The sequence below is a fragment of the Carassius carassius genome, chromosome 48 (assembly GCF_963082965.1).
Source record: "Carassius carassius chromosome 48, fCarCar2.1, whole genome shotgun sequence".
NCBI lineage: Eukaryota > Metazoa > Chordata > Actinopteri > Cypriniformes > Cyprinidae > Carassius > Carassius carassius.
This window is the reverse complement of record NC_081802.1, coordinates 1,041,589-1,106,330: the sequence shown is the minus strand read 5'-3', so window position 1 is coordinate 1,106,330 and position 64,742 is coordinate 1,041,589. Positions and strand designations below refer to the sequence as shown.

General features: G+C 39.4%; 2 protein-coding genes across 2 annotated transcripts in view; one reads left to right on the top strand and one right to left on the bottom strand.

Moving 5' to 3' along the window:
• The window catches only part of LOC132131246 (guanylyl cyclase-activating protein 1-like), a 6,180-nt gene extending 5,121 nt beyond the window's left edge, over window positions 1-1,059 (bottom strand). Inside the window, exon 1 of the mRNA XM_059543268.1 lies at window positions 714-1,059. Within this exon, the coding sequence (XP_059399251.1) occupies window positions 714-911 (198 nt within the window). The 5' untranslated portion in view covers window positions 912-1,059. The remainder of the gene's footprint in view (window positions 1-713) is intronic.
• Window positions 1,060-4,178: 3,119 nt separating this feature from the next.
• LOC132131923 (trichohyalin-like) lies at window positions 4,179-60,721 on the top strand. The gene is made up of 7 exons (XM_059544096.1): window positions 4,179-4,289; window positions 33,724-34,416; window positions 36,138-36,812; window positions 54,124-54,756; window positions 54,977-56,770; window positions 58,392-60,251; window positions 60,294-60,721. Exons 1-7 carry the CDS (start codon window positions 4,274-4,276, stop codon window positions 60,359-60,361), a joined length of 5,739 nt encoding a protein of 1,912 aa, XP_059400079.1. The 5' UTR covers window positions 4,179-4,273; the 3' UTR covers window positions 60,362-60,721.
• The last annotated feature ends 4,021 nt before the right edge of the window (window positions 60,722-64,742 follow it).

The following is a 64,742-nucleotide window of genomic DNA, read 5'->3' as shown; positions in this document are numbered from 1 at the left end:
GAAGAAGGGACATGAGGCTATGCTATTCTCACAGCTGACCCATGAACTACTTTATACACACACACACACACACACACACACACACACACACACACACGTATAGGTCCTTAGGGTTATTTATAGCATTGAAATACTACTACAGTTTTAGTTCTTATTTTGAATTTATTTGTATATTTTATGGTTTGATTTTTATTTTAGTTCAAGTTTTAGTGAATTTTAGTACTTCAAAAAAAGCTGACTTGGCAACTAGCAGAAATTAAAATAATTTTTTTTATATATATATAATTGATCTTATTTCAGTATTTTATTTCAAGTAATCACTATAATAACCTTTGGCAGATTTTGTACATTAAGGAATCAGGTTGCTATTTCCAAACTTAATGTAAATGGATTATAAACAAAATTTACTAAACTTGGAATGTAGAACAAAATAAAAAAATAATCCAAATTCATACTATCAATAATCTTTCTGAAAGGTTCCATAAATATGAAATAATTATTGACAAAACCGATGTATCTTACAGTGAAATAATAACTTTTTAAACCTCCAAATAACCAATAATTATTATTTTGAACAAAGGGGTGATGGCAATACAAATTATAGGTATTATTAAAAATAAATTACATCGATAAAAGTATTTAAAACATCTTAAAATATAATATTAATAATTCTAACAACATTATAGACTAGTAAATAATAATGTGCGTCTTACGTCGTTAATGTCGAAGGTCTTGAACATGGTCGTGACGTATTCGTTGGATGTTTCGGACAGATTCTTCAGACCGAAGAACTTCTTGAACTCGTAGAAGGTGAGCTGACCGGACGGACACTCGGTCATGAACTTCCGGTACCACTGATGAGACTCGCAGGCGCTCAGCTCCTCCAGAGTCGTACCGGGCGTGTTCCCCATGTTCTGTCGCCGTACTACCGGAGCAAGTCCGGGAGAGATGCCACACGACACGAACCCGCTCTGAATCACGAGCTCAGCGCGCGGGACAGGCTCCGTTAGTCCGGGATCACCGCTGACGTCACGTGTTTTCAACGAATTAACGCTCACCTGCCGAATGTGTCAGCAAAACTGATCTATCTATCTATCTATCTATCTATCTATCTATCTATCTATCTATCTATCTATCTACTAAGCTTATTTGTAGAACTACCAACTCAGAATTAATATAGGCCTATTTATTATAAACTAATTTTAAAATATAAATGTGTAAAGCAATACACTTATAATGTTATTATTAATAACTAACTTTGAATAGAAAACTCTTCAAATTTAAAATAAATAGCTTTACAGAGTGTATGTATTTATACACATGCAAATAAGTCAAACTGAAACCGGTTTACACAAACAAGTCCATAATAAAGAGCTGAAAACATTAAATAATATTCTTCTTAGATTCTTATATTGTAAATCCTGACTAAATAAATGAAATCAAGGGAAACATTTTGAAATATGTTTGATTTCATTGCATCTAAATGTGTCACGATGCCAGGATGTTCTTTAATGTTCTATTGAACCAGTGATGTCACATGGACTGTTTAACTGATGTACATCAAATGAAAATGAGAAAAGCTGACTTGGGAACTAGCTGAAATTAAATATACATTTTTTTTTTATATTTGATATTATTTCAGTTTTTTTTTTTTTTTGTATTTTATTTCAAGTAGTTAATATAATAACCTTTGGCAGCCTTATTTCCAAACGTAAAAAAAAAAAATCAAAATTCATACTTACAATAATCTTTCTGAAACTTTTTAAATAAATATAAAATAATTATTGACAAACCAACGTATCTTACAGTGAAACAATAACTTTTTAAACCTCCGAATAACCAATAATTATTATGAACAAAGATACTTTATATAAATTAAAGTGGGCTACATCGATAAAAGTATTTAAAAGATATTATAATATCATATTATTACTTATTACAGATAGCCTAACTGATGTTCTTACTATCTTTCTGGGCCTGGGAATGTTTCAGTTGCGTTGCTGTCTACGCAGGGTCAGAAGCCTCTCGGATTTCATCAAAAATATCTTAATCGGTCTGGAACGACACGGGTGAATAATTAATGACAGAAATAATTTTTTTTGGGTAAACTATCCCTTTAAAGCTTACTTTTGACGCTCTAGCGGTTAATTAACAGAGTTGCGTGCGTCTTGCGGAAGAACATTGTAGTCGGATCTACTTCTCTGTGTTTATGTCTATGACGAATCACGCAGGTACTGGGCTCCTCCGCAGCGGTACCTACCCGACCCAGTCTAAATAGTCCGAATATAAACACTTATTATAGGTGTACTGCAGTGATTCAGGACAAGCCAAAAACACTGGGAAATTGATTCATGTTACAGGCTTTTCGCTTATTATAGTAATTCTGTACATTTTGAACATAAAAAAGTTAAGGAATGTTTTTCCATCAAATGTATTGTATGTATTAAATGTATTCTTAGTTGAATAAAAATATTTGGACTTTATATTTATAAATTACCTCAAGTTAGGATCAGGTAGCAATATTTTTAAAATACACTAAAATAATTTTGTAATTCATAATTATCAATTCTATTATTTTTTTGCCTGTACTCTTATTTTGCTGTAAATGTATAAAGCTAATTGCTTTGTCAGACTGGGGATATTTTACTCCACCTGTGAGGCAAAATGCCCCCAGGTACAGATTCAATTTTTGTACAAAAAAAAAAAAATAGAATAAAATGAAAATAATGATGTCTTTGTCACTAAAACTATGATAACTATTCTGTACTCATTTAATTTAGTTTCACAGAAAAAAAATGACACCGTCCTTAAGGCCATTTTACCATACCCTACACAATTTCAAATTAATTCACTCAAATAAAAATAAAATATATTCTTCAATTGGGTTGGTAAATGAGAGGCAGAATTTGTTTCTTAGTTTGTTTTAAAAAACAAAAAACAAAAACATTTGATGATTTATTGGTATTTAAAGTTTATTTCAACTGTTGTAAAGTAGAGGGACCCCACAAACCAGCACAAATGAAGAATGACCCGCATGTTCTCAGCCTCTGCAGGCGGGGCACAGAAGAGGGGCTATTGTTTTTCAGCATTTTTCTTTGGACTTTGATGTCAAAGCACTGGTGTTGAAATGGCCTCAGGTTCAGGTAAGAATCAACTTATAAAGCAACGTTTCCTCAATGATTTATGAAGAATTTTTGAAGAAACATTAGACAATATAAGGCAATGGTTTACCTGAACCATTTTTTCACTTCGCTTTTATATTTATGTTTAAAAGTGCCATTTAACACCAGAAATAAACGGACATAAAAAGCTAAATATTTATACATAGATGTGAAATTGCGTTGAGGAATTATGTCGTGTAAATGGCTTTTTATTTCACTTGCAAAAAAAAAAAAATGCTGACTAAACTAAACTGTATTTTGTCGAGTTCAGGAATCAGCAACGTTTTCCAAAAGGGCGTAATCTAGACCAGTTTTACTGTAGGCTAGTTTTACGTTTTTAAAATCGTTTTTGTTTTAATATAATTTTCAGGGTTGCTTTATATTTCCGTTTCATTTTCACTAGTTGTTTTATATTCAGTTTTTATCCTGTAAACAACTTTCTTTTTAGTTTTTCAATATTTCAGTTTCGGTTTCAATTTTGCAACGGCATCACTGCTCCATGTCCCTCTCGGTTAAAACAGAATGGGATCGACAGGAGAGTGCATGTGATGGATGGTAGTGATATTAATATGTGTACATTATTCTTCTAGTACATTATCTTGATATTACTGGCATTTAGATCCGTGCAATCGGTCTTAATGCAAATAGCAAGGCTACTGTCTGCCATTAATTTCTGACAAAGAAAACCACTCACTTATATAATCTCTATGATAAAAAAAAGAATTGTATATATATACATTGAATAATGAAAATGCGTTTGTTTCTACTTAAAATATAATTTAATTTTAATTTAATTTAATTTTCTACTTAATGTATTCATTAACAGTTAAAGAAGAAACTGCATCTTTCGTATTTCATTTCTGGTTTAAAATATGAAAATTGAATGGACCGAACTGGAATGCATAATTTCAAGTTTCAATCTCAATTTACTCATAGAAAGAAATATATTTTTCACACTCACACACACACACACACACACACACACACACACACACACACACACGTTTCATATATAAATATTCTTCAGCCTCTGCAGGCGGGGCACAGATGAGGGTCTCTCATCTTTGAATGTTTTTCTTTCGATTTTGATTTCAAGGCGTATAGATGTTGAAATGGCGTCAGATTCAGGTAAGAATCAAGTTAGATACAAAAATATGCAGCAACGTTTCCTCAATGATTTATGAAGTATTTATGAAACACTACAGTAGTCAATGGGTTACTTCGTTTATTAAATTATTTTGTTCACTGCGACTTTACATTTATGTTTAAAGTGACATTGAATATCAGGAAGAAACTAACTGCAAAGGTCTTTTAGTTGTTGGTGACCATGTGCAAATGGCTTCTTTTTTCAATATGAGCAAAAATGCTGCCTAAACCAAGCTAGGCTACAACGTTAATAAATTATACTGAAAACGTTCTTGTATTTTTTTGAAAGAGTCGACAGTTATCGTATTTCATTCTTTTTATTTTTGATTTTGATTTCAAGGCGTTGGTGTTTAAACGGCATCAAGATAAGGAATCAGATATACGTATAAGCAGCAACGTTTCCTTAATGATTTATGGAGTATTTATAAAGTATTATCCAACATAGGCAATGTTCTACGTTTAGTAGATGTTTCTACTTTTACTTTTAAAACGTTTAGTTTATTAAATTATATTTCGCACTACTCTCTAGGAGAAAGAAGCTAATAACCTGCAAAAGGCTACATCTCACATACATTTTTATAGATATAAAATGTTATTATAGTTTTTCGCTTTCACCGAGTGGAAAAAAAGGTTCGCAGTGCACACTTTTTCCGTGCACGTTATCAGAGCAGAGCTCTCACTCTGCAGGCGGATGCGGTTTGTGTTGGTGCAGATGCAGCACTGAAGCGACTGTTTCCGCACCGAATCTATTTTTGCTGTGCTGCACAAGCTGACAGCGCACTGTTCGGGGTAAAAAAAGAGAAAGAACATGGATTGACAGGCAAATGTATTAATAACACCATAAATGCATTTTTAAGTCGATATTTAATGCGATTCTCAGTCTTTTTGGCTAGGAAAAGTGCACTTTAAGCTGAAGGCAACATAACAGATGACACTCCTGTAGGTATAAAAGCAAAATTCTTTATGCCCCTCAGGAATGCTTGTAACAAAGTCTTAAATGCTAAAGAAAATGTTCGATGGTTGACTGTTCCTGTCAGTGGTTTTAATTTAAAATGTTTGTGATAGCCTACTACCTTTTAACACGTTTTTTAAAGTTGGCAAGAATATTAGACTTTTCCGGATCAATAAACGAGCAAAAAATAAAATAAAAATAATTAATAATAATTGTAATACTACTACTACTACTACTACTAATAATAAACTTTTTACTACACAATCTTTTATTTTGTATTGATGTAGAAAACGAACTACAAGCGAGTTTCCTCAAAACAAGCTTTCCTGGGTTGAGTTTCCCAAAAGCTTTGTAAGCCTAAGAAGTTCGTAAAACGATCATACAACTGATCTTAAAGGGTTAGTTCAACCAATAATCAAAATTATGTCATTAATAACTTACCCTCATGTTGTTCCAAACCCGTAAGGATAATGGATCCGCAATCGGATAATGACTAAAAGTTGACAAAAATGCAATGACTTTTAAAAATAGACTAAAACTATGAAAGACTCAAATGTAGGGGTGTAACGATTCACTCGCTTTCTCGATGCGTCGATTACAAACCCTGACGATATGCATTGATCTTGAAATATGATTTTTGAATCGTGAATCGCCGATCTTGGACAGTAATCGATTTAAAATTCTAAGAATCGAATTAATTGTAATTTTTATAGCGATTCAATGCTTTCAAAATATATACACATTAAATTACTACACGCATGAATTAATGGAGACATTGAACAGTGTTCGTGAATCGTGCCTCTAATCTGTCCTTCACGCGCTCCACTGTTTACCGCCCGAGACTGTCACAGGATTGCGCTCGCGCTCCGTTCGTCTCTGACGCAGCTGATGACATGTGATCTCTCCTCAGGACTCGTGGCTAGAAATAATACAGTGAAGTAGCTTTACTTTTCTGTAGTTTGTCAATGGCTCTCTGCATACCGATGGCGTTAACTTACAGTAGCAGTCGAAAGCTGCGCATGGACGGAGCAGAAATGTTAGTGTCTAAATCATACGCACAGTTCCATTGAATGATACATGTGTTTGTTTCTGATGAACTGACTGTATGAAGGAAAATGTTAAAATAACCACAGGAATAACAACAACACTGAAATAAGAGAGCAAGGTTTATCTGATAATCAGATGCAAGAAAGTAGCGTTTTTTGTTTTAGCAAACAGACATCAGGCGCGTTTTCTCTCAGAATCATCATTCGCTGATGGAGAGGAAAAGTTTAATAGCTTTTATAGCATTTTATTTTGTGAAAATAAGATTACGTTTTTTACACTGAAAGAGAAGTGATCTCTCTCATAAGCCCCTTTCACACTGCACGTTGGACCCGGAAAATTGCCGGAACATTGCCAGGTCACCTTCTGTGTGAACACAAACACGTCCCAGGATTGATTCTGGGATTGATGCCGGGTCGGGGATCGTTTGTCAGCTTCAGTGAAAGTTAATGTGCCTAGCGTTTTCGACTCGTACATTACACATCATGCCCTGATGTCACGTGTCTTTACAGGACCTTTACGGATTGTGTGTGAACACACGCACATATTCTCACTGGCAGTGTGAAAGTGCCAAATCTAGCATCCCGGGAACAATTGCCGGGACACATTAGCCGTGTATTTTCTGGAATCACAATGTGAAAGGGGCTATAGACATGTCAGGCTTTATCTGCAGCTAAACTGAATAAAAGCAGAATGAACTGATGAAACATAAAAAAACACAATAAATAAATACAATTTATGAATGATGCAGTGCTAATTGACATATCATTATTACAGAAACTATAAAGTATATTTTCTACCCTATATTTTAAATAATTGCTAATTAAATGTAGTAGGCTATATAAAACAATCATAAAATTACCATTAGGAAAAAATTATCGATTACAAATAATTGATTGTCCAGCAGTGTATTTGATTTCCTAAAGCAAATTAAAACTAATAAAAACGAAAAGAATTCTTACAAAAATAAAACGATAATAATAATTATGATAATACATAGGCTATATACATAAAATGATTGTTTTTGACAGTTCTGTCACTACTAAAATGAAGGCTACACCCCTGGTGTGACAAAATGTAAGCTTATACATAATACTCTTAAAGCTCTTTTTGCAGTTTTTTACAGACGCTAGGACACATTTCTCAATACTTAGGTCAGTTTTGCAAAACTCTTCACACAGTTCTCCTAACCAACTTTCAGCTTGGCAAAGCAGTTCATTTCACATTCAGAATGCACTACAACTACCAAAACACTTTATTCAGGTCTCAAATCAACTCATTCTTCCAGAACACTAGCAAAGGTTGACAGCCGACAGACACAGTTTGTCATCCACAAAACAATGACCTAAAAAACACTAACAGCATGTAGCATTATACAATGATTTCTTGTGTAAAACAAGGACACATCTCTGTTTATAATTCACTGCAATATATGTTACTGGAATGAATCAGACATGATGCAGGATTCATCAATATTTTATGTTGTGTATTTATTTTAATTTTTTTGCACTAAGTAATTCCAAAATAGAAGAATTTGTATCCACACCATCCACTGATACAGATACAATAGTAATGCTAATCTACTGTCCAATTGTTATTATAGCATTTACAGTTTTTCTCGATTGTTAAGACACATTTCTTGAAAACTGCTCTTCTTTTCTCTAAACTGTGAACACGAAACCCAATTTTCAAGCTACATTCACAAAACCTCAGACTCTTCTTGTAAACCCAAACTTTCACCTCAAAACAGTTCAATCTGTGCTCAAAACTGAACTATGTTGTCAAATCGTGCCCCGAGTCAATCAAAATGAAAGACACTACTGAACAGTCACTAAACACTACGTAGAAAAATAGAAAACACAATGCTCAGGACATGAAGCTGGAGAAATGAATGTTTATTGTTCACTGTAGGCTAAACGCATGTTGCAAAACAAAAAAACCTGTGCATTTAGCACTTGTACAAAAAGACAAAACAGAAATCTTATGCGTTTGCCACTTGTGTACAGTAACCCCATGTAAAAATAAAGTACAAAAATATACAAACAAGTGCATTACTCAGCCACAGCATCATGTCTCCTTACTGGGTCAGGCCACAGCACTTCATCCACATCACAGGCCACATTTTGTCTGGCCAGGCAACGGGGGAAAAAACCCCTGGCAAAGGGTACTCTGTATAGCTGTTTCATGCGCAGTCTGCTGCGATTGAGGACACGATCAACAGCAGAGAGGCTGACACTGTTGATACCCTCAAAATTTACATGGTGCTCAATGATCTTCTGCTGAATTTCACTCAGTTTAATGGCATTGTTCTCACGGACCATATCAACAATTAGGGTCTCTTGGTGTGGGGAGAACACACCTGTCCTCTCACCCCCATGTGACAGTCTTTCAATTCTACAAAAAGAGAACATGGAGTTACAAAAAATGTACATGGAATACTAGGCCTACAAACAGTTAGACCAACCCTCCATTACAATATTACAGTATATTGGTACAGTGATGTACTGAAACATATTTACTTACAGTATACTGTGGTACAATATATAGTACGTCATACAGTAATTGCTGTCAACATTTACATACTGTTCTATAATGTCAAAAAAAAGGTAATTACCTGTTCTCTAAATCTTCGGATTATGGTGAACACCGTGAATCTACTGATGTTTGGTTGTGCCCTTTGTCCAGCCTCCCATATGCTCATACCATGGACAAGAACATGGTCAATCACAGTAGCTCTGAATTCATCAGATATCACTGTTCTTTGTCTTCGCTGACCACCTCGACCTCCTCTCACACGAACTCTTCCTCTCAGATTTCTATCCATTGTAGAGCCTCACAAACCAGTGCTCTCTGAACTGGTTCACTGTATATGTTCCCTCACATCATTAGCCACAAGTGTGATCAATTTTGAGTTGTTGTGTTCAAATGGTGACATCTGTGCTTTATTTGTGTTTGACTTTTGTCACCTGTGTTCACCATTATACAGCACGGGTGCATCACAATGAAAATGTGTTGGCAAGTTGTGTCTAAACAGGTGAAAAGTGCTTATGGTTTTGAACATAAGTTTAATAGTTTTGAAAACAGTATGTAAGCATGTGCAAATTTGCCTGTACGTACAATGTGTTTTGGCAGTTGTTGTGTCTGAGTGAGAAAAGAATTCATGAAATTTGAGAGATGTAGTCATTGAATGCATCTTGTGCCAAAGCAATGATAATTGATCCTCAGTTTAGCTCACAAAGACTTCTGTTGTGCTCACTGTGTGAAGAGTTTTGCAAAAGTGACCTAAGTGTTGAGAAATGTGTCCTAGCGCCTGTAAAAAAAACTGTGGTATGTTATGTGTAAACCAGGTTAAAGAGATGGGTCTTTAATCTAGATTTAAACTGTAAGAGTGTGTCTGGCTCCCGAACAATGTTAGTTAGGTTATTCCCAGAGCCGGACAGAAACAGAGTACATTTACTTAAGTACAATTTTGAGGGATCTGTACTTTACTCAAGTATAATTTTTGGGGAGTACTCATGACTTTTCTTAAGTACATTTGAAAGGCAAATATTGTACTCTTTACTTCACTACATTTCCATCCATAACCGTAAGTACCCGTTACTTATTCGGCCCCGTCCACACGGAGATGGAGCTTACTCCAATCCGATCTTTTTTTCTTCATCTCAAGAAATATCCGCGTCCACATAAAACCACAAAACGAAGTAGTATACATGCCAGATCAGCATGTGGCGCTGTAATTCTGCCACAGAGATACACTTAAATCGGAGAAGAAGACATGGACTATGCTCATAAACCTTGCGCGTGGTACACAAACGAACATGGAACAATACATTTATTAATCTGTGTTAATGTTAGTTAATAAAAAGACAATCATTCAGTGTTTTATTCATGTTTTTGTTGCTGTTAAGTGACGTAGTGGTGTCTGACTAGGGGCGAGACGTGGGCTGATGACGTAATTGTTTCAGAAAATATACGGATTCGCCGTCCAGATGAAAGCACAAAACGCAGGATCCGTGTGGACGAAACGACTATCTGATAAAACATTTGTGCGTATTCACAGAAACGTGTCTCTGTGTGTATGGAAAAAAAGGAAAACAGAAAAAATCTCAGAAACCCTCAATTTGTTGTTACCTTTTTAAACGTGATTGGATTGTGCAGGCGCCACTGATTGGGACAGCCTATGAGCAATCACCTTCAGCTTTCTGCCAAAGACTTCATGACAATACGTACACAGACACACACACACACACACACACACACACACACACACACACACACACACACACATGCCCACACTCACACACATACTCACACACACAGAGAGTTGTCACACATAGATTGTGTGTGTGAGAATGGTATTAATTCAGCTGAAAGTCAGGTTCAGAGGTGTGTCAGAACATTGCTATATTGCCTTTTTTGCAACTGTGTGTTTAACACAGTCAGGTTCAAATGTGGGTGCAAAAAATACATTAAAACTCTAACAGAGGTTTGTCAGAGCGTTGCCATTGTGCTATTGCACAAATGTTAAATAAAGAAACATTTTACTTTCAATTCCTTTTACATGCTCCAAGGTATTAACATTAACATTTTTCATAACTCTATGTAGGATGTTTCTGTACATAAATGTAATCACTGTGGCAGAAGTAATGCAATAATTAGAAAATGTACTCTTGTACTCTTGATACTCAAGTACTTTTAAAAACAAGTACTTCAGTACTTTTACTTAAGTACACAACTGACTGTAGTACTTTTACTTGTACTTGAGTACAATTTAGCAAGGGGTATCTGTACTTTTACTCAAGTAATGAAACTGTGTACTCTGTCCGCCTCTGGTTATTCCAGAGTTTAGGCGCCAAATAGGAAAAGGATCTGCCGCCCGCAGTTGATTTTGATATTCTAGGTATTATCAAATTGCCTGAGTTTTGAGAACGTAGCAGACGTAGAGGATTATAATGTAACAAGAGCTCATTCAAATACTGAGGTGCTAAACCATTCAGGGCTTTATAAGTAATAAGCAATATTTTAAAATCTATACGATGTTTGATAGGGAGCCAGTGCAGTGTTGACAGGACCGGGCTAATATGGTCATACTTCCTGGTTCTAGTAAGAACTGCATTTTGGACTAGCTTTAGTTTGTTTACTAAGCGTGCAGAACAACCACCCAATAAAGCATTACAATAATCTAACCTTGAGGTCATAAATGCATGGATTAACATTTCTGCATTTGACATTGAGGGCATAGGCCATAATTTAGATATATTTTTGAGATGGAAAAATGCAGTTTTACAAATGCTAGAAACGTGGCTTTCTAAGGAAAGATTGCGATCAAATAGCACACCTAGGTTCCTAACTGATGACGAAGAATTGACAGAGCAACCATCAAGTCTTAGACAGTGTTCTAGGTTATTACATGCAGTTTTTAGGTCCTATAGTTAACACCTCTGTTTTTCAGAATTTAGCAGTAAGAAATTACTCGTCATCCAGTTTTTTATATCGACTTTGCATTCTGTTAGTTTTTCAAATTGGTGTGTTTCACCGGGCCGTGAAGAAATATAGAGCTGAGTATCATCAGCATAACAGTGAAAGCTAACACCATGTTTCCTGATGATATCTCCCAAGGGTAACATATAAAGCGTGAAGAGTACACTGACTGAACTGCTGTGAAAAGAGAACTGAAGATGAACACCGAGCCGAGCCAGATAACGAACGAACGATTGACTCGATCATTCTCGAGTCAAGATCCGGTTGCATCGGTTGTCAGATCACCAGTAGTGATGGGAAGTTCAGTTCTTTTCCGCAAATTGGTTCTTTCGGACAGTTCGATTCAATAAACCAGTTGAAGATGTAAGATTAATAAGGGAATTAAGATCAATATAACCCAAAGGGGTTCGAATTACAGTGAATAAGAACCAAATTAGTATGCAAATTATTCAGAATTAATATTTAACACTTTATCAACTATTCGTCCACCGATAAATTGAGATTAGGGTATTTTATCAATTCTGGAGAAATTATTATCCCATGGCCTATGGTAATAATATCATAAAATTATGATAACTGATTATGAGCAAGGTAACAGAATCTACAGTCTAAGGCAGTAACTTTTAAGCACACAGCACAAGACACTGGTATGTAAAATCAACCAAGGCTTTATTGAACTACTCTAATACACACAAACTAAACTAACAAAGACACACAATGGAGTGAATGGAGTCCCAAGTGTCTAGTGCAGGGGTGTCAAACTCATTTAAGGTTGAGGGCCGGATCGGAGAAAATGTCCCCTTGTGCGGGCCGACCTCCGTTTATCTTCTGAACACAGTTTAAGATATTTTAGATTTAGTCCGAGAGCTCTCAGTCCCTCCATTGAAGCTGTGTGTACGGTCTACTGTCCATGTCCAAAAAGGTAAGAAAAACATCATCAAAGTAGTCCATGTGACATCAGAGGGTCAGTTAGAATATTTTGAAGCATCGAAAATACATTTTGGTCCAAAAATAACAAAAACTACGACTTTATTCAGCATTGTCTTCTCTTCCGTGTCTGTTGTGAGTGAGTTCAAAAAAAAGCAATTTCTGATATCCTGTTCGCGAACTAATAATTCGATGTAACCGGATCTTTTTGAACCAGTTCACCAAATCTAATGGAATCGTTTTAAACGGTTCGTGTCTCCAATACACATTAATCCACAAATGACTTAAGCTGTTAACTTGTTTAATGTGGCTGACACTCCCTCTGAGTTCAAACTAACCAATATCCCGGAGTAATTCATTTACTCAAACAGTACACTGACTGAACTGCTGTGAAGAGAGAACTGAAGATGAACAATGAGCCGAGCCAGAAAACAAACAAAAGACTGACTCGTTCTCAAGGACTGGATGTTGTTCGAAGCAAATAGAGTCTGTTTCTGTCTGTCAGGTTGGATCTCATTTCCAAGTGGAAGTCGATATCTTGCAGGTAGGCCTGGACATCTTGACTTCCTGTCACATTTGGGGTGTGACAGGGGCAGGGGTGAGACCAGAGGACACCTTGTCCTGGTTGGCTCAGGGTGCAGCTCATAAGCATGCTTTAGTCCCTCTCTGATTGAGTCGGATTCTACTTTTACATATTCAAGCTGTTGAGTCAAGCCGCTGATCTGATTTCGTGACCTTTCAAGATGGTTTTCAAGGGCCTTTATTCGGCTGTTCTTGTCTCTGAAGTCAGCCTTGGCTTTTTCCAGTGGCTGCTCTGCATACTGTAACTTGTTGGCCAGATCATCTTGGGCAGCCTTAGCTTGTTCTAATTCTCGGCTGGTGGTTGTAAATGTTTCTTGAAGCCTTTTGATTTCTTCTTTGGCGCCTGGCTCCACCTCATCGGACCCTTCCTGTTGGTCCCGTGCTTGGGCACGAGGCTGCATGTCACAACACTTAACCAGTTCTCTAAGTCTTCCCAGTAGGTGATGGGATTATCAGTGCGAGACATGTTGGCACACGGTAGGGAAACCTGGAAAAGAGAATGGCACAGATCTGTGAAAGTGTGTGTGAGCTAAGTATGTGATGGGTAGTTAAGTGTGGTTTGCTGGAACTGTTGGACTCCGTTGACGTGTACTGCTCGTAGTCTCTGTGGGAGAAAATAGTGCATACAACTTGGAGGATACAGCTAAGAAGAGGGAGAGTGAGCAAAGACCAGACAAAGCAAGGTCATACTCAAAGATAGCAGATAGCAATCAGAGCTGTGAAACAAATAACTACAAATAAAATAATAGTAATATTCTAAAGGAAGGGAAGAATTTTTTTGTAAATAATTAAATAGAGATATTTCAATGAAGATCAAATTGAAAGGTACCTGGAATCTCTTAATTCCGTGTATTATTGTTGTTATAACTTCCTCCTGGTAGAAAGAAAGTGTTAATGACAATAATCGTGCTCCTTATAGGATCGAAACCATACACCTGTTACGTGCTCTCTTTTTTTCAGAATGAGTTAAGTGAGCAGTAGTAGTTTATTGTTCCTCCTATCAATTTTATTGGCTTAGACCGTATAGGATGCCAAAATCTGAGCGGTTAGCATGCAGTGCAAGGAGGGTGAATTCACACAACTGTTGAAAACTTCAGAATGTTCGAGAACAGTTTCTTTTGAAGACTTCCTGTAATTACTGATTGATTCTCACAGGTTCAGTTCCATAAATATGATGGGGAGAAGAGCAGAGAAGACAAGGAAGGAGTTAAATGCAAGTGAGGGAAGGGACACTGACTCAATTAGCATGTGGATCTAGTTGACCAATAGTTATGCTAGGGTTATATGCTAATCCACTAAGCCTTGCTGCGATTAAAGGCTGCTTTTATTTGGTCCACACAAAGGGAGTTGTTTCCAACTTAATCATTAAACTCGCAGAGTGTTTTATCTATACATTTATGTCAATAAATATATACATACATTACTGCTCCCACTGAAGATAGGAGAAGGGAAAATGGAGTGTAAGGGAAAAAAATACTGGCAATAGGAGATTTTGAAAACAAAATTATTTAAAAAAAAAAGAAAAGAAAAGAATAATAAAATGTAAAATTAAAAGTAAATAAACAATATTTTAATTATTGTCGTCTCTTTATTTAAAACAAATGAATGATGAAGTTCCTTGTTATTAATTTAAAAGAAATGAGACTGACAGTGTAATCCAAGCATAAATAGTAATTAACATGCAACGGAACTGCCCATGACGGTATAGAATGAGAGAGAAAACAAATGAAAATGGGAAATAAACCATAAAACAGAGTAAATAAATAAAGTAAAATAAAGGAATAAAAATAAATTAGAAAAATAAAATAATACAAAAGTGAAGAAAATTAGAATGTCTGATCTAATTGGTAACTGGTTTACTTAACTTTGAAGGTCAAGATTTCCTATTACACAATTGAAGAGCTATTGCCAATGTAATGCTTAGGGTATTGGTGATTACGATTAGATTTAGCTGTAGTTAATTGTAGATTCGTCACAAATTAAATACTTCTGAGTCAATATTCCTTTAATGGGGAGAGGGAGGTGAAAAAGAATAAAACATAAGATGGGAATGTTCACAGATTGTTAGAGTGGAGATGAGAAAAGGTTAAATAATTTCAACACTGCTACAAAACACACTGCATCCAGCTTCAGCGAGCCACAACAATGCTTGCGCTAACCTACGAGGCTAATGGCTTTAGCATAGACTTCCGTGAACACCTGAGTTGTTTACAACAGTGCGGGCATGCGCACTTGAGGGTCAACATGAAAATCTTTTCAGACTTCCGTGTCACTGCTGTTACTATGGTATGTCTGCGTGCAGACAAAGTTCGAAACATTACATGAAATGATGGCGCATTTCAGAATTACACAAGTAATGGGCGCTTATTCTTTACGATATAGTGCTCAATAAATCTCAGCTCTTTGTGAGTGGGGGAAAAATATGTTGCGCACTGCAGATGCACTACGGTTAAAAAAAGAATGTTATTGCGATATCGGCGGATCGGAATTCTTCGTGTCAGTTTCTGTGGACATGCATCACAGCATGCAGGATTTACTGCATCAATTTACTTGATCAAGATTAACTAAATACTCCCATTCAAATCAGACTCGGACACCTGTAGTGTTTCACGAGTAAAGTTACACATCAACAATAAACTACTTGTTTTCCTGTGTCTCTAATCTATCTTTCCGGACCAATAGATTAGATACAATCACAAATGACATGTTTTGTGCTTACAAATTCAGTTTAAACTGCCCGCATTCTCCACCATAAATGTAAGATTAATAAGGGAATTAACCCCTTTACTTGCAAGCATCGGGAATTAAGATCAATACAACTCAAAGACGATTGAATTACAGTGAATAAGAAACAAATTAGTATGCAAATTATTCAGAATTAATATTTAACACTTTATCAACTATTCGTCCACCGATAAATTGAGATTAGGGTATTTTATCAATTCTGGACAAAATATTATCCCGTGGCCTATGGTAATAATATCATAAAATTATGATAACTGATTATGAGCAAGGTAACAGAATCTACAGTCTAAGGCAGAAACTTTTAAGCACACAGCACAAGACACTGGTATGTAAAATCAACCAAGGTGTAGTGGCCATTTGTCAACGAAGTAACAAAAAAAAAAAACTCAAGTCAAAGTTCAAATCAAACAAAATCAAAAGGCCACTGATGCACCGTGGGTTTTGGTGTACGCGGGTGGGAAAAACATCAGGTCCAAACAAGTATTAAAATTCAACAAGACGTGGTTTATTTTTGACTGAAGTCGAGCAAACACAGAACAAAGCAAATTTCCTGTGCCTCTCCCGCTCCGGTAAAAAACCATATGCCTAACCTGGTGCATACTAGTCCCTGCCGTGCGCTTACCTAAATAACCCATAGTGCCCCCTAGCGTGCATGAAACAAACAAAACAAGTAATAAACTAACAAAACACTAACAGAAATTGAATCATAATTAAATCAAAAAATGAATAAATTTATAATGAAATCTAAACACAGCACTAAATAGCTCCAACACTCCAGCCCCTAATTGTGCATTAAATCCCAATTATGTCAATCTCCCAAAGGAGCTATTCACTCAACCCTAACCTACAACTGGATATAGCATATCATACATCAGCTTCGTTTTCCGGTCTTCCTTGTGGTGAACCTAAAACAAACCAAAGAAAGATAGAGACAAAAAAGGGAGAGAAAAAGCAAGAAAGAGAGAGAGTCCATGGAGTCACACCCCTGCTTCCAGCAGCAGGCAGAGCTTGGTCACTGGCCTCTCCAGAATGCTGGTTCTTGTCCGAAGGCGCACAGAACGCACTAGGCCCCTTGCATCTGCTCTCACGTCCAAAATTTTCCCCATCAGCCAAGATCCTCTTGGGGCAGTGGCATCTGCAATGAGGACGATGTCTCCAGGAGTGAGACTTCTCCTTGGTCTTATCCACTTTTGCCTCTCTTGCATCATTGGTAAGTATTCAGCAATCCATCTCTTCCAAAAAATTTCTGACATGTATTGTGCTTGCCTCCACCTCTTCCTGATGTACAGGTCACTGTGGTCAAATAATCCTGGTGGCATGACTGGCTTGCCTTTTAACGTCAGAATGTGACTAGGCGTGAGTGCCTCCAGGTCATCTGGGTCATCAGAGACCTTTGTAATTGGTCTGTCATTTAATATGGCCTCAGCCTCACAGAACACAGTATGGAGTGCTTCATCGTCCAGAACTTGTTGTTTGAGAACTGAAGTGAGAACACTCTTCACTGAACGAATCAAGCGCTCCCACACACCGCCATGATGGGAAGCTGCAGCTGTGTTGAAGTTCCACTTTATGCCATCCTCAACAAAAGCTCTCTGAATGCTTCCATGATTTAACCCAGCCAGACGTTCTTTCAACTACCTGTTGGCTCCGACAAAGTTTGTACCATTGTCAGACCTGATGGAGGAAACTGGGCCTCGTCTACAGATGAACCTCCGGACAGCATTTATACAGGAATCTGTATCCAGCGTATGTGCCACCTCCAAATGCACAGCACGGCTGGTGAAACATGTGAACAACACTCCATACCTTTTAAGAAGACTCCTGCCTCTTTTAACATCGATAGGCCCAAAATAGTCGACTCCTACGTCCGTAAAAGGGGCTCTATCAGGCAACATCCTTTCCTCAGGCAAGTCTGCCATCTTCTGTTCAAGAAGCTTTCCTCTATTGCGTCTGCAGACCACACATTCAGATATCACCTTCCTGGCAGCGGAATTTGCATTAATGATCCAATACCTCTGACGCAGCTTAGCCAGTATGTGATTTCTCCCTGCATGCCCCAGTTGATGATGAATATGGCGCAGAATCAGTATGGATACATGCAGATCTTTGGACAGAATGACAGGATGTTTGGATTCTGCTGGCATTGCTGCTCGACCCAGCCGACCACCTACTCTGAGGATTCCATCATCTATCACAGGATCTAGTCTGTACAGCGGACTCCCCTTGGAAACACTTTTGCCGCCACTCTTCAATAGTGCAATTTCAGCTTTAAACGTATGTTCTTGGACATACTGAATAATTGCATGTTCTGCTTTCACTAAATCTTCAGGAATCAGACTCTTTCCTTTGAGCATGGCTTTAAAGCTCTGAACTTTACTTTCCACTGCAGGTCCTTGAGTCTCCAGCTCGTCCTTGTTGAAGTCTGCAGAGGCACACAACTCCTTCCTCTTATGTCCCAATAACACAAGAGCTCTCTTAACCCTCAGCAACCAAGCAACAGACCTATTTAGTTTTTTCCAAGATGAAAAGTAACAAAGCAGGCGGTCTGTGGCACACTCAAAATCCACAACGACAGAGTTTGCTATCAAATCCCTTTTGACCTCTGGGTCATTTACAGGAATCGCATCGAGCTCAGCATCCAAATTAGGCCAAACCTCCTCTGGCTCAAAAAGAAACCCTGGACCATTTATCCATCTCCTGCCTTTCAGGAAAGTCTCTGCCCTCATTCCTCTTGAGGCATCATCTGCGGGATTCTCCTTTGATCCAACATATCTCCACTGATGAACACTTGCTGCATCTCTGATGAAGGAAACTCTGTTTGCGACAAAAGTGTGAAATCCCCTGGTTTCATTACAGATGTATTTAAGAACAGTTGCGCAGTCGGTCCAGAAAACTGACTTCTCCAGTTTCAGTTGCAACTCCTTTTGAAGCATTTTATCAACTCGGACTGCAAGAACCGCCGCTGTGAGTTCCAGTCGAGGAATCGTTGTCTGTTTTAGTGGAGCAACTCTGGCCTTTCCCAACAGAAATGCAACCTGAACTCTGTCATTCTTTTTCAGTCTCAAATATGACACTGTTCCATATCCGACTTGGCTGGCGTCAGAAAAGTGGTGAAGCTGTGCTGTGTCAGGGTCTTTAAAATCTCTGGATTTAATACAGCGATCCACATTGAACTCAGCCATCTTTTGGAGATCCTCCAACCATTCAAACTACCTTTTAGAGAGGGAATGAGGAATGGCTTCATCCCACCCCAAGCCTCTTCTACAAAGCTCCTGTAACAACAGTTTGGCTGGAATAGTAAATGGGGCTAAAAATCCTAAGGGGTCATAAAGCGAGCTGACCACCGACAAAATACCTCTTCTGGTCTGTGGCTGTTCCTGTAATGAGGTCCTAAACTTGAATTTGTCAGTTTCAATGCACCACTGTAGTCCCAATGCTCGCTCCATTGGAAGTTGGTCCGTGTCCAAATCCAGCTCCATCACTTCTTTTGCTCTACAGTCTTCAGCAATTGACAGCAACACTGTTCGGCTGTTGCTGATCCATTTGGAAAGATTAAATCCTCCTTTGTGACAAAGTGCAGTCAGATCCTTAACCAGTTGCACTGCTTCCTCCTCTGAGGCCACTGATTTCAAGCAGTCGTCAACATAAAAATTGCTTTTGACTGTATTTACCACTTCATGAGGGAAATGTTGGTCATTATCAACTGCAGTTCTCCTCAATGCATAATTTGCACAACTTGGTGAAGATACTGCTCCAAACAAATGTACTTTCATGCGATGTTCCTCTGGAGAATGTGAAGTATCTCCACCAGGCCACCAGAGAAAGCGGAGAAAGTTGATATGCTTTCCAGAAACATGAACTTGGTGATACATTGCTTGAATGTCGGCCATCACTGCAACAGGCTCTTGTCTGAATCGAACAAGGACCCCGATTAAAGAGTTTGTTAAATCAGGGCCCTGCAACAGCTGACAGTTCAGTGATGTCCCTCTGTATGCTGCTCCACAGTCAAAAACAACTCGCAGCTTGCCCCGTCTGGGATGATAAACCCCATGATGAGGAAGATACCAAACATTTCCATCACTCTGCTTTAGTTGATCAGAAGGCACAAGCTCAGCATATCCTTGCTTCACCATGTCATTTACAAATGTGATGTATTGTTCCTTGAACTAACCATTCTTGACAAACTTTCTTTTCAAGCTCTTGAGGCGCTGTTCTGCAACGCGACGATTGTTTGGCATCAGGGGATTTTCCTCCTTGAAAGGTAAGTCAATGCAATAATGGTCTCCAATTAACTTTGTGGTGTTGTTCATGACGTTCATAAACTTTACATCCTCTCTGGACATTTCAAGCTGCTCATCCGATGACCTCTCATTAAAGTCATAGTTAAACTGTTTAATCAGCATTTCCTGAAGATGTTCAACAGAGATTCTGTTTGATTTTACAGCAGAGTAGTCACTTTTGTTCCTGTTGCTCCCACCACGAAGTGGACCATTAACGACCCAACCAACTCTGGTTCTGACAGCATAAGGTCCCTCATCCTGGCTGTTGATTAGCTCCCAGGGCTCCATCACTTTTGGTGCATCCGTTCCAATGAGCAAATCAATGCCTTCATCAATGTTATGAAGCTTAACAGCCTTGAGATAAGACCACTGTTCCAAATCTTCTTGTCGTGGAATATTGAGTGTGGAAACAGGCATATCCTTTTGCGTTAAGACGCCAGGTAACTCAATAAAATCATTCATATTTATCCCAGACACTTCAAGACCGGACAGCATATGAGCATTTACAATCTTCTTTTGACCCATTGTTCTTAACAGAATACTTGTCCTTTTACCCTTCACATTCAATCTTCTTGCCAAACTATCTGTACAAAACGTTCCTGAACTCCCGGGATCCAAGAAAGCATATGTCTGCACAGTTTTGTTGCTCCTCTGGCTCTTGACTTTGACTGCAACAATAGAAAAAATTGAGGCATCTTTGTGACCAGCCCCAAATATGGCCACAAGTCTGAGACACTGAAGGTGAAGCAGTTGTTGAGCTCACAGACTGTTGATTGGAGGATGTTCCTTTATCCTGCCGCTCTATATGAAGGACACTTGGGTGATTTTGGTGACACACATTGCAGTCCAAACGTTTTCTACAATCTTTACTCATGTGGCCCACTTTCAGACATCCAAAGCAGATTCCTTTTTCTTTAATGAAATTAATCTTGTCCCTGTGTACTTTCATTTTGAACTGTGAACATTGATCCAATGAATGATTACCTTGTGTACAAAACAGGCAATTAAGAGTAGGGTGTCTGGCATTGTTTCCTGTATGTTGAGTTATAACTCCTTCTTTGACTGCAGTGACATTGGTGGCAAAACTGCTCCCTCTTTTCCTTTGTTTGAAGTGACTGGCATTGGATGTTTTGGAGTTGGTGAGCTGTAGGTCTTGGATCTTACCAAAGACTGGATCAGAAGCAATCTTGACTTGTCTTTCTATAAATCCTACCAGATCAGTGAACGTTGCTCTATCACCTCTTCGTTCTTGCAGATCACAAGCAACACTTCTCCACTTTTCCCTTAATTTGTAGGGAAGTTTCAAGATGATACTCCTCATGTTTGATGGTAAGTTCAGCTCTTTCATGTGCATCAAGTGTTCTGTTAAATTTGCACATCCACGCAGAAACAAAGAAAATGATTGCAACCCTTTAATATCCTCGCTTTTAACAGGTGTCCAGTTAAGTATCTTTTCCATATATGCAGCAGCAATTTTGTGTTCATTTCCAAAGTGCTCTGCAAGAAGACTTTTGGCTCTGTGGTATCCCTGCTCTGATGGTAAATGCTGACAACTGTGCACCAGGTCCTTTGGCTGCCCCCTGGTGTACTGTTCAAGAAAATGTAAACGATCACTCCATTTATCTGTTTTAGCCTCCACCCCATTTTCAAAAGCTCTGATAAAAGATCTGTATTGGAGAGGGTCTCCATCAAACACAGAGATGTTCCTAGATGGGAGGACAGCACACAGATTTTGTTGGACAAGCAAAGCAGCGATGTGATTTTGTTTTTGCATAATGTTTAAAACATAATTTTGATAGTTGTCAGTCAAAGCTTGGGTCTGATGGTGAGCATGTCCCATGTGCACTCCGTTTTAAGTTTGCATCACATGAACTGGAGCATCAGCCTTTAATGTCATTTCATCCATTTGTTTACTTTGTCTTTGTTTAGGCTTAACAACTGCTGGTTGGAGTCCAGAAGCAGACAAACCAAGAGCATGATCATTGACATTCATGACATCTGGGACAAAAGTGTTAGCGTCTGCATTTAAATCACTCACTCCTCGTGGCTTATTCCTTTTATAATAAGAATTAATGCCGTCTAAACCTTTTGAGCCACACTGTGACCTGGTTTTCAAAACATGAAGCTTTGCGTTTGTTGCTGCCAATTCCGTTTCAAGCTCAAGTTGCTCCATTTCTCTCCTTAGTTTTTCCTGTTGCGCTTCTATTTGATGTTTCCTTTTCTGCGCAGCGATGCGCTCCTCGAACGCTGCCTTGTCGGCCTCCGCTTTAATGCGCGCAGATGACGTCGAAGAAGTCCGTGATAGTTGAGAGTGCGCCTTTTCAAAGCTCGCTTTTACACTTGAAACGTTGGAGACACTGTCTTCAGGATTTACTTCATCAGCATTACATTGATCATCAGGAGTATCTTTATTTTGCTCAGCACGTGAATCATGCGCGTCAGAGAGCCATCCTTTTACCTTCTCAGTGAAATCACGATATTCTGTCATTTTGTCCGTGAAATATTTACTTTGTCTTTCAACTTCATCTTTAGGCAAAGGTAGACTCATAAAAGATTTATGGACATCATGTGCGTCTTCGCAACACCTTACAAACACAGAAAGTTCATTCTTCATTGACTCAACATTTTCCTTTGATGTCATTAACTCATTCATGTGTTTCATACACTTTTTGGCATGTTTGCATTTTTCACTCCTTTTTTCCTGCAGTGTCATCACACTATATTCTATACCTTTAGCAGACATTTTAACATTTCTTTTTGGCTTTTCAGTATCGTTTGCACCAATGTCGGACATTTCCGTTTCTTTTATTTATTTTCCTTTTTCGTTTGCAAACAAATCACACAGTTCGTTGACGCACAAGAGAGCAGGTTTGCAAAACACACAATGATTATTGATCGTCAGATCCTCTTCATTAAAACAAACACACACTGCCGGACTTTTTATGCATGAATGAAGGCACGTGGCCATGCGTAGACGTGTGACATTCAACCGATTCCTTATGAAATACTGTCAAACTCCACTCGTTTGGCCTTTTTCTATTATGGCTCTAAAACAGTTATCGCTGACTTACCAGTGTCTTTGAGAAGGTTGAAGTCTTGTGTGATCTGAGCCAGAGAATGCGCCTTGTCGCCACCTCGGCTGAATCTAAGACTGCTTAATGTCTTTTTTTCCATAAATCCACATCCAAGCGATCCTATAAGTCCAGTATTGAAGAGTTCAAAGGCCGGTTTTTTACTTGAATGTAGTGGCCGTTTGTCAACGAAGTAACAAAAAAAAAAAAACTCAAGTCAAAGTTCAAATCAAACAAAATCAAAAGGCCACTGATGCACCGTGGGTTTTGGTGTACGCGGGAGGGAAAAACATCAGGTCCAAACAAGTATTAAAATTCAACAAGACGTGGTTTATTTTTGACTGAAGTCGAGCAAACACAGAACAAAGCAAATTTCCTGTGCCTCTCCCGCTCCGGTAAAAAACCATATGCCTAACCTGGTGCATACTAGTCCCTGCCGTGCGCTTACCTAAATAACCCATAGTGCCCCCTAGCGTGCATGAAACAAACAAAACAAATAATAAACTAACAAAACACTAACAGAAATTGAATCATAATTAAATCAAAAAATGAATAAATTTATAATGAAATCTAAACACAGCACTAAATAGCTCCAACACAAGGCTTTATTGAACTACTCTAATACACACAAACTAAACTAACAAAAACACACAAACATTCATTCAAACAGTGACAGAGAAAAGTGATGTTATTAATGGAGGGTGAATGGAGTCCCAAGTGTCTAGACTGCTATTTCTCGACTGCAACCTGAGAGAATCAATCTACTAGCACTTTAATCTTAGTTCGTTTTCTTAATAAGATTTGCACCAGTTCAGCCAGAATTAGGAGATATTGTGTACTTGCGTTTGGATGCTCCTGTGGGTGCATGCATTCCCTTCTTTAACGAAGTTGCTGGAGAGGGAATCTCTGGCGCTGATTGGCTGGCAGTCGGTCAATGACGCGTTCTGAGGGACAGCACTTGATGGTGAGTCAAGTCAATCAAGTCATCTTTATTTATATAGCGCTTTAAACAAAATACATTGCGTCAAAGCAACTGAACAACATTCATTAGGAAAACAGTGTGTCAATAATGCAAAATGATAGTTAAAGGCAGTTCATCATTGAAATTCTGTGATGTCATCTCTGTTCAGTTTAAATAGTGTCTGTGCATTTATTTGCAATCAAGTCAGCGATATCGCTGTGAGTGGTTGGATGGCTTTGCATGGAGCGACTCTGAGAGGGTTTTCTTTGACGAAGTTCAATGAAGGATCTTACGGAAGAGTTGATAAGTTTTGAGTGAGCTCTTGGTGGTTTGAAGAGTACGTACGCATACACGCTGGACAATGGAAAGGTCAGCACAAAACATAGGCAAGAGCAAAAGTCACTGCAAAAGCAAGGCAAAAAGCTGCTTGTCATTGGGTTATAAGCGTGTCCATCTGACCCGTCCTTCCTAGTGCGACAGCCAATCAGATGTTGTCTTGGGCAGGACCTATGCCCCGTTCTCCGGTTATTGCTGTAATTAGCGTAATGTCCACGTAATCGAGTGTGTCCAAACTCCTGAGAGTTTAGTTAAACACTTTAATAAGCAAACTTAATAGTTTAAATATGGTGCATCCTACACACATCTATTTTATATAAAAATTCTAGAAATCATTTACCCATCAAGTAGGTACCAAAATACATATACTTCCCATAGTTGAGGTGGAAGTAAATAAGGATTTAGCCGTGATAAGTGTTTAACACACAAAATTAACTTGAGTAATATAAAGCATGCATAATACAGAGAATACACATGTATGAGGCAACTTCTGGTGATTAGTTCCTATAACTGAGGTAGAAAACCCTACGAATAGGCTGTAATGAAAGTTAACCACACAGAAAGAATTCCACAGATTATATGAAACATAGATGATACTAAATATATATGTGAGGAAAATTCTGGTAATCAATTCAGCTTATTGGAAGCAATTTTGAGACTGTTGTTTGTATTAAACCACAAGTGGGTTAATTTCAGTCTATTGGTTTTGGCGACAAAAGTCTCTGGAATTTACAGCTGCAGAAAGGAGGTGTTCCCTGGTTTAAGGTTTGTGATGATCTGGGCCATAGGAATGCCTTAGCATCCTTCATTTCCTGATAAGGCTGTGGATTTATGCATTGGGGTCACCACAGGGTTTCTTGGCCATTTGGTCTTAAGTTTGGGGAACAAAGAGAAATCTTTTCCTGCTGTCCTGGCATCGCTGGTATAAAATTAGACAGGCACAAAAAGGGAAAGGGGAGTGGGTGACATCTCCTTTAGCCATCTCGGCACCATGACTGTGTTTTATGATGCGCTAATGGTTCGATGGGGAATCGTTCTGAACTGTTCAAAAAGATCCGGTTACATCGAGTGATTCGTTCGTGAACCGGATATCACTACACTGCAGTAAACGTGCTCACAACAGACTGGAAGAGAAGACAATGCTGAATAAAGTCGTAGTTTTTGATATTTTTGGACCAAAATGTATTTTCGATGCTTCAAAAAATTCTAACTGACCCTCTGATGTCACATGGACTACTTTGATGATGTTTTTCTTACCTTTCTGGACATGGACAGTAGACCATACACACAGTTTCAATGGAGGGACTGAGAGCTCTCGGACTAAATCTAAAATATCTTAAACTGTGTTCTGAAGATAAACAGAGGTCTTACGGGTTTGGAACGATATGAGGGTGAGTCATAAATGAGATCATTTTCTTTTTTGGCTGAACTATACAGTGGCCGAGACAGCTCAACATGCTGCAACTTAAGAAAATTTGCAAGACGTGTTATTTAGAGTGTTTGCTTATCTGTGATACGTCAAGAGGATGTTTCCTATCAGTTGTCAAATAGACATTTAGATGATGTCTTTAAGATGTTTATGATTTAGAATGTATGTAAAACTGACACCTTAAAGACGTCTATCAGATGTTTGCACACAGCATTATGCTTTCCAGGTAAAGTGATCTTTAACAGATATCTAGCAGATATACGTTTGCTATCTAGGGTCTCACATACTATTTAGGGTGGACGGTATAAACATTGAGAGGCAGGGTTGGTTTCACAGAGTCAAGTGAATGATGACAAACAAAGTTCCACTTTCAATTATTATTATTATTATTATTTTTACATCCAATCATACAAGTAGTTTGAAGAACAAAATAAAATATTTGCCATATGCAATCCATATATGTGTACATTACTGTTCTACTATATCAGATTTAAAATCATGTTTAATGTGTAAATAAATTCAGAGGAGAAATTCAACACACACACACACACACACACACACACACACACACATACACGTTTACTTAGCTATCTAAATGGTGACTCCCCATAGGCATAATGGTGTTTATACTGTACAAACTGTACAATCATTTCCAAAAATATCGGCATCCTTGGTAAATATGATCAAAGAAGGCTGTGAAAATTAATCTGCATTGTTAATCCTTTTGATCTTTTATTTTAAAAATTCACAAAAAGGTATCCTTTCATTGGATAATAAGAATTTAAAATGGGGGGAAATATCTTTATGAAATAAATGTTTTTCTTTAATACACGTTGGCCAAACTTAACGGCACCATTTTATTCAATACATTTTGAAGTCAACTCAAGTCACCTTTATTTATATAGCGCTTTAAACAAAATACATTGCGTCAAAGCAACTGAACAACATTCAATAGGAAAACAGTGTGTCAATAATGCAAAATGATAGTTAAAGGCAGTTCATCATTGAATTCAATGATGTTATCTCTCTTCAGTTTAAATAGTGTCTGTGCATTTATTTGTAATCAAATCAACGATATCGCTGTAGATGAAGTGACCCCAACTAAGCAAGCCAGAGGCGACAGCGGCAAGGAACCGAAACTCCATCGGTGACAGAATGGAGAAAAAAACCTTGGGAGAAACCAGGCTCATTTGGGGGGCCAGTTCTCCTCTGACCAGACGAAACCAGCAGTTAAATTCCAGGCTGCAGCAAAGTCAGATTGAGCAGAAGAATCATCTCCTGTGGAGATGTTTCTTGTGGCCTTTTTCTGGTGGTCATCTGAGACAAGGTCTTTACAGGGGATCTGTATCTGGGGCTCTAGTTGTCATGGTCTCCGCTGTCTTTCAGGGCTGTGGAGGTCCTTTCTAGGTGCTAATCCATCATGTGGTCTGGATACATACTGGATTCGGGTGACTGCAGTGACCCTCTGATCTGGATACAGACTGGATCTGGTGGCTACGGTGACCTCGGAGAGAAACAGACTAATATTAGTGTAGATGCCATTCTTCTAATGTTATGGGAAGTGTTCCTGGTTCCAGTTTACCTAATTAATGCAGCTTAAAAATCATTTAATGGATTCAGATATTAGAAGCATGTTAGTGTGTTATGTGTAAGCCAGGTTAAAGAGATGGGTCTTTCATCAAGATTTAAACTGCAAGAGTGTGTCTGCCTCCCTAACAATGTTAGGTAGGTTATTCCAGAGTTTAGGCGCCAAATAGGAAAAGGATCTGCCATCCGCAGTTGATTTTGATATTCTAGGTATTATCAAATTGCCTGAGTTTTGAGAACGTAGCGGATATAGAGGATTATAATGTAACAAGAGCTCATTCAAATACTGAGGTGCTAAATCATTCAGGGCTTTATAAGTAATAAGCAATATTGTAAAATCTATACGATGTTTGATAGGGAGCCAGTGCAGTGTTGACAGGACCGGGCTAATATGGTCATACTTCCTGGTTCTAGTAAGAACTCTTGCTGCTGCATTTTGGACTAGCTGTAGTTTGATTACTAAGCGTGCAGAACAACCACCCAATAAAGCATTACAATAATCTAACCTTGAGGTCATAAATACATGGATTAATATTTCTGCATTTGACACTGAGAGCATAGGCCATAATTTAGATATATTTTTGAGATGGAAAATGCAGTTTTACAAATGCTAGAAACGTGGCTTTCTAAGGAAAGATTGCGATCAAGTAGCACACCTAGGTTCCTAACTGATGACGAAGAATTGTAAGAGCAGCCATCAAGTCTTAGACAGTGTTCTAGGTTATTACATTTAGAGTTTTTAGGTCCTATAATTAACACCTCTGTTTTTTCAGAATTTAGCAGTAAGAAATTACTCGTCATCCAGTTTTTTATATCGACTATGCATTCCATTAGTTTTTCAAATTGGTGTGTTTCACCGGGCCGCGAAGAAATATAAAGCTGAGTATCATCAGCATAACAATGAAAGCTAACACCATGTTTCCTGATGATATCTCCCAAGAGTAACATATAAAGCGTGAAGAGTAACGGCCCTAGTACTGAGCCTTGAGGTACTCCATACTGCACTTGTGATCGATATGATACCTCTTCATTCACTGCTACGAATTGATGGCGGTCATATAAGTACTATTTAAACCATGCTAATGCACTTCCATTAATGCCAACAAAGTGTTCTAGTCTATGCAAAAGAATGTTGTGGTCAATAGTGTCAAACGCAGCACTAAGATCCAATAGCACTAATAGAGAGATACAATCATGATCAGATGATAAGAGCAGGTCATTTGTAACTCTAAGGAGAGCAGCCTCAGTACTATGATACGGTCTAAATCCTGACTGGAAATCCTCACAGAATTTATCTAAGAAGGAATATAATTGTGAGGATACTACCTTTTCTAGTATCTTGAACATAAAAGGGAGATTCGAGATTGGTCTATAATTAACTAGTTCTTTGGGGTCAAGTAGTGTTTTTTTGATGAGAGGCTTAATAACAGCCAGTTTTGGGGACATATCCTAATGACAATGAGGAATTAATAATAGTCAGAAGAGGATCTATGACTTCTGGCAGCACCTTTTTTAAGAGATTAGATGGAATAGGGTCTAACATACATGTTGTTGGTTTAGATGATTTAACAAGTTTATACAATTCTTCCTTTCCTATGTAGAGAATGAGTGGAACTGTTCCTCAGGGGATCTATAGTGCACTGTCTGATGCGATACTGTAGCTGACGGCTGAATGGTTACAATTTTATCTCTAATAGTATCGACTTTAGAAGTAAAGTAGTTCATAAAGTAATTACTGCTGTGATGTTGGGAAATGTAAAAAATTGTTGATGCTTTATTTTTCGTTGATTTAGCCACTGTATTGAATAAAAACCCCAGGTTATGTTTAGAGAGAAGAAAAGTAATCTGATCTAACAGTTTTTAATGCTTTTCTGTAGAGCAGGTTCTTTCTCGCCAACTAATACGAAATACCTCTAGCTTTGTTTTCCTCCAGCTGTGCTCCATTTTCTGGGCTGCTCTTTTTAGGGTGTGAGTCTTCTCATTATACCATGGTGTCAGACTGGTTACCATTGGTACACTACTGCTATTCCTGCAGTTCTCAGATGTGTAAAATTGTATAATCAACTGAATTTGAAGCACTGAATTTGAACCACTGACTTTGTAAATTAATTTATATAAAAAAATTTAAATGGACCAAAATTTCAACACTTAAATATTGCAGGTGGTATTTTTAAACAAACTAAATACTTTGGATATGAACTGGATGATGGTGGCGCGTCCACACACAGCAGCTTCTCTCTCTCCTGTCAGAACAGTGTTTTCATGTTTTTTGTCTTGTGAGTAGCAGTGTTTTTGTACGTCTTCATCACGTCCACCTGTATTTAAGCGCGAATTCAGCCGTGAGTTTCTGCTCAATGTCGGCAGAACCATTTTTGCAGAGTTTAACTCTGCACACACCGTAGAGCTGCGTGATCTCAGTCTGCTCCGGAGGGCTTCACCATCACTGACCCCCACTGCTGCATCTCACCCACAGCAGAGGCGCCACAAGTGGCATGAGAGGAAGCAGAAGAGGGGTAAACACTGAGGTATCCGGGCTAGTCTAATGGCTAACCCACACAAGCCAGCTATCCCCACCATTGTATTGGATAAAATACGCTCTTTGGACAATAATCTCGATTATATCCGATTACTATGATCAACTCAGAGAACTGTAAGAGACTGTTGTGTTTTTGTGTTCACAGAAACATGGCTTAGCAACAGCATTCCAGATTGCGCTATTCAGCTCGATCAGCAGACATGCTAAGAACACACCAACCGTCGTTAAAATAGCAAAAGTGGATTTGGACATGCCCTGAGTGCACCTGCGCCGTGAGCTTTACACTTTGTGTTTAGATTGTTAAAATAGGGCCCTCTGACTGAAAGACCTCAGGCAGTATGGGTTGGCAGCAACACATCCAGCACACTGAACACTGGGACCCCCCAAGGATGTGTGTTGAGCCCCCTCCTCTTTATTCTGCTGACACACGACTGCACACCATCACACAACTCCATCCTCTTTATTTCGTTTGCAGAAGACATGACTGTGGTGGGTCTCATTAGCAACAGAGATGAGACAAACTACAGGAGTGAGGTGAGCCGCCTGGCTGGGAGGTGCAGTGACAACAATCTCTCTCTGATCCTGGAGAAGACAAGGGGATTGTTGTTGACTTCAGCAGAGTGCACACAGCAGAGTTTATGCTCCTCTGACCATCAGTGGTGTGGCTGGCAGAGGACCACCACAGCCGAGCAGACGAGACAGATGCCACCCGGGGCGGAGCAGAGGACCACCACAGCCGTGCGGACGAGACAGAAGCCCACCAGGGTGGCGCAGAGGACCACCACAGCCGTGCAGGTGAGACAGAAGCCCACCAGGGCAGTGCAGAGGACCACCACAGCCGAGCAGACGAGACAGAAGCCACGAGACAGAAGCCCACCAGGGCGGCGCAGAGGACCACCACAGCCGAGCAGACGAGACAGAAGCCATGAGACAGAAGCCCACTAGGGCGGCGCAGAGGATCACCACAGCCGAGCAGATGAGACAGAAGCCCCCCAGGGCGGAGCAAGGGACCACCACAGCCGTGCGGATGAGACAGAAGCCCACCAGGGTGGCGCAGAGGACCACCACAGCCATGCAGTCGAGACAGAAGCCCACCAGGGGGGCGCAGAGGACCACCACAGCCATGCGGTTGAGACAGAAGCCCACCAGGGCGGAGCAGAGGACCACCACAGTGGGATCGATGGCACAGGAGAGCAAGTTTGGTTAGGTAAGGCTGAAATAGAGAACATGAACAGGTTAAGGGTAGTCTCCGTGGCCATGACAGGGCAGGTGGTGAGTTCCTGGATGGCCTCCATGGCCATGACAGAATAGGACGAGCGCTCAGGAAGTTCGGCTGAGACGTGACAAGGCTCTGGAAGTTCAGCTGAGACGTGAAGAGGCTCTGGTAGATCCGTGGTGATTTGACTGGGTTCAGGAATATCAACTGTGGCTTGACTTTGTTCAGGAAGATCAACTGCGGCTTGACTTCGTTCAGGAAGATCAACTGTGGCTTGACTTTGTTCAGGAAGATCATTGGTGACTTGACATGACTCAGGAAGATCATTGGTGACTTGACTTCGACCATGAAGAACAAGAGTTATTTGACTTGACTCATGAGGTCTAACTGTGGTTTTGTTTGACTCATGGGTGTTAATGGTGACTTGACCTGACTCAGGACGGTCAATGGTGATCTGACTAGACTATGGGAAATCAGCGGGGGACCTGGTCAGTGGGGACCTGACTTGACTCTGGAGGGGCCACGGGCACCTGACTCGACTCTGGAGGGGCCATGGGGACCTGACTCGACTCTGGAGGGGCCACGGGGACCTAGTCAGTGGGGACCTGACTCGACTCTGGACGGTCACCTGTGGCTGCCATCTTGTGTAGTGGCACTGAGTCGGCGGCCATCTTGTGCAGTGGCGGTGGGCCGGCAGCCATCTTGTGCTGTGGCTCTGGCCTGGCGGCCACCTTGTGCTGTGGCACTGGGCTGGCGGCCATCTTGTGCAGTGCCGCTGGGCTGGCAGCCATCTCATGCAGTGGCGCTGGGCTGGCGGCCATCTCGTGCAGTGGCGCTGGGCTGGCGGCCACCTTGTGCAGTGGCGTTGGGTCATCCAGGAAGGCGTTAAAGAGGTCTTTATGTGCCTCATCATTGTACCCCAGTCCTACTGCCATAGACCAAAATATTTGCGCCAAACCACCCACCTCACTCCTGCAGTTGGGGCCGGAGTTAAAAACAGAGTCATCAAGCCGGACACTTTCTGCTCCCGTTAGTGACACACACGTGGTGTTTGCATACTTTATCACAGATGAAGTGAATTAAATGCAATACTTGTAAAATACACAGACGTTTTAGAAACGTTTTTACATACTGCTTAATACAGCGCCATATTTTCAAGAATAAAGTTTAACATAAGCATATACTATTTAAATACTACTACAGTGGGGTATATATGCTTTTATCAGTTTTGTATGACAGTGCGACTACAATACAAAAATGTTTTTATCATTCTAAAAACACAGATTTGGGTCCATTATTGGAAGTGAAAATGTTCGTCTAAGTTATGGTTTATTAACGTCTACACCTACCACAACCTAAACCTACCCTTAAAGTACTGCAAATACAGTAATTATGTGTTTTATTCTCGGTTGTAGCTAGAAGGGATACATCTACAGGAAACCAACAATAATTATTATTTTCTACCAATTAGATTGTGTTTTTATTAAAGTCTACACCTACCCCAACCCTAAACCTACCCTTACAGTAATGCAGATACATTAAACATCGTTGTTTAGCATGAGAAAAAAGGACGTGATATTGATGTGTGCATGCGCAGTAAACCCGGGTAGGAAAATCTGTCGGGTAGGATAAAATGTCAGGACACCGGCTGCTCTCGAAACGCTCTTGCGGTACTTTGATGCCACACGTGACAGTCATGTGGCCTCGGAGCTGTCTCAAGTCAGACAAAATTTCTAACCGGCATGCACTGCTTCAAATCAGATTGCGATTGGTTTGCGCAATGCTGCGTGAAGTCGAACGCACCTATTGACAAAGCCATGTGCTCATACACAGGACAAACAAAGAAACACTAAACAAGGACAAAACAGACAAAGCTGCCAGGGCAGAACCCTGACACTGACAGAACTAAAGGGGCTTATAAGGGCTGCGCAGAACCTATTTAGCTAAACTAAACTTAGAAATAAACATGCTCAAATTTACTAGTCTATAACATGCTGACACAATCTTTTACAAAGGCTTTCAAGAACAACACAAACAGCTTTTAAATCGTACTAAATGTTGTCTTCTGCAGAATGTAAAAATCTGAAAGTTTTCTGTAAGTGTTGTCTTTAGGTTTACGAGATATAGATATATACAGTTTTTTACTAATATACAGTTTTTACAGTATAAAAATTATTATGTCTGTGGAAAGTCCCCATAAAACATGACATTAACGTTTTGTGTGTGTGCGTGTGTGTGTGTGTGTGTGTGCGCGTGTGCTCTTTTTCAGTGTGTGATCTGAGGATTGTGCTGATAGGAAAGAATGGATCAGAAAACAGCCGAGTGGGGAACACTTTACTGGGAACAGAAGCGTTTCACAGTGAAGCTGTGTCTTATTCACAGCAGCACAGTGTGAGAATCAGTGGAGCTGTGGAGGAGAGAAAGATCACAGTTATAAACACTCATCACCTGTTCCAGCCGAATCTCCAACACCATCAGATAACAGAGAGAGTGAGAGAGTGTGTGTCTCTGTCTGCTCCAGGACCTCATGTGTTCATACTCGTACTGCAGTATAAGGACTTCAGAGAGAACGACAGACACAGAGTGAAATATCTGCTGAACCTCTTCAGTGAGCAGGCCATGAAACACACTATAGTGCTGACTACTGATGAAGAGTCACGCGGATTGATGTCTTTTATGATCACATATAATGCTATTCATGATTTAATAAAGGAGTGTGGAGGACATCTACAGTTTGATACAGTAAACACAGGATGGCGCTCTGAGTTGTTCAGAAGAACAGAAGAGATACTCAAGAAAGAACATGTAGTATTTCTCCTCTGTAACATATATGAAGATGGAGGTGATGGATCATCAGTGGATGGAGATCGGAGCAGATCTGGAGCTTCAGACAGAGACGACGAGAAAGAGAAGAAGGATTCTGATCTTAAAGAGAGCACAAAGACAGCAAGTGATGGAAGAGGTGCGTCAAAGTTTTTTTTTCTCGAAAGAATAAATGATTTGACAATTTAGGCATAAGGAAATATTTTGTTCTTTCTTAGTCTGTTTTATTATTGTTGTTGTTATACTATTACAAATTTTTTATAAAAGGTTATTGTATGGTTTAAGAAAACGTGCAATAAATCACTTTTATTGAACATTTATGGGGCATTTTTATTGTCATTTTTAGAGCTTGATAGTAAAATCACCATATTTTGTGTAGTAAAAAAAGTAGCCTTGACATTGTACTAAAAAGCCCCTTTTGTATTCAGTGGAAAAACACCACACAAACATAAACATATGTGCATTTATCAACACTTCAGTCATGTAATGATCGAATTTTCAACTATTCCTCTTCCTCTTAATAATGTAGTGTGAGTGCACACCATCTGTTTGCATTTTGCCATGAATACATACTTTCTTTTTATAGACCAATTTGTTTGCAAACAGTGATGAAATTTTTTTGTCTATCTGGTGGCACAAAATTACAGTTTTAAAATAGCAGTCAATGTAAGCCATGGAATGAAAGAGTAAAAACAATTATTCTGAGTTTAGATTTTACAATTATTATTAAAAAAACAACAACTCGTCATTCTCTCTTTTCCCCTCAGCTCAGAATCATGAGTTTATATCCTAAACTTCTTGCTTTTTTCTCTCAGAATTGACAAATGTGCAATTATTGATTTAAATTTAGTTATAAAGTTTGATTAGTATTTGATGCTGTAACTGTAGGTCTAATACAATAAGTCCCCTACGAACTGCATATGTGAATATTATGTAGGCCTATTGTTTAAATCAAATTTTTGCTTTAAAAGTAGGGTAATCATAGCAGATTTCATCCATAGTCTTTCCGTTTAAACGTCTTCAAATGGCGTCTTTGATGACAGTATTATATAAAAATTATTTGCATTCTGATTCTGACACCCAAAGGCACAACAATAAAAAAAAGTTTGTCTTGTTCCATGGATTTTATTTGTTTTCATCGACTTGTTACCAGTGTTTTTCTGCCCCCACAATGCGCACGCAACTGCAAGTTAATTAACCGTGACGTCTAATTGGTCTGTAGTTGCATTCACCCAACCTTGTTCAGACTATAGGCCCATTCATACTAAGATCTATAATTATAAAGAGAACTATAAAAGATAACTATATTAGCATCCACACCAGTGGACAATACTGTCTGTTTATTCTAAGCTGTTTATAGCAAGATTGATTGTGATAGGTTGTCAATATTTTATTGTTCATCAGCTGGAAAAAAATAATTCTGAAAGTGATTCCAACGATATTGTTTCTCTGTGCCTTTATTGTTATAGCTGTGGTGTGGACTCTGCTATTCTTTAATATTGAGAATGTCATTTGAGTGTATTTTTAAGAATTACATAAAGCACATTTCTGAGAAGTACATACAGTAAAAAATAGACTGAAAGTATACTTTTGTATTTTTTAGTTTAAAAGAAGTATACTAATAGCACACTTGAATAGACTTCTTTTTTTGTAAGGGTTGCTAAATCTGATTGGATTCCAAGGCCTAAATAAGGAAACTATACCAAGGTAGCCTTCAGTTGATAGAAGAATGTATTCAGTTGATAGATTATTGCATTGCAATGTGATATATTTTGCAATATAATATGTTTGTTGTTGTTCAAGGAAGTGTATTTTGGTACCAAAGCTGAACTGACTCTACTGTCTCTAATCTTGTTTCAGCGACGACTGGAAAAACAAAGCTGAACATTGTGCTGTGTGGAAATAATTCAACACTCAAGAACTTAGTGTCTAAAATACTTAGAGGGACAATAAATAAACCAATGAATAAACTTTTACATCAGAAAGAGAAGAGCAATGAGGGTGTGAAGAAAGAGGCGAAGATCAATGGACGTCAGATCAGTGTAATAGAGCTTCCAGTTCTCACTCGTCTCTCAGAGGAGGAAGTGATGCGTCAGACTCACTGCTGTGTGTCTCTCTGTCATCCTGGAGTTCATCTTTTCATCCTCGTTACTCCTGTCAGTCCACTTACTGATGAAGACAGAGCAGAAATGGAGAAGACTAAAAATATATTTTACTCACAAGAGCATTTCATGGTGTTTTTCTTTACTGAAGACACTGTTAACAAAAGTGTGACAGATTTTGTAGCGTCCACAGAATCTCAGAGGATCGTGAGTCTCTATGGGAGCTGGTGTGATGTGATGGGGTTACAGGACCAGAGAAACCCAGAACAGATCTTAAAGATTATAGATGCTATAGACCGCATAAAGACTGAACCCTATTCTCTTCAGATGTATATGAGATCTCCAGAGAGGAGAGTCAGACATGAACTAGAGGAGAAACTGAGAGTGAGAGACAATGAAATCGAAGAGTTACAGAAGAAGATCAGGACACTGGGTAAGTGCAATTAATTCATTTTCTCTGAATAAAGCATCTTTGTGAGAATACAATAATAGTCTCACAAGTTATTTTGAGCAGTGGGTTAAAGAGTACTGAAAATTTGTAGTCAAGTACAAGTACTGTTGCATTACTGAAATAATACTCAGTTACAAGTAATAGTACTAGTAATAAAGTAAAAGTACAAAGTAATGTTCTCAAAAACTACTCAAAATAGTAGATACTTTTTTGCCTGTGCTATTTAATTAATTGTCAAAAACCACTAAATCAAATCAGAGATCTATTGAGAAAATACAATATAGCAATAAAAACTGCGTAAACGGAAAAACATCAGAACACGGAAGAGAGATAGTATGTGATTATGGCGTCTACAGGGTCAGATCGATTTATACAAATTAATACTAAAGAAAAAGGTATGTAATATGAGATTACTTCAGCTTCGAAATGACAGATGCCAAGCAAAAAAGGTAATGTTAATTTGCAAGAGCTGTGTCACAACATAAAGAGCTCCCTTATTGGTTCTGCTTTCAGTACTGATGTTGATTTTAAATTAAGCTTTGTCCCCATCATAGTTGAATCACAGGACTGGATACCAGTTGCCTTGTCAAAAACTCTTTAATGTCATATGTATCAGGCATGGGAGAGAAACCAGTCTTCATGCCAGCTGTATTTGTTTCTCTGGGGCATTAACAGAGAGCGTAGCATTATATTCCACTGACTAAAGGATTTGCTATTCTTTACAAGGTAAAGAGACATGTTGGTTGGTTTAAAATAGAATGTATACTTATAAATCAGTTGAAAAACAAGCCACAGTATGTTCAGTATGACACAGAGTCTCTTCTCTCTGTGTCTGCCATATGATCCTAATATGTTCATGCAGACTTCAGCATTATATATAACTTTATCAAGCACTTAACTTCACAAATACATTATACATCCATTTATGAATATAAATAATATTAAAATAATACATTTCTGGTCCAGAACTAGAGATTAAAAGTTACATTCTTTAGATGTTTTTATAAGTACATGAACGTTAATATTGCACATTTTATCTCCCCAACAAATTCTAATTTGAAAGAAGTTTTTAATTAATGTTAACTATTCCCAATTCAGAAGACCGCACACACAGACTGTGTCTCTGAATCCTTCTCATACTCGCTCCCAGAGGTGGGTAGAGTACCCAAAAACTGTACTCAAGTAAAAGTAAAAGTACTTCTAGAAATATTTACTCAGGTAAAAGTACTAGTCTTGAATAGTTACTTGAGTAAGAGTAAAAGAGTATCGGATAAAAAATCTACTCAAGTAGTTAGTTACTAGTTACTTTGGTTCATATATACTGAGCCTATTTTTATTTAGATATATAGATAAAATGTATGTAATGTATGTGTGCGTGTATAAAGGTATATATTTCATCAGCCTTTACTCCAATTTATGTAATTTATTATAAAACCCTGTCTGTTTACTTAAGTAACAGATATAGGTGTCATGCCATAATATATTTTTAATACGACTGACTTTATATTAAATGTGAATTTAACATTGAAAGTTAATGTGATATAAATATTGCTACTAATCTTTCATTGTTACATTACATTACATTTACATTTATTCACTTAGCTGACGCTTTTATCCAAAGCGACTTACAATTGCCACATATGTCAGAGGTCGCACACCTCTGGAGCAACTAGGGGTTAAGTGTCTTGCTCAGGGACACATTGGTGTCTCACAGTGGATTCGAACCCAGGTCTCTCACACCAAAGCCATGTGTCTTATCCACTGTGCTAGCACCACCCATTGTTCAGAAAGAGAGCAAATAACATTTACATTATTAAAGATAATTTTCACTGACAGTCTAGATTTCAATCACTCTCAGAAACTCCCATTAAAATCACTGAAACTGTTAACACTGTGAAATCAATATCTTAATTAAAGATTCGTACACACATCTGCACTTTGTTGTTTCTGACGAGAGAATTCGCCAGAAAGAGGTATTCAGTCAGGAGCAAGTGAAGGAAGCACCGGGATTTCAGCGATGACTCATCGGAACACCTCTGATTGGCCAATGCTTTAATAAGCTCAAAAAAATCATGTGTGATTGGTTATAATGCGCAGCGCTGTATAAACGCATCTATCTCTGGCTAAGCACCAGCAAGCAATCACAGATCTGAATTTAGCAGCTGGACTTGCTGAACGTACTCGCACCGGTGTTATTGTATTAAAATTAATAAAATCTTAATCGGCTATTTTTTTGTCTTTTAGAAGCTGCATTCAACTTGACTCCCCTCTGTTATAAGCCACACACGTACAACAAACTAATGTCACAGTGGTATCGTGTACTGTAATCGAGTGTAGCCCAAGTTATTACCTGTTAAACAGTAGACAGCACACGTGGTGTACATCCAATAAGGATCTCCATCGCTAGCAAATAATAGCCTTTGCAGATTTGCTTTCAATTCAGTGCAGTTCCATAGCCCCGTTTTCAACGCTGCTGATGTTTTTAAACGTTACTGACGTTTAAACTCTGAGTGACCACTTCAGACGCTCAGCGCGTGCGGCAGGGAACTGAACGAATCATTCAAACTGATTCATGAACCAATTCACTCGTTTGCCAATTGGTTTGATCAAGCCTTTGAACAGAATTGACTCAAAAGAATGAATCATTCGCGAATGGGCATCGCTCATTGCCCAGAGAAAAGTAGACGGCGCGTTTGGAATAAACTGAAGCATTTATAACATTTATTGCATTAAGATAAAGTAACGAGAGGAGCGTCGCCCACAGTAACGAAGTAAAAGTACAGATTTTCCCCAAAAAATTTACTCAAGTAAGAGTATAAAGTACCCATCTTTAAATATACTCCGAAAAGTATTAGTTACCCCAAAAACATTACTCAAGTAAATGTAACGAAGTAAATGTAACGAAGTAAATGTAACTCGTTACTACCCACCTCTGCTCGCTCCTCTCTGCTGCATCTCATGGAGGAGCCATTTTTCCTGACACTTGCCGCCCACACGCAGCCTGTCTCGTAATGTTCGTCTCCACATCCACGTGTCCACATCTTGTTAAAAAATCTCAATTAGATATTTTCCCCAAAACGCACAGAATGCAGCTGGGGGTGACCTCAATTTAATGGAGGGCTTTGGGTCGGGCTTGATGATGGGATCTGATTCGTTATGCCCATGGTTGATTCATGTTGGACGTAGGAGTCCTATGTATATGAACTTAGCCCTCTGGATATTTGAATCAACATTCACTGTAGGTGAAGTGGCGACTGACCTTAAAGTCGTCACCCATCATGACCACTATTACTAAGTCATCACCACTCATTGCTGCTGGTCCTACATCCTTGCCCATCAAGTCTGCTGATCCCAAGTTATCACCTGTCATGGCCATCATCCCAGAGCCTTTCTCAGTGTTCACTCCAACCCATGAGTTGTTTCAGTCCCAGAATCCAGAAATGAACTTGCTCCAGCTCCAGAGCCCGCCCCCGTGCTGGCTCCATTTCCAAAGCGCCCTCCAGTGCCTGCTCCTCGAAAGTGCCTTCCAGAGTTGGTTCCAGTGTTTGCCCAGACCTTGCCTTTTTCCCCGGATCCAGAAGAGAAAAATAGGGGTGTGGAGAAGGGTGTCAGACCAGGCCCCAGAGTTCACTCCAGTTTTGTCCCAGTCCCAGACCACAGCCTAGGAAGGTCTCCTGATCCCCAGTGCAAAACAGGAGGGGTTCCTGAGTTCAGCCCAGGATGGGCTCCTATTCCCGAGTTAAGCACAGGAAGGGCTCCTGATTCCCAGTCAAGCCCAGGATGCGCTCCTGTTCCTGAGTTAAGCCCAAGATGGGCTTCTACTCCCCAGTTCCGCCCAGTGAGGGCTCCTGATCCTCAGTCAGGAACAGAGAGGGCTTCTTTTGCAAAGTTTAGCCCAAAGCAGGCTTCAGCTTCCGACCAGTGTCCAGGGCACATTTCAGCCCTTGACCACAGGCCAGTGTTGGTTTCAGCCTATGACATGAGTCCCAGACATTGTGCAGTGAGTAGCCTAAATGGAGGATCTGTTTTTAATCCCTTTCCTAATAAATCTAGTTCCCTCAGTGCAGCCAGGTGAGCCGCTTTGCCTTCAGTCGGGATAAGTAATAATAATAATAATTATAATAATAATAAACTAGGGTGGCCATATGCGCCATTCATATGGGACACGTCCCAGCCAGGATTTTAATTCAAGTTTTCAATTCAATCAAGTTTATTTGTATAGCGCTTTTTACAATACAAATCGTTGCAAAGCAACTTTACAGAAAATTATGTTTCTACAATATTTAATAATAGCTTTTAAGTGGTGATTCAGTTTGTGCACGTATGACAGGATTTGTAGAAAAATTAATACAAGATGTAGTCAGCCAGACGATGAACATTATTAATATTATTAATAATTAATAATTATTATATGATGCAGTCACACTTGTAGCAATATTTGTTAGTTCTGTTTGTTGATTCAGGGTTAGCATCATCTGGGGTCCTCTGAGGGTCAGCATCATCTCTTCTCAGGTGTTCTGGATCCAGACTGGAGCTTGTGTAAATCCTAGTAGCCACGGGGTGTAAATCCCGTGGCAAAACATAGAAACAAATAGAGACATCATTAGCTTAGCTGCTGATCCAACAAAATAAAATTAATTATTTTAACCCAAGCTAAAGAATAAAAATGCACATTTGATCAGATGCAACTACACTCACAATTTAAGATACATTATTTGAATGCTTGGCGAAAGAGATGCGTTTTTAATCTAGATTTAAACAGAGAGAGTGTGTCTGAACCCCGAACATTATCAGGAAGGCTATTCCAGAGTTTGGGAGCCAAATGTGAAAAAGCTCTACCTCCTTTAGTGGACTTTGCTATCCTTGGAACTACAAAAAAAATTCCAGAGTTTTATGACCTTAGGGAGCGTGATGGATTGTAACGTGGTAGAAGGCTAGTTAGGTACGCAGGAGCTAAACCATTTAGGGCCTTATAGGTAAGTAATGATAATTTGTAACTGATATGGACCTTAATAGGTAGCCAGTGCAGAGACTGTAAAATTGGGGTGATATGATCATATTTTCTTGACCTGGTAAGGACTCTAGCTGCTGCATTTTGGACTACCTGTAGCTTGTTTATTGAAGAAGCAGGACAACCACCAAGAAGTGCTTTACAATAGTCCAGTCTAGAGGTCATGAATGCATGAACTAGCTTTTCTGCATCAGAAACAGATCACATGTTTCGTAGCTTGGCAATGTTTCTAAGATGGAAGAATGCAGTTTTTGTAACATGGGAAATATGATTTTCAAAAGACAAGTTGCTGTCTAATATAACACCCAGATTTTTGACTATAGAGGAAGTAACAGTACATCCGTCTAGTTGCAGATTGTAATCTACAAGATTCTGTGTAGTGTTTTTTGGTCAAATAATTAATATCTCTGTCTTATCCGAATTTAATTGGAGAAAATTATTTGTCATCCAATCTTTTACATTTTTAACACACTTTGTTAGCTTACATAATTTAGAGGTTTCACCTGGTCTCGTTGAGATATATAGTTGAGTATCGTCAGCATAACAGTGGAAGCAAATTCCGTATTTTCTAATAATATTACCAAGGGGCAACATGTATATTGAAAATAGAAGGGGACCTAGGACCGATCCTTGTGGTACTCCATATTTTACTGATGATAAATGAGATGACTCCCCATTTAAGTAAACAAAATGGTAGCGATCGGACAGGTAGGATCTAAACCATCTTAGAGCCTGCCCTTGAATACCTGTATAGTTTTGTAATCGATCTATGAGTATGTCATGATCTATGGTGTCGAACGCAGCACTAAGATCAAGTAAGACTAGAAATGAGATGCAGCCTTGATCTGACGCAAGAAGCAGGTCATTTGTAATTTTAACAAGTGCAGTTTCTTTGCTATGGTGGGGCCATGAAATTCTTCATACAGATCATTTTTGTGCAGGTAGGTGCTCAAATGAGCAGACACAACTTTTTTTAAAATTTTAGACATAAATGGAAGATTTGAAATAGGCCTATAATTTGTCAGTTCACAAGGATCTAGTTTTGGTTTCTTAATAAGAGGCTTAATAACCGCCAGCTTGAATGATTTTGGGACGTGACCTAAAGATAACGACGAGTTAATGATATTGAGAAGCGGTTTTGAGAAGCACTTTTAATTTTAATTATGCCTGAAATATCCAGGTTTTGGCTATTTGCATTGTGCAGGTTGATGGTTGTGTATCATTCATGAGAGCTATAAAGAGCAGAGCAGACGGCTCCTTATTCTTTCAAATTGCTTTCTCATGTTTGTTCGTTCATTTGACATGAAGCATTGTGGCACACTTTGTGTTTTTTTTTTTTGATTTGTGCGCAGCGATGCTTCAAATCGATCGAACGAACAAACATGTGCACATATTTGCATCGCTTTGATCATTCCCTCTAGATCTCACCTTCTCACACGCAGCCCCACAATTGGTCGATTACGTACAATACCTGCATGTTATTGGTCAAACTGCTCTGGATGTTTTAGGCAATATTAAAATCCTGGCCGGGACATGTCCCTTATGAACGGCGCATATGGTCACTCTATAATAAACTTTATTTTATATAGTGTAGCGTATCAGACCCGAACCACACAAATTAAAGAGTCGATCAGGACTGTGGTTGAAACACAAGCCGAATTCCTCAGAAAGGCAACAGGAGGTCATAAATCATTCCTAGTGCCACAAGTCCAAAGCAAGATAACCAACCAACTCTTCCACAGAACAGCTTTCAACATTAACACCACTAGAGCAATAATTGAAAATTTCAATTCGGAGAAGAGATTGTCAAATTTGGGACAAGTAATCAAGATGCAATGCCAGCCAGCACATGTAAACCCATGAGAGTAATAAACAAGATCCTTGGATTGACTTCCCCCCACCTAGCAGAACCAGACTGAAATTCCTAAGGAGGCCTTTTAACCTCTGGTCTCCACAGAAATCTTTATGTCAGAGAATGGCACAGAAACTGTCTTTTCTAGATATAAATGGACCAAAATGAACTTATAAATGAATATCAGTCCATCGCTTAACTCCATATTCATTTATATGTAACCCACACATTTGACTATCATGTTATAATCACTTCTTGTGTATGTCTTTTAATAACTATTGGATAGCTTAAGGATACATATTCATGTTTAGTATGTACGTGTTTGAATCTGTTATCTTGAAACAGTCCTGACCATCAGTTATTTGTCAAATGTATCATATTCTTGTTATAGGAATCATGTCCTTGTTTATTGTTAAATAAGACCCTGCAAGAGCGGAAAAATTCGGACCACATGCTTGATAAGATAACATATGATTTATGATACTGTTAGCGTACTTTGAGTGTGGTTCCAATGTGCGTCGGCCTGCACGCCTGCTGCTACCTAGCCACAATGAGAAGAAACACCACCTAGTCTCGTCAAACGTTACTTCTGTTCTTTTACTTTAGTTTCTTTTTGTTTCCGTTTGAGAGTTTCATGTTCTGAGTTAAGTTTTGTAACGTCGTGTCTCCGAGTCTGACCTCGAGTGCCCGTTCAACTTCAACCAGCCCACACAACTCCGCGTCTTCAGCCAACGCCCCACCACGGGCTTCCCACTTCAACAACTACTGAACTTCCAGCCAATCAGCAACATCGGGGAACCCCCTTTCAATGACAACAAAGGGAACCCCTTTACACAGGCAAAGTACCTCCATACTGATCTATACTGGTGTATCTAGTATAATTTTAACCTCACTGAAGAACTCAATGCGAGGGTTAATTAAGTGATTGATGGCTGTTGATGTCTATGCAATTTCACTTTTTATTTTTATTTTTATTTCATTGCTGTAAACTTGGGATTCCACATTTTCTCTTAAACTCATCCTTTCCTAACTTTCTATCTTCCTGCAACTTGTGTGAATGTGTGAGTGTGTGCGCTTATGTGTTAGATTAGTTTATATGTCTTAGATTTATCTAATAAAGCCTTATTCATATCGAAAAGAGAAGTATCTTGTGTTTTGTGCTTACAAGTTAATGTCTTAAACTGCCGATCTTGTTACTGTGCTAATTAATAGTGTTTTCACTATAGTTTGGATATTAATATCCAGTGCAGATTTGATGTTAAACGGCTCGTTCAGTGAATCGCAGGGTGCCTCAGTGATCAGCCGTGAAACAGTGATTCTGTTTGAATCCCCTTCAAAATCTTAAATGATTCCCTTTGAGCTAAATTGACCTGTTTCCCTTACAATAGTGCCTTTAAAAAAAGAATATCAAAGCACTTTACATAAAAATATGAAATTAAAAGATACAAATAACAGTGCAGGAAGTAAAAAAATAATCAAACAAAAAAATTAAAAAGCTAATATAATAACAAACAAAGTAATCACATAAATCACATAAAAGCTATCCTAAAAAAGTATGTTTTAAGGGACGATTTAAAAACACTAAGGGATTCAACATTCCTAATCTCAGAGGGTCAGGCAATTCCACAACCTAGGAGCCATAGGAGAAAAATGCTGATCACCCAAGTTTTTAGCCATGTTGTTTGGACAGTTAAAAGACCAGCTTCAGAAGAGCGTAGAGCATGAGTAGGAGTGTAGGGGGTTAAAAGCTCACACAAATATTGAGGTGGCAAATTATTCAAGGCCTTATAAATGAGCATGAGAATTTTACAATCAATACGAAAACTAACAGGAAGCCAGTGCAATTTTTCCAGGATAGGTGTGACCTGCTCCCTTGCACTGGCCCTAGTTAGAATTCTAGCAGCTGAATTTTGTACCAACTGTAATTTACGTAGGGTAGCTTTATAAACTCCATCCAGCAAAGCGTTACAATAATCAATACATGAAAAAACAAAAGTGTTGATTAACTTTTCAGCCACAGAGAAAGTCAACATGGGACATAATATGGCAATGTTTCTGAGATGAAAAAATTATGCTTTGACTGTGTTACGAACATGATGGTCAAATGTTAAATTGGTGTCAAATATCACCTCCAGACTTTTTAGTTTAGTTTGGAATTGTAAAGCAGAGCCATCCACACTTAAGGTTATGGACTCTGCTTTATGCAATTGATAAGGTGAACCAATAAGCATCACTTCAGTCAATGTTTGGACAGAGAAAATGTTTAGACATCCATTTTTTAATCTCAGTAAAACATTAAGAAAGAAGAGACACAGGCATATTGACATCAGGTTTTGAATGTATATAGATCTGAGTGTCATTGGCATAAAAGTGAAAGTGAAAGACCAAGAGTTCTTAAAAGTTGGCCAAATGGAAAAATGTAAATACTAAAAAAGTAAAGGGCCCAAAAATGATCCCTGTTTTAAGTGCTGCTGGCACAGCACCGGTGCACAGAGAGTTACTGATAATTCTCAAAACAACAGGAGAGAGGGAATCAAAATATGATTTAAAAAGACAAGATGGTATCGGATCAACTCTGGAAGTTGATAAGTACCCTTATCATGGCCAGGAGTGCTGTTCCCTACTCATGTGAATCATGTTCCTTTGTCATGGCCAGGAGAGCCGTTGCTCCTCCATGGAGACATCCCTCTCCAGTACTCTGGTGGTCGTTAGCTCCACCTTGGTTGCTCTTGTTTCTGTCATGGCTCCCCCTTTCTCCACCAAGGTTTAAATACGGTGTGAGGACACGCCTTTGGGGAGGGGGGAGTACTGTCACATTCTCAGTCACCATCCCAGAACATCATTTCCCAGCAGCCTGCCTGGTTCAAACCTGCACCCTGTCCCTAATCAGCACACCTGTTATTGATTACCTCATTTCCCCATGCTATATATACACACTCTCCTCAATCACTCATCAGCTGGTCTCAAGGTTACAAGCTACTCAGATGGTCCCTTGCCTACCTGTCAGCCTGTCGATCCTATGATTCTCTGCTATCCATTGAACGACTAGAATTTTCAACCCAGATAATCTGCTTCCGTTGATCCCCTCAGTTTTCATTCTCCTATGTTGGAAGTTCTCCTCAGTTGCCTTAAACTTACCTGCTTGTTTAAATCTGCCTTTTTATTGTCATTATGTAGAGTAGAAGTACAGACCTGCTGCAATCTGGAATTGAACTGCTGGTTTCGTCTGGTCAGAGGAGAACTGGCCCCCCGACTGAGCCTAGTTTCTCCCAAAGTTTTTTTTCCATTCTGTCACCGATGGAGTTTTGGTTCCTTGCCGCTGTCGCCTCGGCTTGCTTAGTTGGGGTCACTTCATTTACAGCTATATCGTTGACTTGATTGCAAATGATTGCACAGGACCCTGGTCAGTCAGGATCTGCGACGGGATGCCGACCCGGATGAAGAGGAGGAAGAGCTCCTGGGCTATGGCCTTTGTTGTTGCCTTCCGGAGGGGAATAGCCTCAGGGTACAGGGTGGCATAGTCCACGATGACCAGGATGTGTTTGTGCCCCTGAGCAGACTTCGGCAGCGGCACCACCAAATCCATCCCAATCCGCTCGAAGGGCACCTCTATGATGGGTAGCGGTATCAGCGGGCTGGGGGGAGGGGTTCGAGGCGACGTCTGCTGGCACGTTGCACAGGCCTGGCAGAATCGACGGACCTCAGCCTCGAGGCCCGGCCAGTGGAATCGGTCACGTAGGCGCTATATGGTGTTTTGAGCTCGTAGGTGGCCTGCCATCGGATGGGCATGGGTGATCTTGATCACCGCCTTTGTATTGCTGTGCGGGACCACCAGCAGGGTCTTCTCCTCCCCCTGCCGCTGGGCGACACAGTAGAGCAGGCCATTTTCCACAATAAAATGTGGTGTTGGGTGGGGTGCCGGCTGAAGCTCCTTCCCCTCGGCAACCCTCACCTGGGCCCAGCAATGTTTGAGGCGATCGTCCTCGTGCTGCTCCCTAGAGAAACCCCCGGTCACCTGCTGAAACAAATCATAGTAGAAGTTAGGGTGAGGGCGGGGAAACTCACCATCCCTGGGACTGTCGGAGGCGAGCAGCACGGGATGTCGCAGGGCCTTCCTGCCGGGCTTCCTGGATGGGCGGTTCCCGGCCGGCTGGCGGGCTGGGTGACGCGGCGAGTAGGCAGTTGAACCCTGGCCAGTCCCTTCCCAGGAGGACCGGTACGGGGAGGTCTCGGACAAGCCCAACGTCTATCAGCGCAGTGGTGGTGACTCGCCGCGCAGGCACTTCCCTGGTGTCGCCGTGCACACAGGTTATGAGGAGCTGGGTCTTGGTGTCGACCCGCGGAGGTAATATGGAGGTCCTGACTAGGCTGACTGCGCTGCCGGAGTCCAGAAGGGCGAGGAGGCCGTCCTTTTAACTTTACTTCAGCCCGTGGTGCGTTTTCGGTGTGCACGGCGCAGCCCGCCAGCCAAGGGGAAGGGCACGTAGGAGGCGGTCGACCACGACGCGGCCAACTCTTGTTCGGTTTCATTCATACTCTTGTATTCCATGATTTGTTGCTGGCGAATGCTCACCTCGGTGAGATGTTTCAGCAGGTCTTCCATCGTCGGGGGAGGAGCGCCACATGGGGAACCAGAGAAGACTTGTGAGGTAGAGACCGTGAGGAAAAAAAACAAAACAAAGAAATCCAAACCAATCCACTCGTAGCACGGGGTGAGGGTTAGGGTCGTCGATGTCCACTTCACTGTTATGCCCGCATTCTCCACCAGTGTGGCGGGGTGAAGTAGGACACGACACGAGGATGAGGGTAAGTTCCCCGAAGGGTGGATTTTATTAAGAGAATCGGTGAACGAACGGGCGATGCTGTGAGGTGGTTTGGGTGTTCGGTGCTCGGTGTCTTGTCTTGAAAGTGCTCTAGTGCAGTGTGGGTCCGTGCTCTCCTGTGGCGTTGGGGCTGGCGGTCACATGCTGCTTTCTAAGGGCAGAGGAAAAGACAATGTTAGCCGAGTCTCGTTGAGACATCTCTTACCTCTCTGCCCGCTTGCGGGGTTTAAATGTGCATCGGCTGATGGCACGCAGGTGTGACCGCTCAGCTCGTGATGAATAGGCGCAGGTGTGTCTGCGCCATTGCCAGGGCGACGCTGCTGAGTGCTCGGGACACGTGTCACAATACATATAAGTGCAGAGTAAGTGAAGCATTTATAAATAGGAATGTAATGTAGGATTATATGTACATTATGAACAATAGTTGGTTGATTGTACAAAAGTATTGTTAAACAATGTTTTCAATGCAAAATATCAGTAGCGGTATAATATTTTTATAGAAATAGTTTACTGTGTTTTGTACAGTAACTACATTAGACAGTTTACAGTGTAATAGCTTGAACAATGTACAGTCTGTGCAAAATACAAGTAGTGCAAATACTGTGTAGTGTCACAGCCCGGAGGAAGAAGCTCTTCCTCAGCCTACTAGTGCGAGAGCGTAGGCTCCTGTAACGCCTTCCGGATGGAAGGAGGGTGAAAAGTCCTTGGTTAGGGTGAGAGGCATCCTTGATGATGTTTCTTGCCCTGCCCAGGCAGCGCTTGTGATAAATGTTCTCAATGGAAGTTAACTGGGTGCCAGTGATCCATTGAGCAGTTTTCACCACCCGCTGGAGTGCTTTGCGGTCAGATGCGGAGCAATTGCTGTACCAAACTGACATGCAGTTTGAGAGTATGTTCTCAATGGTACAGTGGTAGAATTCCATAAGGATCCCTGTAAACTTTCTTAAGGCTCCGTAAGAAGTAAAGGCGCTGCTGTGCCTTTTTGACCAGGATGTAGGTGTTTGGGGACCAGGTGAGGTCATCAGAGATATGGATGCCAAGGAACATTTAGTCACATTAGTATAAACATGGTCCAATGTTTTATGTTCCCTTGTAGTGCAGGAGACATTTTGGTGAAATTTAGGAAGAACAGATCTTAAAGTGCAGTGATTAAAGTCCCCAGCAACAATAAAGGCTCCATCCAGGTGCAAGGTTTTTAATTTGCTCATAGCAAGGCAAAGTCCTTTCAAAGGCGCATTAGCATTAGCATCCGGCGGTACATAAACTGCAGCAGCAACAATGCCATGTAAACTCACGTGGTAGATAGAATGGCCTGCATTTGATAATCAGGAACTCCAGATCAGTAGAGCAGTAGGTATCAACAATGACAGAGTCTGTGCACCATGATTTGTTTACATAAATGCATACTCCACCAACCCTTGTTATTACCAGAGGTTGCTGCTACTTTTTGGGAAATCGTTGCAGAGGCATGTTTCAGTGAAGAACATAACATTACAATCCATAAGCCATTTCTGTGTGAGGGTCCAGATCTTTAGTTCATCAGTCGTGTTCATCAGAGACCGTACATTGCCAAGGAAGATGCTGGGGAGAGATTGTCGATGTGGGTTTACCCTTAGCTTAGCACGCAGCCCTACATGCTTTCCCCATCTTGGTTTGGTATGGTACGAATGATCTGCTTGTCCGCAGTGATCTCTGTAGCTCTAGCGGGAGTTCGCTGAAGTTGAAAGGATGATCTAAAACTATGTTGGAACACCATTTGTTGATGTCCAAAAGTGACTGTTTACTATAGCTGTAGTTTGCATAACAGTCACAGCAGCAAATGGTGTTCACTCCAGCAGGAGAAAACAGCAGGCCCTTTTTCTTTTTTGAGGGGTGTTCCTCCCTCGCTGAGGGATAGAACAGCAGGCCCCTGTAGTTATAGCAGCAAAGAGAATTCTCTCCAGCGGGTGAAAATAGCAGGCCCTATTTTTTTTTCTTCTCCATCTTCTCTTTCTCCATCTCCTTCATCTCCTTCTCCTCATTCTCATTCTCCTTCTCCATTTTATGTTCTTCATTAGCTGCATTTCCACTGTCAGGCCAGTGCGAGCCAGGGCTTAAAACGGGCCGGACGGGGCTAATAGCCTCGGACCTGTAGCACAGAGGCCGTCACTAAAACCTGCCCTTAACACACCTCTCAGGAACAACGTCACGCAACCTCATCATTTCACCAACAAATGATGTTTTATTAACAAGATTCGGGAGGAGCGCGTCAGATACTTAGCCTAATCAACACAGGTGGACCATAATCAAGTAATCAATCCAATAGTATAAATATTGCTGACTTACCTCTATCCATTGATGGTTTATCAGCATCCCTCCTCCACCCCATCTCCTCACTTTGAGTTCACTTTATAAATAGACGGGGAAGGGGGGGTACTCTAGGTTCGGGCCATTCCCGAGCTCGGAGCCCTTCCCCGGACAGCACACCAAATATGCATACCACACCTCAGCTAATTATATGTAAGCATGAACTCATGAAAGAGAAGTTAAAGAGAAAACTAAGAAATAAGTCACTGGAACATGCGCGATCACAAAACGAAGATGTTTGGCCGTTTGTTTGCATGCTTTAAGTATTCAAATTCAAAAGCATCGATGTTTTACTATAGAATAAGTGAGACATTGATCATAATGAATTAATTTATCAGGACTCAAAATTAATCACACAGAAATAAATTTATTTCTATTTTATTTATTTTTAACGCTTATGAAAATAGCCTGCTTATTCAGTCGAGTCCGTTTCTGTTTATTTGTAGCCTCAGTAGCCTATATACGTCACATTAAAAATGAATAATATCTCTATTTTTATAAAGCTCCCGAACAAAAAAACATTACATTTTTATGATAGGCTACGTGGAGCTAAACTCTCGAGATGAGATTTACGACAGATTATATAAGTTACTAAATAAATACACGGTTGTGATAGAGAGTTAAGAAGCTGATGTCTTTTTTCTTCAAACGGTCACATTTACAATGTTTACAGTGGCAATGTTAATGTTTAGAGCACAAAGTCTTTTACATCGCTTATAAACATTTCTGCCTTGTATGGTGATCATAATCCACATCGTATCAAGTTATTTCAAACACTCGCTGCTGACTAAGAGTGAGTTTTGAGCTCAACTTATTTTAAAAAGTCTTTAATACTGGCGTTAAACCTTTCTGAAATGATCGGAGCTCTCCAGACGCGGAGAAACTCCACCTTTGTTCATAACTCCTCCTCTAGCCCCAGCTGGCCCGCTTTGGCCCAAGGTTTTCGTCGGGCCAAAAAACCCTGGCTGTTGGCCGGAAGAAGCCCTGACGAGGCACGATCAAGCCCCGGAAGTGACAGTGGAAACGCGACTGGCCCTGGCACACACTAGCACGCCCGCTTTAAGCTCAACAGTGGAAATGCGGCTATTCTCCATTTCATTCTCCTCATTCTTCTCCATCTCCATCTTCTCCTCCATCTTCTCCTTCTCCATCTCCTCGTTCCCCTCTCGAGGGAATTACGGCTGGCATTGTGCAGCAGTGGTTGTCTCAGGAGAACCACGTAGAGAGCTGCTCAGGCTTTTTCGCTGATATAACATCCTGAGTTGTAGGCCTAATGCATCGTTGATACGCTGATGATGACCATCAACCCATTGCTATAAGCGAATTTAAAGGTTATACAATAAATGAAATGCCAAACAAATATACAATAATAAACCTTTGTTTTTATCAAAAGTGAACCATGAAAGCACATAAAATATAAAAAGGTATAACAATTTAACCAGTTTAATAAAATAAATGAAAATTCATAAAATAAAGTAACAGACTGACTCCAATATGTTTTTCCACATCATGCTAAAATGTTCAGACTATGAGACAGTCACACTACCCATAAAGGACTGATATGGAAATAGAATGGTTCCTTCGTTTTGCAGACATGATACTTCAAGTCATGTCAAGTCTGCTTTATTGTCAATTTTTCCACATGTACAGTACATACATACATACAGAGAATTGAAATTGTGTTACTTTCAGAACCTTGGTGCATACAGAAAACACTACCAGTAGAACATTAAATACAGACAAAATGTAAAATACAACTATTCAAATATACAAATAAGTAAATGAAAAAAAGGTAAGTAAAGCATCACAAGGCACATGGCTGATAGAGTGCAAACCATTGAAGTAAACAAACAAATATACTGATTGTAGTGCAAAATAGCTTATTCAGTCTGACCAATGAGCACAAAGTGTCTGGTGCCGGTCATAGTGTGTTAGTGGGAACTAGGGGTGCACTGAGGTTCAGAGTTAAGTGGTGCATGGGGAAAATGAGGGGAGGGGCAAGATCGGGAGGGAGTTCAGCTTCCTGACAGCCTGATGGATGAAGCTGTCCTTCAGTATGCTGGTCCTGGCCTGGAGACTCCGCAGTCTCCTTCCTGATGGCAGCAGACTGAAGAAGCTGTGTGTTGGGTGGGTGGGATCACCTGTGATGCAGAGGGCTTTACAGATGAGACGGGTTCCATAAATGTCATGGAGAGAGGGGAGGGGAGAGATCTTTTCAGCTGCTCTCGCTATGCCCTGAGGTGACTTGCAGCAGGACGCGTTGCAGGCGTGATATCACACAGTGATGCAGCTAGTCAGGATGCTCTCGATGATGCTGCTCACCCTCTCTACAGTCGCACCGTTGATGGTCAGAGGAGCATGCTGAGTGTGCACTCTCCTGAAGTCAACAACAATCTCCTTCATCTTCTCCACATTCAGAGAGAGATTGTTGTCACAGCACCACCCAGCCAGGTGGCTCACTTCGCTCCTGTAGTTTGTCTCATCTCTGTTGCTAACACCACAGTAGTGTCATCTTCTAAGTGAAGAGTGAAGAGGAGGGGGATTAACACACATCCTTGGAGGGCCCCAGTGTTCAGTGTGATGGTGCTGGATGTGTTGCTGCCGACCAGTACTGCCTGAGGTCTTCCAGTCAGAAAGTCTAACAGCCAGTTGCACCGCGAAGTGTTGAGCCCCATCTGGACCAATTTGTGAATGAGCTGTTGAGGGATGATTGTGTTGAATAGTGAACTGAAGTCTACCAACAGCATTCTGAGGTACTTGACTCTGAACTGCTGCTAATCATTATTCTTTTGTTTATAATATTCTAACAATTGGTGCCTGTCTCACACCTAGATTGCCTACACTTCATCATTTCATAGTTATTGTGTTTAGGGCATCTAGGATCTACTTCTAGCCTCCAGCAGCGTGGGGGTGTCGGAATGTTCGAAAACAGTTTACACTCGCTTAGCCTTTTTGAACTTCTTTTTGCCCCCCAAATGAAGAACAAAAACAAACTTCTCTGAAGTATATCGGGGCCTTTACAGGCACAGCTTCTGCTGATTATATCTGAGGCAGAGTCACAATGCAAATGCATCTGGCTAAAGATACACATGATCTTTCAGATTATATTTGGCATACTCCATCATACCTCCAGCTCATTGTTTTAAACTTTAGTCATGTTTTGCATGAGTGCAGTTGTGATTACAGTAATTCCATATTGTGAATGCAGCCTTAATCTAATTTCAAATTACATTGTTAAACTAGTTTATTCCTTTGACACAGATCCAGAGGGTGTGAAGCTGAATCTGCTTGTGTGTGGGAGTAACAGAGAATTAAAATCCTTCACATCAAACCTGATCCTGAAGCAGAGCAAGAGAAGATCAGAGCTGATCTCAGAGTGTGTGAGGAGAGACGTGGAGCTTGATGGACGTCTGATCAGTCTGGTGGAGCTTCCAGCTCTGTTCAACACTCAGCTCTCAGAGGAGGAAGTGATGCGTCAGACTCACCGCTGTGTGTCTCTCTGTCATCCTGGAGTTCATGTGTTCATCCTCATCATTCCTGATGCTCCACTTAATAATGAAGACAGAGCAGAAATAGAGGAGATCCAGAGGATATTCAGCTCAAGAGTCAACAAACACATCATGATCCTCATAAAGCAGAATTCAGAGCATCAGACAGAAGAACTCAATGAAGAAACACAGTCTGTCATTGAGAGATTTGGAGGACGACAACATTTCATCGGCCTCAACACACAAGTGTCTGAGTTGATGAAGAAACTGGAACAGATGGTTGAGGAAAATAGTGGTGTTCGTTTCTCCACAGAGACATTGATGGAGGCACAGATGGAGAAACTGCAGAAATTAGAAGAAATGAAGAAAAGAGTCCATTCATTCGAGACGTGGATTCAGTCACAAGGTAATAATCAGACAACATGCATTGATTAATCACTTTTCATGATGGCTGAAGTCTACACAGACTTGTAAAATAATATTATATTCTGAGTTCCAAAGAAATAATATGATCAGCACATGACGCTTACAAATATTCAATATTCTGATAATCAACAATATTCTCTGATGATCTGTATAATTTACAATATTCACTTGAATATTCTCTTTTATTTGACTATCTTTAGATTCAAGAGAAAGAGAAGGTGATCTGAGGATTGTGCTGCTTGGAAAAACTGGAGCAGGGAAGAGTTCAACTGGAAACACCATCTTAGACAGAGAAGCTTTTACATCAGACTTGTCTGAAGAGTCTGTAACTAAAGTGTGTCAGAAAGAAAAAGCTCAAATCAATGACAGACACGTCACTGTGATCGACACTCCAGGACTGTTTGATACTGAACTCAGTAATGAAGAAATCCAGAGAGAAATCAGCAACTGCATCTCCATGATCCTGCCTGGACCACATGTGTTTCTCTTACTGATTCCACTCGGACGATTCACTGAAGAAGAGAAAACAGCAGTGAAGATCATCCAAGAGATGTTTGGAGAAAACTCTTTAAAGTACACCATAGTGATGTTTACCAATGGAGATAAACTGAGGAATAAAACAATCAAACAGTTTCTGGGAAAACCTGGGTCTGCTTTAAATGAACTGATTGAAGCGTGTGGAAACAGATTCCATGTGTTCAATAATAATGAGACTAGAGACCAAACACAGGTGACTGATCTACTGCAGAAGATAGACAACATGGTGAAAGAAAACGGAGAGAGTTACTACTCATGTAAGATGTTCAGAGAGATGGAGAGAGAAATACAGGAACAACAGAAGAACATACTGATGGAGAAAGTGGAGCAAGTGAACAGAGAAAAAGAAGAACTGATGATGAAACATGAAGAAGAGATAAAGAGAATGAGGATGAAGATGGAGGAAGAACAACAGAATCACGAGAAAGAGAGAAAGAGAAGAGAAGAAGAATTTATTGAGAGAGAAGAACGATATAAAAAAGACATTAAAGAAAGAGAAGAACAAGAGAGAAAAATACGAGAGGAGCTGAAGAGAAAACGAGAGGAATGGGAGAAACAGAAACAACAGGAAAGTCAAAGAAGAGAAGAAGAGGAGGAGAAACAGAGAAAGAGAGAACAGGAAATGACAAATGAATATTATCAGAGACTTAAAGAAGAGAAAGAGAGAAGAATGAGAGAGAGAGAAGATCTTCAGTTCAAACATGAAGAAGAGATGAAGAGAATAAAGTTATTGATGGAGGAAGAAAAACAGAGGCGTGACAAAGAAGAAAAGAGAAGAGAAGAAGAATTTATTGAGAGAGAAAAGCAATATAAAAGAGACATTAAAGAAAGAGAAGAACAAGAGAGAAAAATACGAGAGGAGCTGAAGAGAGAACGAGAGGAATGGGAGAAACAGAAACAACAGGAAAGACAAAGAAGAAAAGAAGAGGAGGAGAAATGGAGAAAGAGTGAACAGGAAATGTGGGATGAATATAATAAGAAACTTAAAAAAGAGAAAGAGAGAATGAAGATGATGATGGAGGAAGAAAGACAGAATTACGATCAAATGAGAAAGAGAATAGAAGAACAGGATGAGAGAAGGAGAAAGATAGAAAAGGAAACATGGGATGAATATTACGAGAAACTAAAACGAGAGAAAGAAAGAAGACTGAGAGAGAGAGAAGAACTTCAGTTCAAACATGTAAAAGAGAGAGAGAGAATGAAGAAGATGATGGAGGAAGAAACACAAAGGCGTAACAAAGACAGAAAGAGAAGAGAAGAAGAATATAGAGAGAGAGAAGAACAATATAAAAGAGACATCAAAGAAAGAGAAGAACAAGAGAGAAAGATAAGAGAGGAGCTGAAGAAAGAACGAGAGGAATGGGAGAAACAGAAACGACAAAAAGATGAAGAGGAGAAAGAAAGTTTTAGATTTAATGAACTTCATACAGGAACTCCTGAGGCTCAGCACACAAACAGTAAGTCAAAACAATTACCAGCTAATTTTAAAATATAAATTTGCAAAAAAAATCAATATAGAATGACTGAATATATAATCATCAGTTTCACAAGCAGCATTTAGGAATCTAGAAACGACAGATAAATAACTTGTAAACACTTTAACCAGAGACTTAAGTTGACTCAGACTCAGAATTGAATGATATTTGGGACCAAGTCATTGTCTCTAGGCTTTGTATTCAAGTCTCAAATCTTGTGTTCTGGTTAAATGTTGCAATGTGGTTAAAAACTAGACACTTGTGATATACAGTTGAGGTCAGAATTATGAACCTCACTAGTAAATATGAGCAAGGAAGACTGTGAAGATAAATCTGTAAATGTCTGTGTAGATTATCCTTTTGATCTTTCACCCCAAGGAATATTCAGGGTAAACAGTTAGCTTATATTTCATTTAAAGGGTTACTCCAGCCCAAAATGTTAATTTTGTCATTAATCTAGGTTATATGAAGCGACGGGAACACTTTTTAAAAAATAACTAAGATGATACAGGTGATACAGAAAAGCATACACAGCATATGGTGATATGGAGAGACACAGAGGAGAACATTGACAAAGGAATTGTTGAATAAAGTTGTTATTTTTGTTTTCTTCGCTTAAAAAAAATGTTCCTGTCACTGCAGATAACCCTGATTGCATGTCTGATAGCAGATGGAGTATTCTAATGAAAACTATAATACTTTTTATGCATGGCCGTAGCCAGGCTTTGCAAATTATTGAGGTCCAGGTGGTTTCTATAATAACCCCCTTATTATAGAATTATGCTATAATAACCCTGATAAATACAGCTAATTATATACTCTTTAACACTTGAAAGGAGACAGAAATGTAGATGTTTTTGGAGGGATGCTCATTTTTAAATCATACCCTATTAATTGCATCAAAGTTTGTTAATACTATATTTATGGGGTGGATAATTTTATCAGTTGTTTATTATTCATGCAAACATACATATTGCCCACCAAACATGTTATTTTCGGATAGTCAAGATTATAAAAAGACATTACCTGACAGTCAGCTCCAGTGTTGCAGAAGGTAAAGCATGTGTCATACACATTTTGACGTGATCGACCGGGGTTCGAATCTGCTTTTTTCCCCTCCCTTTTCAAATTTCAAATCACATCAGAAAAGCATTTTATTTTATGAGGAGTTTAGCAGGAAATTAGTCAATCAGAGAACAAATTTTATTTTTGAACATTCCAAGGTCTGGATCTCGGTGAGCTCATAGCTGGCTATGGCCATGCTTTTATGGACCTTGACACTGTTATTTACTTGGCCGTTTATGGGACAGTCACAGGCCTCCAGGTTTTCATCCAAACTATATTAAATTGTGTTCCGAAGATGAACAAAGCTTTTACGGGTGTGGAACGACATGGTGGTAAGACATTAATGACAAAATTGTCATTTTGGGGTGGAGTAACCCTTTAATGGAGCCCTGTGTAATGGATGTGGATTGGTGACCCAAAACATACTGAGAACCGCTGAAATGGACTGCTGCAAATAGTTTACATTTTGTGTTTGAGTTTAACACTTTTTCTTTAGGGTCAGTTGTTAATCTCTAAACTCTATTATTGTCATTTTTAGATGATGAAGATTCAGCATCAGATGCAGGATGTTTGAGAATCTTGCTGTTTGGGAGGACAGGAAGTGGAAAGTCTGCCACAGGAAACTCTATCCTCAAAACAAATGTGTTTCACAGTGAAGCCAGTTCACGTTTGGTGACCACTACTTGCACAAAGGTAACTGGTGAAGTTGATGGTCGATCAGTAGCTGTTATTGATACTCCAGGACTCTTTGACCCCTCACTGACAAAAGAACAAGTGCAGGAAGAAATAATGAAGTGTGTTTCTCTGTCAGCTCCTGGACCTCATGTGTTTATTATTGTGTTGAGTTTGGGAAGATTCACTCAAGAGGAGAGACACACTTTAGACATGATCAAGATGATCTTTGGCCCAAAAGCAGCAGATTTCTGCATTGTTCTCTACACCAGAGGAGACAAACTGAGAAATCAATCAATAGAACAATATATGGAGAACAATACTGAACTCAAGAAACTGATCAGAGACTGTGGAAACAGATTCCTGGCTTTCAACAACACAGAAACACAAGACCAGACACAAGTTACTCATATGTTCAATATGATAGACAAGGTGAAGAGATCGAATCAGGGCCGATATTTCACTAATGAGATGTTTGAGGAGGCAGCGATCTCCATTAAACAGAGAATGAAAAAGATAGACGATAATGAAAGGAAAAATCAGGCTCAAATTAAAGAATTAAAAGCCAAATATGACGTGCAATTAAAAAAAAACATGAGAACAAGACTGGAGGAGAAGAAACAAAAGATAGATGCGGAAAGAGAGAGACTGAAGAAGAAGTTCATAAAACAAGAGGAAACACTCAGAATAGAGTTTGAGAAGAAAGAAGAATCAGATCAGAAGAAACGAGAGACAGAAGATCAGAAACGATCTGAAGAAGAGAAACAGCAAAGAGATGAATATAAACAAAGAATAGAGGAGATGAAGAGAGAGATTGAAGATCAGAGAATACAGTATGAAGAAGAGATAAAAGAAAAAGAAGAAGAAGAGAGAAAGAGAGAGGAAGAATATAAAAGAGATCAAGAAAATATGAAAAATGATCACAAACAAATCATGACAGAGTTAAGAAAAGAACAGGAAAAGGAAATAAAAAAGAGAGATTCAGAGGAACAAATGATGAAGAAACAAGAAGAGAAAGACAGAGAAGAATGGATGAGAAAAATAAAAAAGACTGAAAATGACAAAGAGACTCAAGAAGAAATTAAACGACAGATGAGAGAATGGGAGGAAGAGAAGAAACAACAGATAAGAGAGAGAGAGGAAGAGGAAAGAGAGAGAAAAGAGAGACACGAGAAACAGCTGAGAGAAAATCAAGAAGAACTGGAGGACAAGAGAAAGACATTTGAAAGAGAGAGAGAAGAAGAAGAACAGATAATGGAAAAGGAGAGAGAGAGACAGAAAACAGAGAGAGAACAGAAGAACAGAGAATATGACGAAATGATAAATGAAATGGAAAGACATTCTGAGCAGCTGGAGCGAGAGAGAAAAGAAGAGTGGAAGAGAAGAAAACAAAAGAATGAAGAAAGACGAGTGGAGAAAAGAAAGAGATGGGAGAAAATGATGGAAGATCTGAAACAAGAGCAAGAAGAGGAGATCAAGAGAAGAGAAAGAGAGGAGAGAGAAATAATAGACAGAGAAGAAAAAGAGTATAATGAAATGAAACAGAAACATGAAGAAGAAATAGAGAAGATGAAAAAGAAATATGAAGATGAAGTCAGAAAACAAAGAGAAGAACTGAATCATTTCAGAGAGAAAGTAGATCAGCAGGTTCAGGAGCTCAAGGAGAGACTTGAAGAGTTTCAAAAACAACTAAATGAAGCGAAAAGATTAAGAGAGGAGCTAGAAAGTAAAGAGAGGGAGCTAAAAAATAAAGACAGTGAGCTAAAAGGTAAAGATGATAAAGTGAAAAGTTTAGAAAAGGACCTAAAAAATAAACGGTCATGTCATGTCATGTGAAATTTTATTAAACATTACTGATGAGCCAAATAATTGGCACTGGTCTTCAGTAGTAAATGTGAAGGGTCTCACTTTATCGCTCTTTCTCTCTAGTGTAAGTGAGCGACTGTATCTGTATCTGTTCACATCTGCTCCTTACACTTAGGGTGCTTTCACACGTGGTTCACTTGCCTGGTCCGAACCCGAGTTCGATTGCCCCCCCTCCCCCTGCCCCCGCTGGACTGTGTTCATATTATAATAATTTAGACTGAACCCCAGTTCGCTTGCTTCATCAAGACAGCAGCTGTTTACCCTTTTGCTTAGTAACGACAGAGCAGGAGAAGGCGGTAAATGCATAACATTACTCTCTGCACTTTTATGTATTAATGTTTTGTTTACAAAGTTTCGGTACATAACAGCACTTGTGTCTGTCTTACAAATTTACTGCAAATGCTCTAAAGAACACTGAAAGTGAACAGAAAGTGCTAGTGTGAAAACACCCTTACACATCTGTTACTCATACAGTGCTGCAAACACAGCGTCAAATACCAGAAAACTATTTCACTGCTGGTTCCCTCCAGATTTTCCTATGGGCTTTTATATATTTTCGATTTGTGAGTGAAATAAGGTCTGTTGTAAACCTAAAAGAGCATTTTGCCTTTACAAAATAAATTGCACACACCCCAAACATGCTAAGTTTTTATTCAAAACATACAAAACCGATTCCAAAAAAGTTGGGACACTGTACAAATTGTGAATAAAAACAGAATACAATGATCTGGAAGTTTCAAATTTCAATATTTTATTCAGAATACAACATAGATGACATATCAAATGTTTAAACTGAGAACATTTATAATTTTAAGGGAAAAATAAGTTGATTGTAAATTTCATGGCATCAACACATCTGAGAAAACTTGGGACAAGTCCATGTTTACCACTGTGTGGCATCCCCTCTTCTTTTTATATCAGTCTGCAAACATCTGGGGACTGAGGAGACAAGTTGCTCAAGTTTAGGAATAGGAATGTTGTCCCATTCTTGCCTAATACAGGCTTCTAGTTGCTCAACTGTCTTAGGTCTTCTTTGTCGCATCTTCCTCTTTATGATTCACCAAATGTTTTCTATGGGTGAAAGATCTGGACTGCAGGCTGCTCATTTCAGTACCCGGATCCTGCTTCTACGCAGTCATGATGTTGTAATTGATGCAGTATGCGGTCTGGCATTGTCATGTTGGAAAATGCAAGGTCTTCCCTGAAAGAGACGACGTCTGGATGGGAGCATGTTGTTCAATTATAAAACCCCAGAGGAAAATCTGGAGGCACCAGCAGTGAACTAGTCTTGTGTGTCTGTAGACCTCCTACAGTTTAGTTAGTGTAATTCACTGTCAAAAAGAAGAAAAATAGAAGCCACTGGCCTCATTAAACATCACTGTGCCATCAGATTGATTGTAAAACTGATAATTTAAAAAAAATTGAAGACCTTGACAAGGTGTTTGATTAGAGTTGGAACAACATGATGAAACAACATGAATTATATCAGAAATTAAATGACAAAAAGACACATAAAAAAACAAACTCAATGAATGCAAGAAGAAAGAACTAAAGTAAGTAACTGAATATGCATTATTCTGGGATTCATTTTATGTGTAATCTGACATTTCACAAATTAATTTTGTCAATATTGGAATCATTTATTATACATTTTAACCATGTGATCATTTATTATTAAATTACGTGCATTCCTTGTTATTGATGTTTAGTCTTGTGATTGTGTGTCGTTTCAAGTTATATTTGAGAATGTCTCCATTTCAAGGTTTTTAATCTTGAACGATGTTGACAGGAAGATTTGAAGCAGTCATTTTCCAGTATTTCTGATGTGGAGTCTCAATCTAACACTGATTACAATGATACTTCTAAATCATAACTAACAATTTAGAGCGAATTATAAAGGACGGTTTTATTTTCTTTGGATGTTGTTTTCATTGTAACATGATCATCTGAAAATTATTCTAAAATTATTCTTTATTTCCACATATTCAGTTATATGCAATAAACTTCCTCATTAACACAGATCATGTGCTGCTGTTAGTCCTTCATCAATGAGATTCTCAACATTTTACAAACCATTTAACAATATATTCTGATCAGTTATCATTTTGTTTGTAAAGAAATATTCACCACTAAAAGTGTTCATTACAAAACAAGCTGCTCCTACATGAGCACCACCATCACAGATACTACATTTAACACTATATACTTTCTACATATTGAGAAATTAAACTATGTAGAAAGTCATTTTTAACATAAATGAAACTCTAATAATCCCATAACTAATGTTTTACAAACAGGGCAACCAGTAGGCTACATTAGAAATAAATCGAAAGTTTGACTTTAAAAACTTTCTCTTTTTTTCTCACGGTTTACTTAATTCATAAATACAGTCATGTGAAAAAGTTAGGACACCCGCTTAAATGCCATGATTTTCCTTATCAGGACAAAAATTATCTGGTCCTTGGTAGGTCCTAAAATTGGGAAAATAAAACCCCAGATAAACAACAACAACAACACATGACATATCACACAGTGTCATTATTATTTAGTAAAAATGCAGCCAAAGTGGAAAAGCCATGTGTGAAAGTTTGGACACATGTACTATTAACATAGGAAATTAAGAGAGTAAGTGGTCAGACACTGCTGATCAAACACCTTTGATTAACTGATCATCAGTAAGTGTGAGCAGCTCTATAAAAGCTCTATAAAATCATACTACATGTGCTTTCTCACTGCTACGCTACAATAAACATCTTCATCAAGATCTTCAATGTCCTAATAACCTTTTCTTACATTGGCGAGCCAGCCAGGAGGTAATCCCCAAAAAATCAGGCAAAGGGTAAGCGGTTTTTTCGTCTCTGTTGTTTTTGTCAGGGAAACCCCTCATTTTATTTTTTGTAATTAGTATTTTATTGAGTTTCAGAACATCACTGATACATGTAATCAACATTGTATTCAACTTACAATTGACATCTGAACATGTATGCCATAGTGATGATACATTTTAAATGAACATAAATAATATAATTAGACAAAAAGGAGTAATGGAAATATAAAAAAAAGAGAAAAAAAAATGATAAAATGTACATATTTCAAAAGTGTCACGCTCTCATCTGGTAGCAATATATTGCACATACTTTTCCGCCCTATCCTGATGTTGTCGTATGATGCCATTTTCGCCAAATCGGTGCTCCACTCCTAAAAGGAGGGCTCACCTGGGGCCTTCCAGTTTCTCATTATTATTTGTTTTCCTACCATTATACTGGTCTGAATAAAGTCCGCTGCTCCACAATTCGAAGTCATTTGTAGATAATTTAAAACATACAGCTTCGGGCAGAACTCCAAACTAGTCCGGTTAATGTTTTCAATGCGGTCATGAATCTTTAGCCAATAGTTCTTAATCATAGGACATTCCCAGACCAGATGAAAAAGTTCCTTCCTGAGCTGCAGCATTTCCAGCATTCTGCATTATCCCTCAGCTTCAGTCTAAACAGCCTAGTCCAATAGAAGCGATAACGAATCTTAAACTGGATTAATCTAATTTTAATGTCTCTTGAAACCCTCTTAATGTTTTCACAGATACAATCCCACTCTTTATGTGTGATGTCAATGTTCAAATCTGCCGACCAAATTAACATTGTTGCATTAGATATGGTGACTGTCTGTTGGAATAACATCGGATAAAAGATAGCAGCTTCATGCCCCAAACCCATTATTTTTGTAGTCTGAGAGAGAAGGTTTGATTGCTGAGGTTCTATTTCTTTCCCTATGACAGTAACTACCAGGTGTCTCATTTGTAGATACTATTTTGTAGAAATTATTTATGGGCAAATTGTATTCAACAGCCAACCTTTCAAATGACTTTATACTATCCCTCTCATATAGGTTTGCTAGTGTAATAATTACAAATACAAGATTCAGAATTTAGATAGACATTAATATTAAAAGCTTCAGAAAACTTCTTCCACACATTACAGAGGTTGGATATGATAGGGTGAGATTTTAATTTGGAGGGTATACTGCTAGACAGAGCATTTATAGGGAAAAGTGGGGAGAACAATCTCCGTTCAATCTCAAACCAGGGAGGGGCTCTCTCAGGTGACAGTGTCCACTGAGCTATATGTCTCAAGCAGAAGGCATAATGATACAGGGCTAGCTTGGGGAGACCCAAGCCACCCCTTATTGATTGGCACCTGAACCCTTTCTAATTTTATACTTGCACATTTTCCATTCCATAAGAACTTTTCCATTCCATTTCGACCAGTTGACTTTATTCCCTGATATCTTGGAGAACGACTCAATAATGTCCAATAGTGCTGGGACAGATATGCCTGGGTCCGAAGCAAGCCAC

What these genes read in the sequence shown, in the direction of transcription:
- LOC132131923 (XM_059544096.1), top strand. An exon ending in GACAGCAAGTGATGGAAGAG is followed by an intron (nt 34,417 to 36,137) that starts GTGCGTCAAAGT and finishes ATCTTGTTTCAG; the next exon opens with CGACGACTGGAAAAACAAAG. An exon ending in TGAGGCTCAGCACACAAACA is followed by an intron (nt 56,771 to 58,391) that starts GTAAGTCAAAAC and finishes TGTCATTTTTAG; the next exon opens with ATGATGAAGATTCAGCATCA.